This window comes from Quercus robur, chromosome 2, assembly GCF_932294415.1.
Source record: "Quercus robur chromosome 2, dhQueRobu3.1, whole genome shotgun sequence".
Classification (NCBI taxonomy): domain Eukaryota; kingdom Viridiplantae; phylum Streptophyta; class Magnoliopsida; order Fagales; family Fagaceae; genus Quercus; species Quercus robur.
Genome location: NC_065535.1, coordinates 75,633,337 through 75,694,530, shown reverse-complemented (window position 1 = coordinate 75,694,530; position 61,194 = coordinate 75,633,337). Strand labels below are relative to the sequence as shown.

The following is a 61,194-nucleotide window of genomic DNA, read 5'->3' as shown; positions in this document are numbered from 1 at the left end:
GGCTATTTCCTAAAAGTTCTCCCACATGGAGAGGGGATAAGACTTTGAAGATTATTGAGTGAGCTTCTTTGAAGAGTAGTTTGAGTGTGCATGTATTTATTTTTTGTGTGAGGGACTTATTAGGTCTACTGGAGTTTTGGAATTATGAGTCTACGTGCATGAGGCTTGTGAGTTGATTTGTATTAGTGAGTGGTTTTGTTGGTATTTGTAAGGTTTTTGAACATTGTTTGTGAGAGTTTGTGAGTTTGGTTTATGGGGTATGATTAAGTGTAGTTATAATTCATATCATCGACAATGATTTTTTCCAACATTGCCCATGGACGTAGATTTGAAGTTGGCTAAGCAACGCTAAATATTGTTGTTTTGTATGGAATTTTTAATTTCATGTTTGTGTTAATGTGCTTCCATAAACTCCAAATCACAACAACTGGTATCAAAACTCAAGATTGATATTGGTATGAACATAATATTTGTCACATGTACAAAAATGATTTAAGATTCATCTGCAAATTTGGCTTTCATCATGGAAACAACAATTGTCTTCTTCAAGGAAAGTTTGCTTGGTTTAAGGTGAAGTTATCATGATAGAGAAGGGAGATTGCTTAATGGAATTTGAGTTAATGTGAATATTTGTTAGAAATTGTCTCAGATTCATATTTAGATTTGTTTTCGTTTTTGGGTTTCCTTTGTGTGGAAGGAAATAAATTTTCCTTAGTATGAAAAAAATGACTTTTCCTTGCTATAGAAAATTTTTTCATGATTAAAGAGGTAATTGAGTATTCTTTGTCTATTAAGGAATAGAATTGTAGTCTTAGAAATAGCACTGTTGCAAGAAGGTTTAGTGAGTTTTGTTGAAGGATCTTCTCACAAGGAAGAGGATAACACTCTTAGAAGAAGATGGTAGGTTTCTTCAAAGAGTAGTTTGAGTATTTTTTTTGGCCAAACCATGTTAAATATTGTTGTTTTATGAGAATGTTTTATTTTTTGCTTACGTAAATGTGCTTTCGTTAGCTCGAATCATAACAAGCTTCCCAAGAATGACTATATACTTTTGAAAGAAATTATGCATCTATTGCTCTATTTATTTTGATGGAAAATCTTGTGTAAAAATAGTTTTCTGTATTTTCTAGTATTTAATAGCATAAAAAAAAAAGGGTAAATGGAAAACTATCTTTGGTCAACATAAAAAATGTGATTTATTTTTAGAGATTGTTTTCCACTATTTTTTTTTTTGAAAACTATTCTATCTCACAGCAAGCTAAATAAGGGAAGTTTGAAGATTGTTTTTCAACTCATTTAAGGTTATTACCAAACATAGGAAAATGATATAGAGCACGTATGGTACATTGTAATGATTATTACATGGGAATAGGAATAAGTATTACAAGGAATACATTAAGTTGGAATGTAATAAGTATTACTAGTTATTCGTTTGGTGACCATTTAGGAATAGAATTTTGAATATGCATCTACAATTTAGTAGAGTATAAAAAGAAGGTGTAATTAAATCATTTTAAAGTCAAATTTCCTAAAATACACTTATTTTAGGGTGTTCAAAATAGAGCTAATAATTAACAATAAGGAAAATTTATTTTCTTTCCTTTTGAAGATATGGCAACTAATGGCTTTTTAGGAAATTTTTTTAAAAAGTTATTACATAAGGTGAAGGAATAGATATTTAGTACTTTTGATAAGGAATAGTTATTCTTCATTTTGAAGAATAACTATTTATAAGGAATAACTATTTATTGTAATAAAAACATAACCAAACAACCAAATAGTTATGCTATAGGAATATCTATTACATTACAGTGTCTATTATAGTCTACCAAATGTGTCCATAGTTTTATAGAAAATACTTTTTGGAAAATGACTCATTTTCTAAAAAGCATTATCGTTGAAACAAACAGAGCGTATATCTCCATTGATATGATGAAAACTAGGGGAAAGGACCTATTTTAGTATTTATTTAGTAAAAGATATGGAATTATTAGTCATTTTTGTTTTGAAAAACCAAGCTTTTGTTTCAATCTAACATGTTTAGATTTATTAAAATACTTGTAGGTTTCAGTTAGCTTAATTAGTAAAGTCTCTGATAGTTAAATAAGAGATCTGAGGTTCAATCCTCGCCTACACTAAAAACTGATTGGTGTTTTGGTCTGATAATAAAGAGTGATGATTAGGAGTGGACGTCATAGGTTGAAACTCTCTAAAAAAAAAAGATTTATTAAAATACTTATATCTCCTCCCTACCAGTGGTTGATCTCTTTGTTCATATTACACTAGTCAATAAATTTTTGTTGGATTAATATTTTGAAAATTACACAATTAGATCATAAGTTCTTATTTTTCTAAAGTTTCATACTAATTGAATCTTATTTACTATTCAATCTATAAACTCATTTTTTATGTATAATTTTAAGATACAAAATAAAATAATCTTCAAATATTTTATATACGAGATAGCTATTGATCTCTTAACAAAATAAGTTTACTACCCATATGTGATTAAAAAACAGAATTATTGGATTTAATGAGTCAATCACACTAGTTGTAAAACAAACCACACGTATATAGTTCAATGTAAATTTTGTAAATATCAGTTAAATTTAAAGATAAATAATAAAGAAATAAAGAATATGAAATAAAGATTCGGTAACAAAGTAGAAAACAAAAGAAAATCAATATATATATATATATATATATATATATAAAAACAGAAACCTCATGTGAGAGTGTATAAGATCTTGCCACATAGCACTCTAATGTTGCATTTAGCATTTTTTACCTCTTTTCATTAAATTTTTTTTACTATTACCCAATAGATTGTAGTAACTTATTTTTACTATTACATAAATTTAGCATTTTTTACTTCTTTTTATTAAGTACTCCCTCCGTCTCACTTTTTTTATCCAGTTTGAAAAGTCAAACTTTTTAAGAGAACATTATTTATTGTTTTGTCTACTTTTTAAAAATGTATAAGTTTCCAAAACTACCCTTCAAAAAATTTATCAAAAAATTGAATTAGTAAATTAATAGGGGTATAATAAGAACATTAGTAAATTAATGACTTTTATTTTTAGAATCAGGACAATATTTTGAGATATCTCAAAATGGAATAGAGGACAAAAAAAGTGGGACGGATAGAATATTTTTTATTGTTACCCAATAGATCATAGTAACTTCTTTTTTACTATTATATCAAATATGAGTTGTTCTTCACAATTAGACTAATTAGACCAAAAGTTAGTCACTACAAAATGGACTACCTTTTAAAAGTAGACCAAACCTTATGAAAAACTCAAGCCCGATTATTACCTTGCATATTATGACCAAAGTTTGACCCTTCCCACGTGTAAATCAAAGCAAAAACTCTTACCCTCTTACAATCTCTCCTTCCTCCCCCACATATAGATGATACTTATAGAAAATCTCATTCTCATGAAATCATGTCTCCATTTTTCCCCAATTTCAATTCAATATGTTTTTGTCTATTAATAATGTTCTATGCAATTTATGCAGACAAATTCTTTGTCATCAACCAATGCAACAAAAATATATATAAATCTTGAGATCCTTGAGGTTGTTGAAATAATTGACAAGTCCATATTTCTAAAATTTATAATAACAAAAAGTCTAATAAATAACATATACTATCTCACAAAATGCTATTAACCTAATATTTTCTTAAAAAATTCAATAATAGGAATGGTAAAAAACATGATCCTATACAAAAAAATACCAAAAATACATGCAAAACAATTTTCATAGGAGGATTTATCTTTAAATAATATGAAGATAATAGTAAAGATAAAATGTATTGAATGAGATCCTATGAGACAGATTTGTTAATCATTTCAAATTATAATCATCATTTATGTAAAAAAATAATAATACATCGTATTATTTACATTAAAAAAATAATACATATTAATTTCAAAGTTCATTGCAAGATGTGAACTGCTAGGGTATTGCAACAATAAGTAACATTGATACAACAATGGGTTGGTATTACATTTTGTGCGTACTTTGTGAAAGGAATGTCAAACCACAAGCAGGATCATTTTGATGTGCAAAATGTGAAATAAAAACAAATCTTTCTATCCCAAAGTTAGAGGCACTCACATTAACTACATACTCTCCAAATATTTATAATATATTTATCTCACTATAACTACAATATATATATATATACACACACAATTGCAAACTACTTCAAATATTTATAATATATTAATTCTTTTTGCTGCACTATTCCAAAATTAACAAAAATAAAAAATAAAAACATTTACAAAAAGCTGTCACATCATTCAAATCAATATATATATATATATATATATAAGCAGAGACCTCATGCGAGAGTGCATGAAGTCTTGCCAAGTGGAGTTCTAATTTTTCATCTAGCTTTTTTTTTTTTTTTTTTTTTAAATTATTATTATTATTATTATTTACCTCTTACATTAAGTTTTTTTCACTGTTATCCAAAAGTCCACATCAACTTATTTTACTGTTATCTCATTAATGTCTCATTAATTGATTAAACTTTTTTTTGAGAATCAATTAATTGATTAAACTTACACCACACATTTTTCTATTCTTCATGTCTTTTAGCATACCCACTGTTTTAGTATTTAAAATAATAATAATAATAATTAAGGACAAATAGTAATAACTAACCAGATAAGGCCCTGAAAAGAGATAGAAAAACACAAAAATGTTATGGATTGTTAAATAAAACGCATTGTTTCACTATATATTACCAAAATAAAAGACCTGAGACTGACAAAATATTTGAAAGGGAGAGAAAGAGGAATCTAAAAGGTCACTACCTCTATTATACCGGCCGCCCACTACCATCAAGACGCTGAAACCCCTACGGTTATAATTTTTTTCTTTTTTCTTTTTAAAATTAGGGGCTTAAATATGATTTAGGTTTGGGTAATTTGGTTGGATGATTTTTACTTTGGGTATATAAGGAGAGAAAATATTTGGTGCGTAATGTAAAGTCATATTCAACCATAATTTAATTTTAAATCATCTATAAGATACATGCATATACACTTGCCCACATCATGTCTTAATGTTACTCTATCGAATATCGATGAGTAGAAGACAGAGACAGAGTTGGGCAAACTTTCATTTTATGGTATGAAATACGTGAACACAACACAAATCAATTGATTTTCATGGTCCTGTTACTTTTTTGCATTTGTCTTTGGTTTCATGATTAAAAAAAAAAATTAATCTTACCTTGAGAAGGCTACAAATATCCAGTGAAACTACTAAATTAATTTTTAATATCTCAAAATGTATATGTTTATTTACTTTAATTTAGTTTACTTTTTTTTTTTATAATATATGTACAACATTATCCAAAATCATCTTCCATAAAATATCTAAATGCATATATTAATTATCTATAGTTGTGTATTAATTATGTGCCAGTTTGGATAGAGATTATTGTGCGTCTACGTTTTCTATTTCACGTTTCCTTCCTTTTTTTTTTTTTTTTTTTTTTTTTTTTTTTTTTTTTTTTTTTTTTCAGCGCATAAACAATAATATCACATGGATTTACTGTGCATGAGACAATTATCACTGTTTACACACTGTAGCAGCACTGTTCATGCACTGTAGCAGCACTGTTCATGCATTAAAAAATATTAAAAATGGGTCCCAAGATACTATTTACACATTTAAAAATTATTTTATTACAGTGTTTTCAGTTTTTAGTTTTTAATTTTCAGTTTCAGCAAAAATGAATTTATATGATTATTTTTTATAAACTTTATAAAAATAGATAATTATTAATTGGAATAATAATAATAAATTTAGAATATGACATTCTTACTCATGTTTAGTTGCTAATCCTTTAAACTTCCTAACTCCTTTCATATATATATATATGTGTGTGTGTGTGTGTGTGTGTAATAGAATAAATATATTTATTTTGTTATAGCATAATGAAATTTTAATACTTCCTTCCTTCCAATTTGTTTGTCCTATTTGAAAAGTCAAATTTTTTAAGAGAATATCATTTATTGTTTTGTATTTCCAAAACTATCCTTAAATAAGTGTCCCAATTAGATTGGTTTTTTAAAATATTTGTTAGTTTTCTTTTCAAATAATATTGAAAATAAAGTAGGGGTATAATAGGAACTTTAGTACATTAATTACTTTTATTTTTAGAAACTGGACATATTTTGGGACATTCCAAAATAGAATAGAGGACAAACAAACTGGGATGAAGGAAGTATCATTTTTTCTTAGAATCATATAAGAAACAATTTTATTATTTATTATTTATTATTTATTATTTATTATTTTTTTATGTGAGAAACAATTGAAACATTGTATTATGCAACAATTGATGCAATGCCCAACAAAAAGGGGGAAAATGAGAAACACACAATCACGAATGTTACAAAAAAAAAGTATATATGCATTTTTTTTAGCAAGCATGAATCATGCTTATCTATATTGACCATTATATCATGTAATTTTCAATTAGTGAACACATATATATAGTGTGATCAAATCACTACACTACTCTTAGTGTCTTTCTATTTTGTCTATAAAATAACCAAAGATCATAATTTTAACAAGGAAATTTATTGAAATTTTTTTTACACATCAATAGTTGAGGGATTTGAATTATAAATGTCTCTATTGGAAATTGAGTGCCAACCAGTTAAGCTACAATATTCTTTATAAAAATTATTGAAATATTGGAGAAAACTAATAACAAGTTGTACCGCACACCGTGCGGGAATTCAGCTAGTCTCATTTAAATGATGAGTATCAATGTGTAAGTCCTCTTAACTTCTTTTAGAAATATGTTGTATTAGAAGCCATATCATATGTTAATTAATGTTGTAATATTTCATTTTAATTTCAATGACTTTTTGCATTTATGTTTTTTTTTTTTAATATACAAAATAGAAATTCTACTCTATTTTAAAACAAAATATTACAATTTTTTTTTGAGAACACTAAGTATTTTAACACACACACACACGGGAAGAGGGGAGAAGGTTTTTAAAAAAACTTATAGTGGTATATATCCAAAAGGGTTTTGATGTAACACCCCAAATAAAAAAAAAAAAAGGAAAAAAAAAAGGTTTTGGCAATAGAATTTTAGGTGATGGTAATTCTGTAAATCTGTTCCTAACAAGACCCCCACCACACGTTATCTCACCCTCCCCTTCTCAGCCCCTGTCTCTCTCTTTCTGCTGGTTCGCCAAACTACCTCCTTCTCTCTCATCTCTCATTACTCACAGATACCTGTTGCCCATTGCTCCCATTATGCTTTCATTTTTCATTTTGTGGTGGAAGCTTTTGGATTAAGGATTTTGGTAAGAAACTTATTCACAATTCTACTTATTACTCCTCCTAAGATTTAGTCTTCCATTGTACAAGTCTAAGTAAGAGGGCATTTAGTTCGTTTGTTTTTGGTTGTGCTAAGTTACATTGGTAATTCTTAATCTATCTATATGACAATCCTTTGAGTGGCATATAATCAAATTTGAACTTATAAGAACTTAGATTATGTGAATGTCTCATTAGATGTATTCAATACTCATTGTGCCTTGAGCTTGCATTGTGTTTGCATACCATGCGTTTGATAAAATGCGCCAATGAACATATTGTTGTTCTTTGAAAATTGGGGCATGAACCCTTCACTAAAATTGTCTCCTTTCATAAGGAAAGCTTTACTCCAAAATCTAGATCATTCTTAGTCATGTTAAGGTTTTAAGGTTTTAAATTCCATTTTGAATGTCTTGTCTTTGTATAGACACCTTTGTTATACAAGCTTGTTATGAACTAGTTTGCACATCTTTTGGAATTCTTGATAGTTGCTTTGTCTCGCTTGGGTTTTGTTGTTTAGTATCAAATGAAATACATATGCCTTGCTACCTCTATATTAAAGAGATGTGTTTTATGTTATGCTATAAATCTACATTGTTTACAGCTGGCAATTAAAATTGTTTTGAGGTTTTATTTTGGTCAAATGGATTTCTTGTGTGCTTGTTTGGTTCCTGTTAGGGAAGGGGTACTTGTCTTAGGATGGTAAAGTTAGGCTTTAGTACCCTTGGTTTGATTTTAGGGGATCCTTTTTGATCTTGGAGACAAGTGTGATGGTAAACTTTGTGATAGACCTTGTTATTGATAGGCTTGATCCTAATGTTTATAACTTCTAATATTCTTGGTGATGGGCCTAGTGATTGGGTTGCTTGATTTGGTGGAGCCTGGTTAAGGTAAAATTGGTTGGCCTTTCAAGGTAAGTGGCTTCTTTATGGGATTTTTGAAAAAGAATCATTATTGCACTCAATTATTTTATGGTTAAACCCATTTTGGAACATTATTCATGATTTTCCTAAAATGTACTATGTGTATTATTGTTAGCTATCATTTATGGAAAACACATGAAGAATTGAAAGTGCATCATATTTGTCAATGCATTTCTTAGCATGGAAAAGACAGGCATCTTTGATTTAATTCTTGGGAATGGATTATATGGATTTATTGCATTATTTGCAAATTCTAAAGATGTTTTATCTTGACTTGTGATATTTGAAAAATTGATAGAAAAATCTTATTGACAATGAATGATTTCAAAATTTACTATGAGTTAACTTATTCATGACGATTTTGTACAACAAAGATGTTTTTTTGTCATAGCGTTTATTTATCTTATTTAACTGACTTTCTTGAATATATGAACTTCTTATTGTAATTTTTTGAGAGAGTTATTGTATACTTATCATGTCTCTTTTTACTATTATGATTTCTTTTATTGAAATTAAAATGTTCTATTATTGATTTTGTATGTAAGTTTGAATATATATTTGAAATTTTTTACAGAAAACCTTGATCTTAGTGCATTTTTGATGGATCAGGGGATCGACGTTTATCATAAAGAAAAGTAAGTGGAAATTAATGAAATATTCTTTAGTAGAAAACATTTATTGTTGTGCTTACTAACTGAGAATTTTATTTAAAAATGTTAGTGAGAAATATGGAGAAGACGTCCTTAGCCGTTTGCACTTTATCCTAAAGTGTAGCAAGCTCAAAAATGGCGATTGGGATACAAAGTATTTTTGTGAGATTTGTCGATCGATTCTCTCCTTAATTGGTAAAATTCACCTCTTTATCATAGTGTGTAATTATCATAATTTCGTTTTTTTAAGTGAGAAATATGCTTAAGTAAATCATTACTAACTATTGTTTCATAAACATATTCTATCAAATGCTAAGGATTTACCTAAACATTGTTGAAAATTATGAATTATGATGGCTGTAATTCTTTTCAATTGCTAGTATAGATAGAAAACTGTTAAAAATACTAACCTTGTTTTTCCCAAATAGCCCCCTAGAATTGGGAAAAATGTAAAATTAGGATGAGCAAAGAAATATAAGGTTTTTAGAAAACAAATAAGACTAAACTTGTTATGATTTGTTTGAGTAATCTCCACCTTACTAGTTGTTTGAAATTATTTGATGGATAGTAGAAGAAAAAGTAGACTCTATTAATATCCATAATTTTTTTTTTCATATTAATTCTTTGGATACTGATTAAAAGATTTGCATGGTATATGATACTACAGATCTGTTCTTATATGATACTTGAAGCTTCTTAGAGTCAAGGCCTATCAAGCGTTCTAACCAATTTTAAAGAAAAAATTCAGGTTTGTTCATCCCATTTGACTACTAAAAGTCTAAAACTCAAATGTGGGTCTTGATTTGAGCCAAAATCAATAATATGATGTTTTACCATTTGAACTTAGTTGAGTGTTTCTCAAAAAATAAACTTAGTTGAGTGTTAATTTTCTTCTTCTCTATTGCAGGGCTTGGAATCACATTTTCTAAAAAATCAATTTAGATTTCGAAACTTGAGGTTGATGAGCCAAGATCCAGTGATGGTTAATAGCAAAACATTATTCTCTTTTTTCCAAAGATAACTATGATTGATTATGAACTTGTTGCTTATATACACTAATATATAATTAACAATATTTTGTAAATATTTTAGTTATATAGCATTCACAGGAGACTATATAGAGGAATATGCCTATAATCCTGAAGTTGATGTAAGAAAACTGGTTGGAGCAATCATTGATAAATTGGAAAATCCACAGGAATTTCGTGTATGCTTCCATCTATTTCAAGACTTTTTCTTTGTCGATGTAGATGTCTAGCATTTATCCTACTTATAATTTGTTGGCTTGGAAGTATCTACTTAAATATGTTCCTAGTAGCTACTAGCTAAAGGAACAGCTAGCAAATCCTAAAGATATCAAGTGTGGATCAAGTATAGCAGGTTTCTTATTTCAATTGGCAAGTTATTTAGGTCAATTAGCGGTAAGTTTGTTTTTATGGTTTAGAAACATTTTTTGTGTAGTGTCTTGTGCGTCCTAAATAGAGGCCAATTTATTCTTCTATTCATAAAATGAAAATTAGTTGGACGCTTTAACATTGTGTTGTAATGTTTTACTTTTGCTATAAATAAACTTGGGATAGAAAGTGAGAGACTCCTAAATCTAAGCCAAACAAACATATTATGGCATACTATACCAGCGCTTTTGAAAGCGCTAGCATAGGCAGTACCTATTCTAGCATTCTCGAAAGCGTTGGTAATAGGTCTTCAATGAATATAATTAAAAATGCCTATACCAGTGCTCTTGAAAGCGTTAGCATAAGCAGTACATATTCTAGTGTTCTTGAAAGCGCTGGTATAGGTCTTCAATTAATATAATTAAAAGGGCCTATACCAGCGCTTTTGAAAGCGCTGGCATAAGGCATATGCCCATACCCTATTCTAGCGGTTTTTAAAGCGCCGGAATAGGTCATTTTAAAAAAAATATTTTTAGCATCTGTAATGTATCTACAATACATATTTTCCAATACATATTTTATAGCAACTATGGAATAGGGTCAAAATTCCTATCCCGACGTTTTTTTTTCTTGGTGCTTCAAATTGCTGGGCAGTGACAGTCGGTATAGGGTCGCTGAAGCTGTACCAGCACTTTTCAAAAGCCCTGGGACCTATCCCAACGCTTTTCAAACCCTATTTCGACGTTTTTACTTGTGTCGAGACAGCCCTTACCAATAGTTTTGAAAACTTGTACCAGCGGATTTCAAGGCCTATATCGACGCTTTTTGTTTATTAAAAAGCGCTGGTATATGTCTATCTATACCAGCAGTTTTATAACTGCCCCTAAAGGGTATTCACGGAAATATGAATACAACCTATGCCAGCGCTTTTGAAAGCGCTAGCATAGGCAGTACCTATTCCAGCGTTCTTGAAAGCGTTGGTAATAGGTCTTCAATGAATATAATTAAAAATGCCTATACTAGTGTTTTTGAAAGCGTTAGCATAAGCAGTACATATTCTAGCGTTCTCGAAAGCGCTAGTATAGGTCTTCAATGAATATAATTAAAAGGGCCTATACCAGAGCTTTTGAAAGCGCTGGCATAGGGCATAAGCCCATACCCTATTCCAGCGGTTTTTAAAGTGTCGGAATAGGTCATTTAAAAAAAATATTTTTAGCACCTGTAATGTATCTACAATACATATTTTATAGCAACTATGGAATAGGGTCAAAATTTCTATCCAGATGTTTTTTTTCCTAGCGCTTCAAATTGCCGGGCAGTGACAGTTGGTATAGGGTCGCCGAAGCTGTACCAGCACTTTTCAAAAGCCCCGACACTTATCCCAACGCTTTTCTAACCCTGTTCTGACGTTTTTACTTGTGTCGAGACAGCCCTTACCAATAGCTTTGAAGACTTGTACCAGCGGATTTCAGGGCCTATATCGACACTTTTTGTTTATTAAAAAGCGCTGGTATAGGTCTATCTATACCAGCAGTTTTATAACTGCCCATATAGGGTATTCATGGAAATATGAATACAACCTATACTAGCGTTCTCGAAAGCGTTGGTAATAGGTCTTCAATGAATATAATTAAAAATGCCTATACCAGTGCTTTTGAAAGCGTTAGCATAGGCAATACATATTCTAGCGTTCTCGAAAGTGCTGGTATAGGTCTTCAATGAATATAATTAAAAGGGCCTATACCAACGCTATTGAAAGTGCTGGCATAGGGCATAAGCCCATACCCTATTCCAGCGGTTTTTAAAACGCTGGAATAGGTCATTTAAAAAAAAATATTTTTAGCATCTGTAATGTATCTACAATACATATTTTCCAATACATATTTTATAGCAACTGTAATGAACCACAATTCATATTTTCCAATAGCAAATACAATACCACATTAAACCAAGAAACTAAATATATTTAATTACACTATATTAATAATTACATCCCAAATGTCTAGAATGTTATACACAAAATAATACATCCCAAGTGTCTAGAATGTTATGAACAAAATAATACATTCTGCATAACTATGTAGAATGTCATGCACAAAAGAATACATTTTAACTATATAGAATGTCCTACACAAAAGAATACATTCCAATTGTCTAAAATGTTATAATAAAGCTTCCAACTATAATGTGTATATATATCAAAGTTTGAAACTTTATTATAAATATCAAAATGTCACAGTAACTACTCCAAAATAGGGTCCAAACTATCGCCTACTGCATATCATCAAATGATAAGTGTTAAGTACCGGGAGACTAGATATCCACTGCAAAATCACCATCACCATCCTACGAATTAAGAAACATACAATAGATTAGTGTACTAAACAACAACGTTAGTATCTGAATGACACAATATCACTAGTATTATTACTAAGTGCCACATCAGCGATTAAAACACACTCAAAATTTGAGATTTTAGTTAAGCATTCGAACATTCTGTTCCTTCAAAAACTCTCAAATTTATTTCCCTCCAAATGGTCCATAAAAGGCAAGCCAGAGTAGTTCCCCACAAAGTAAAACAAGTCTTTTTACCACACAGTCTAGACCAAATAATGAGTAGGTCTGGCACCAAAAACAGCCTTGAATTGCAGTAAGGTATTTAGACTAGTTTTCCTTAATGGAAAAAACCACCCCGGCATGCAAACAATCTCATAGAAAATTCATAAATAGTTACAATTAGTCAGAACACTCAAAATCTTTGTATCCTAACCATTCACATGACCTATGCAATGGCCCACTTCCCTTCCTATTGCAATAGTCTTAGAAACTCTTGAATCCTATAAACCAAAACTTACTCTCTCAACTATAAACCAAAACTTCTTGCCCTCCAAAAAAACCTCGTGAATATTTGTAACAATGAACCTCACTAAAATGACAGTGATTTCAAACTCTAAAACAATCTCTTGGGGATCAATTTATCACTGGGAAAATAAAAGTATTTTTCTATGAAGCACAAGACATTGGTTTTTGAAAATCTTCGTTAAATTAATGTATAACATGAGGATGCAAGGTCAAAAACAAAACCAAGAGGGGTTGTGAGAGACTTACTAAGTAAGACTTGCCTTGATATGTGTAATAATATCGTTCGTGTCTTGTACTCAACAAGTTGTGCTTTAAAAGATTTAAAAAAAAAAATGATAGTCTTGCTAAAAACTAAAAACACTGTAACAAAATAATTTTTAAATGTGTGAATAGTACCGTGAGACCCATTTTTAATGAAAATTTTATTGAAAAAAGAGGTTTGTGGGTCCCGTGAACAGTACATGGGACCCACTGACAGACACATTCCAATGAAAATTTTGCTAGTCCAAGAGGTAGTGGGTCCCGTGCATAGTGCACGGGACCAACTGACAGACAAAATTCCATGTGAAACGTGCCTCTCAATTAAAAAAAAAAAAAATGAAAACGCAAACGCACAAATGCAGCACCAAAAACGCAATCCAAACGGGTACTAAGCTTCGCTTAAGCAGCTTTTATAGTTTCACTTTTGGATTAATTTCACTCAAGCAAGCTTTCCCATATTGCACACTTTCAGCAGCTTCAGGCTTGACTCTTTCTTCACAAATGAGTGAAATGACCAAGGATGCAAACCTTTGTTTATATTATCATGTCAAAGGATGTTGTCAATCAAAATCCTCACGCTTTATTATCTTGGTATTTTGCAAGAATAGAAGGTATAAAAGAAAAATGTAATCCAACGGTGAATTTTTCAAAATGCATATTCAACTCATTAAAATATGAAAAAGGTAGGTTGGAAATTAATTTTAAGTTACGCATAATAGAAAAGAAAAGTGTTACGTCCACAATATTTTCATGATACTTTCATAATAAATCTTATGTGGTAAGCTATTATTGGTTTTAATTTGCATTCACCATTTAAATTACTTTTTTCCTCCGCTTGTAACAATCATTGACAACTTGTCACTTAGGATTTATTATGAAAATGTTATGGACATAACATTTCTCATGAAGATAATGTTATCCATGTGGTGTTGAATTTAAGTTTCCAGATCAACATCTTAAAACCATTTCCAATGAATTTGATTTAGACATGGGGATTACACTCACCCACATGATTAGATAGGAACTCTAAAAGCCTAATAGACACCCAAATTAAGAACTAGTGGACAGAGAATGGGATATGCTTCTTTAAGATTTTATAAACCCAGGCTTATGCGTAGCCAGACAAAAGGCATCGAGTTAGTACTTAGACACGCCATACCAAAGGAATAATTTTAGGAAAATCCAAACAGCTAATAGATTTAATATTTGATATCAAATTATTAACATGTCTTATTATATATACCATAATTTTAGGAAAAAAAAAAAATGAGAGCATTTTTATTACATTCTCTTGGTCTGTACAAACGAATTGAGGACACTCAAGTGGCAAAATTGGAGACCACAAAATCTAATTTGTTAAGGTGCCCACAAGGGAGGATGTATAAATAAATAGATATTGGGGTCGATAGTCTTCGTCGATTCTCCATTGTTTGGAAAACCTTACAGCATTCAAACACTTGTTGATCAAAAGCCCAGTTGTTTATATTTAGTGAAGTTAATTTCATTCAACCTTATGCAACATAACATATGCTCTGGCAAGTCTTCTGCCTTGTTCCCCTGTTTCAAATCAACAAAGAGGGGCAGCATAGGTTAGATATGAATTTTCACAAAAACTAAAGATTAGCTGTCTGAGAATCTCAACTAATATAGTTACCTGAATTGTCAGGCCGAAATCCAAAATACATGACTGCAGTCTATCATGGAATGCTTCAAAACCTTTTCTGGCAATGTAGCTGAATCTGTGCATATCTAAATCAATTTCAAAGTAGTTTTCCCCCTGTAACAATGTTCATATAAAAAAAAAAATTTGAGTAAGAAGAATTTCTTATGTAATTTCACTGATCTTTATACAGTCATGTCAAACTTAAATATGCAAATTCACTAAAACAATAGTTACTTTAGCTAAGGTCTTTTATGGGGATGAATAATTTTGGCTCATTCTAGTGGTGAATATAAACTTCTATTGCAGTTTTCCTGCTAGAACTTAGCTTTATGAATGAAAAATAAAATGAGAAAGAGAAGGATTCTTGCAATCACAGGACTACATGAGGCAAACAAGATCCACATAAACCAATACTGACTTTCTTATTCACTTTCAAATTTATCTTTGATCCCCCAAAGAGAAATACACAAGCAACCTTAATCCACCACATTGTGCACATTGTATCATAAATATCAGATAAGTGTAACATAAAATAACAGCTAGTGATTGCTCACCACGAAAATTTAAAAAAAAAAAAATTGAATGAGAAATAAAGTACATCACTCTAATGGAATATAATAATTTAACAAACTTACCAAATAAAACTCATGTTGAGGACGTGTGAGAACAGGTTTTTCATTGTAAGCATTCATAAGCTTCTTCTCAGCAGCGCTTAAATGAAGATCCTCTACATTTGCAACTCTGCCCAAGATTTTTAATCTCTCCCTAAAAGACGCAATTGTGTCTACAGGGAAACCTCTAACTCTCTCCACTTCATCATTGATCAACCTCTGTCAAGAAAAGAAACATAAAAATTCTAGTTAATAAAGTTAAGCATACTATATAAACACAAAAAACAGAGTCAGAGAGATACCATGGGATGCATATTCAAAGATAAAGAGCTTTAGGAACTACATCTAGAAGCATTTAGCAAAAGTTAAGGAGCAGAAAGATAGAGATGCATTCAACTTACAGTTAAATTTTCTCGGAAATGAGAGGGAAGCTCTTTTGAATAACTTTCAGATAGCTTAAAGTAAAGAACTAAACTCATTCCTTCTCCATCATTTTCACTTTGAAAGATGGTAGTTGGATATAATGGTATCTGCAGGTGAAAAAGAATGGTTTTTAAAATAAAATAAAATGGTTTCCCTTCCTAGTGTACAAAGAGTTACAAGCATATTTATACATTAAACATGCCCCTGTAGGATTTAACAAAATTATATCACCAAATGTCTGGCAAAGACAATATAGTTGGATATTAAGAACCACAATTCTTTGCAGCATCTTTCCACTAGAAATGAAGAAAGGGATGCAAGGTTCAAAATTCAGACAAAGAAAACGAAAGATATGGATACCTGAACATTCACAACAAGTATTGAAGGGAGTTCTCCAGCTGAAATTATATGAGGAAGTTCGAAAAAACGGGCAATATGATCAACTTTCCTCTGAGATAAGAAGAGGTCAGCTCCCAAAGGATAATACGCAGCACAGTTTGGAGCAAATTCTTTCTTTTTATCCCTGCCAAGTAAATTTCAATTAATTGAAACACGCAGAAGAAGATAACAAAAAACTCAAGTAGAAAGGCATCCACAGTTCACACCTTAATACTCGCTCACTTCCCATGACTACGAAGTAAATGTAACTCTACTAAAAGTATTACGTACTCACCTAAGATAATTCTTTCCCCTGACTTTGAAGGCACTTGGCTCAATCGGTGACCAACAATCAGGAATTCTCTTCTCTACTGGGCAGTAAGGAATTGAGGTACCCGCCATTGGTTTTTGCCGAAGCGCCTTGGGTGAAACTGAGACAAAACAAAAGATCACGTACTTGAGCTTCTGGTCTACCAATCAACTATCTTACCAAAGAAGTAGTTCACATTATACTAAAAATGAGAAGAATAAACTAAATTTCATCACAATTACGAATGCAAAACAAAGACAACTACTCACTGTTAGAGAAATCAGTCTAGATTCAAAGTACCTATACAACTTATACTAATTGCACATTATAGCTTGTACTATATCCTAGCATTATTATTTGGACACAGCATGGGTCACTAGATCCCTATTTCACATTATACTAAAAATGAGAAGAATACACCAAATTTCACCACGATCACAAATGCAAAACAAAGACAACTACTCACCATTAAAGATAGCAGTCTAGATTCAACTGTACGTACACAACTTATACTAATTGCACATTATAGCTTGTACTACATCCTAGGATTATTATTTGGACAAAGCTTGGGTCCAATGCTCCTATGCACTAAACCCAAGAGAATGCTTACATGTGTATCAACATTTGTGCACAAGAGTACTGGACCGAAGCCTTGCCCTTATTAAAAATATGGATAATTCTGGTGCCACAACTTGCCCATGTGGCGAGTTGTGGAGGGTGGAGGAGTGTCACCCCTCCCCCCCCAAACCAACCACAACTTGCCACATGGGCGAGTTGTGGCACCAGCATTGCTCTAAAAATATAGCCTCTCAAAGTCTTTCCGTAATAAATGTATGTGTCAGGTTAAACCACGTTAATTTTCACTTCCGTTGTGTATTTCTCTCTCCTATCAAATTAAACCAACATATATTAATAACTCACCCTTCTAACTGTATCATCATCAATCATGTTTAGCTACATTACATTACACCTATAACTATAAGCTCCAATATCACTAAAACATAACAAAATGACAAAAAGCAAAATTCAGAAACACACTCACCAACTGCTAAATCAGCTTGAGCTTCCCTCAATTTAAAGGAAAGCTTTGAAATCAATTTTCGCCGCGAACCCGCCGGGCCAGTGCCCGTAGACGCAGGACGAGGCAAGCAAGCATTCGCACCGCCACCACCACCACCACTACCCTCATTACTAGAACCATCCAAATTCAATTGAGGCCTCGCTTCCCTCGGCAGATTCAAATCCTTTCGCGACGACATGCTCACCGTCGATTCAGAACCATTCAGCGAAAACGCATCTACACGTAATCAAAATCCATTCTCCTCAATTCAAAACCAAAAATCCAAAAAATTAAAAAAAAAAAAAAAAAAAAACGAAAATATTAAATATTATACCATCGCGAACACTATAAAACTCGTCGTCACGTTCAGAATCGATGATTGAAGAGGAATCGAACCAAGCAACATCTAAGCTTCCTGATTTTCGTCACAATAAATATTGGTTAATTCAATAAATCAATATATATATATATTTTTAATGAATGAATGAGAATAACGACCTTGGATTTGGAAGGTAGGGTTGAAGTGAGATCGATCAATGTTGTTCTCAAACTGAAGATTGTCCTTGAACGAAACGTGGCGTTTTGAAACTCTTCTTCGTCTCCGGCAGTGCCTTCTCTTCTTCGGCAATTTGATTCGACCTTTAACGCAACCTTCTGGTTTCGAAGCACAAGCCCCCATTGCTCTCTATCGCTCACACAGCTTCAACTTCTTTTTTTGGTAAATTCGATTTCGATATTCGAAGAAGAAGAACAAAATAAAAAAAAATTCAGTGCTTTATTATTATTATTATTATTATTATAAAAGTCACAATAAAATTTTAGGTGAGGAAAGAGAGAGAGAAGTTTCAATGCAGTGGGGCTGGGATATTATAACAACAACAGAGAATAGTCAAATCAAAAAAAATTGGCTGAAATTTTTTTTTTTAACCTTATCTGCGGGGTCCACGGTGAGAGACGCGCTATTCTCAACGGGTTTTTTGATCTGGTGGTTGTAATTTGTGCCACGTAGGATTTCGGTTTAAAAATCCGTGGGCCCCAACCGTGTGGAACAACAACAGTGAGTTTACTTGTTGTTCAGTTGAGATTAGATTTTACGTGTTTTGGCTCCTTGTCCTTGCGCGTAGTTTAAGGAATTAGAATGATTTATCGCGTCATCTATATTTGTAGATTACTAGATTGTAGTTTCGAATTTCCCCACGTGTACTTTTTTGTTTTCTTTGAAATAAAGTTTTTTATTTTTTATTTTTTTTATTAGAATCCAGTAATGATGACTAATGATAGGTGTTTTTTTATTTTTTATTTTGAGCAAGTAGGTTTTTTTATTTATTTTTATTTTTTTTATAGATATTTACACCTTTTTTTTTTTTTGAATAGAACTTTTTTTTTTTAACTGAGATTCTTCTAACAAATTCCATTTTAAAAAATATATATAAAAAATAAATTTATTCAAAGTTCAAACAAATCCAAAACTAACCAATATGAATGAATGTGTTACAGATTTATTATCATTATTTGAAGTTGGTGGATAAACTATATATGTCCCTCTCCAAAAAAAAAAAAAAAAAGAGTTAGTGGATAAACATTGAAAACAGAAACTGGATCTAGACACTATCCAATTGGAAAACAGAAACTGGTTCTAATCATGAGTGACTAGACAGGAGCCAATTGGGCTTGAATTCTAGCAGGCTTATTTAGTTGGGGCAGTAAAATGGGCTGGACTAACCTGGGCTTGGATTTGATTGTAAATACAGATTTTAGATTTCTTCATTTTATTACCCCCAAAAAAAAAAAAAAAAAAAAATTCTTGAAAAAAGCAATATAAGATATTAGTGTTAGCTCCAGCTTGTAAGCTAATTTCACTAGCTTACTTTTTTTTTTGATAAGCAATTTCACTAGCTTACTTGAACTTGAACTTGTTGGGCTTTACAAAAAGGCATGATTTTGTTTGAGTTTGTCAAATGAGTCCTACATACAAAACAAAAATTAATAATAATTTTATAACATGTATAGTGATGTGGTGTATTCATTTAATTTTATGAAAAAAAAAATTGTTTTCTTACCTTCTTCTTTTTGCTTTTTTTTATTTTTTATAGTCATCTGGCACCCAAATTTTAAAGGTTTAGTTTTCAAAGATTTGATAAGTTTTTCCATTAACCAAGTAGCAGAGCCTAGATTTTAATTTAGGGATAACTTGAAAGGAAAAATCATAACTAAACATTTAGTTGCTAATAAGATGAAAAAATAAATTCATTATGACAATTCAATTTTATCTGCCAGGGTCTCCATGATTGCAATTAACTTAATTAAAATATTTCATAAGTTTAAACAAAATATATATGTAAGGACGCAATTTGAGTCCCTATCCCAAATGATAAATGAACTTAGCCCTAAAATGCCCAATACAATGAATTTGTAGAGAGTGGGTTGGAAAACTGGGATTTAATGAATCAAACAACAAGTTAAGTATATTCAGATGGCAAGAAAATGAAGATAGCCTGGTTTATTCTAAATAAAATCGTCCTTGGCACAGTCTGAGGAGATCAGTCCTTATATATGTCTCTCAAGTTTGATTACAAGTTCAATTCTTGATTGCTACAATGATTTTCTCTTAATTTTTTTCGATCCCCTTCTCTGAGGACCTTCCTCCTATTTTATACCACATCTCCCCTCTCATCTCTACCCTCTATGTGGACGTTAGATTGCTTATGTTGATACTTGTCCCATCAGCACCTTCCTGAAGTCTTTGGGGGTAGCTTTTAGGCTGAAAAACATTGTTCAGGTATCACTTCCTTATTAATGAGGTCAGAGATTTAGTTACAGAGTATTTAATACGGTAGTAGCAGTTTTCCCCTATATATTTCTCAGCTCCCATTTTGTCCTGTATGTTCACAGTGCATATCCTTATCAACAGAACTTCTTGGAACGTTACTTTGGATAATAGAACACACTTTCTGACCCCTTCTTCATTTAGTTGAGGAGATGCTCCTCCTCGGCCTACCTCTATAGTCATAGCTAACTTGTGAAGTTAAAAGTCTTACGTCTTCCTTACTATTGATCTATCCTCGGACCATTGAGTCTCCTCAGACAAGGCCAAGGCCCAACATATGTTTTTGGGTCCATTGTCCCTACAATATAAATGTTAATGATTTAATGACTAACTTGATATGTTTTATCACGACTAAACAATCCCAAAAAATTATTGTTAATTAACTCTTACATTGGATACCGAGTGAACTGTCTCTTGATATTTTGAACCTAACTCATGTATTGCTTTAGTAAGTATACAATCAAACCTTTGGAACATATTATTACCCTAAGTGAGAAGAAGAGCTAAATTTAAAGTGTCAAATCCTTCTAGGTAATGACTAACTTGATATGTTTTATCATGACTAAACAATCCAAAAAAAAAAAAAATTTGGAGAAATAAATACAAATAATAGAGAGAAAATGAAGTTTTAACACAAAAGCACACTGCGAACTTTACTCAAACTGTTATTAATTATTAAAAATTTAACAATTTAAAATTAGAACTATATATAAGATATTCAATAAATGTTAATACATTTCCTGGTCTTTTTGTCCTTTTGCCCTCTCCTTTTTCTCTCCAATGTCCTAAATTCTCTTGATCACTATCATTGTTTTATTTTTGGATAGCTCCCTCCCTTTATTCTTTTCAAACTTTTAACATATCTTACATCTTTGTAATGTTTTCTTTTCCCCCGCATAAGCATGGTATATACACCATCTCCATTGAGTCATTCTGTCATTTCTTCTTTCCAACTTTATTTTCCAAAATTTTTTTATACTTTTTCTCTTTTTAGTTCTTGTCTGCACGCCCATGCCGTGTACACTGTCTAGTATTTCAATGAAAAAAGTTAGGGGTCCCAACTCCCAAGTCCCAACCTATTCACCTATTTCAAAAAATTACTTGGCTACATTAGTAGTTAGGGTTATAATCGAGTCAATACAAGCCTAATATATAAAGTTTAGAATTATCTATTTAATTTTATTGCCCATACAAGTTGAGCTCAAGCTTGGTTAATTTTTTTTGTAAAGTAAACTCAAGCTTAGTCATGAGTTGCTTAATACCTTATTCTTTTTTCTATACATAGTAAACGCTATAATTAAAATATGTTATCCCTTCACAAATATATACTTCCCCCGACCCTTTCCTCAAAGTTAATTTCGATGGAGTTGTTTTTAAAGAATTTGGGGAGGCGGGCATTGGGATAGTTTTCTGAGATTGCAAAGGGCGGGTTTTAGCTTCAATGTCTAAAACAATTTCTCTGCCACCATCGACTTGGAGGCACTTGTAGTGTTTTGAGCTTTAAAATTTTCCCAAGACCTTGGTTTTCTTTCCATTATTTTAGAGGGGGACTCAGAAGTGGTAATCAAAGCTCTACTAAGCGACGAGGAGTCTTTTGCTTCTTTTGGCCACCTTATTGTGAATGTTAAATCAAAGGCCTTCAATGCTGTTATTTTTTTCCCATACTCGTATACAGGGTAACTCTGTAGTACATAACCTTACTTGTCATGCTGGATATGTTAGCAGTTTATCGGTGTGGATGGAGAATGTTCCTCCATACCTCTTTGTTGTAACTTTAACCGATTTGGCTAGGTTTTCTTAATAATATTTTTAGTATTTCTTCTCTCTATATATACACTAATAATTGTTCATAAAAAAAAATACACTTATAATTGATAACTAAATTATAGTTAAAATAATAATGAAAAAAAGTACACAAAACCCCTTGGGAATTTATCATAAAACAAGGAATCCTTGAAATTTTAAATGTAACACTAATGTGATATATATATATATATATATTTATGTTAAATAGTGATTTGCTTGTATGATAATACATGTCCATATTTAAAATTGCATTTTCATATAAAGCACTACCACTAAGAGATTTTGTGCTACACCCATAAACCTCAAGGGGGTAACGTGTTACACATTTAATGATTAACATATGAAAATATATCATGTGGAGGATAATTGTTACACTCAAAACTTTAAGGGAGTTCTATATTTTTAGGGAAAATCACTTAAAGGGGGTATATTCTTTCCAATAACAATAATTGAGTTAACTAGATGGATAATGTTCGTTTATGAACTTGTAAAATTAGATTTATTATTATTATTATAATAATGTTAAAAACTATATATAATTTTTCATACAAAATAAATTGTTTTTATTATCAATGAATTACGAATAATAATTTGTTATCTTATAAATAATTAAATACATTTATATACTTACACAATCCAATCTCAAGTTTATATCAATACACATATACATACAGATAGATAGATAAATATTATACACACTTCAAGCCTCACACTCATAAATTTTTTCATGAACACATTATTGTATTTCAACTCAGCTTATTTAATAGTTAAGCCAAAATTTAGGCTACGACTTGGCTCATTTACTAAATAAATAGCATAAACAAGCTTTTTTCTCAAGTCGAGTGCATACTGTTTATAAACAGCTAAGTTCATAACAACTCCATTAGCAATATCAACCAATTGCACCAGATGGTTACAATTTCATTTTCTTTTTTATATTTGACCAAGGATACCTGCCCATTCAGTTCAACTTCAATCCCCACAAATACGTAATAGAGGGTGTAATACCTTTGTGGTCTCTCAAATATGAGTTTTGTTCCATTTTGGTCTCTCAAAAATCTAAAATGTAACAGTATAGTAATTTCATTTATTTTCCGGTCATATATTGTTTACGCGACTAACAAAATGTTGAAGCACTCCACATTTGAGAAACCAAAAATGCAATTCAGTAATTTACAACAAGAATATTATTCATTCAATACAATCTTGAGAATTACAAGCAGGTTCAGGTGTTTATACAATGTTCATGGAAAAAACTGGTTAGTGACGTTAGTCCAATTGATTACATATAATGGGGGTGATACCAACAACAATGCTGTGACCGGATCTCTATCAATCGTTTTGGTCGATGAACCATGCGGCACAAAGGTCATCAGGGTCTATATATTATAATGACAAAACTAACAGTCTTTCAATCAAAAGAACTGCCCAAGATCGGAATCTGTCTCCCATGCAACAAAAAAGGAACTTAATTTTGAATCTAAGTTACTTTGGACCAAGTCTTTCCTTCTCGATCCAATCAAAATCAAACCCAAAAAGAAGCAAAGAAAAAGTAAAAGAAAAAGCAAATATCAGAAATTGCTTCTTCCTTTTTCACCTTGGAGGGAGATTCATTTAGTTTTGCTACTAACCACCACTAATTATAGTGGAAAAAAACGTATCATTAAAAAAATAACTGGGCCAAGGGATGAATTTCATCATTTTATGCTTTTTCTTACTTCTAAATGCATATCTAATAATATGGGGGTCTTCAAAAGCTAAAAAAAAATTCATGCCCGGTGACATGCAAAGTATGTTTTTGTTTTTTTTTTCTTTGAAATAACATACCAAGTACAATTACACGTGTTTGTGCATATCATCATATATTTTGTTCTTGTGCATATCATTATATATTTTGTTTCATGGTTAATCTCAAATCTGAAAAAGAAGTATGGAAAAAGAAAGAAGGTTGCTATAAGTTGAGCGTAGAATTTAATCACTTTATTATAAATATAATTCTTTTTTAGAAACATACAAAGTATGTTTTCCATTCAATCTCATTATATGTTATCTTTGTTTCTTTATTCATCCATTTTCACTTTGGAAGGATAAATATTCTATGAATTAATTGTCCCAATGTTTTCAATGGAATCCTCATCCGTTTCTTTTGAGGGGTGAAGGGAACTGGCAAGGACAATATATTGCCTAAGGACCGTCCCTTTTAAAGAGAAAAAAGAAAACAAAAATAAACAAAACAAAAGCAAGAAAAAGAATACAATTGATATGGGAATTGCTTTAGTTGGGAGCACAAATCAAACAAACCACTTCAAAGAAAAAGAAATGCCAAACCAAAGCAACAACAAGCAGGATTAATAAAATATGTTACAGGCTTCACTCATCGCGTATTGAGATAGAACCTTTTTAGGATAGTGTTCCTTTCTCTTATTGTATCTACTTTGCTTTTTTTCTTCTTTTTTTTCCTTGCAAAGTAAATTCCTTCCCATGAATCTCTTTCTAAAGTATTCAAGTAAGGACAAGCAAACACTTAGTTGGGGATACCTCCAAAAGCTCAATCTTTCTCAGGCTTCTCATGCATTTTTGTCTGGGAGAAACTGACCATGTTGGAGCTAGCTCTTAAGAGAATGTTTGGAACATTGGAGTGAACAAAAGAACTTAATTTACTAACCTCCTCCATATATATCTTTTCAAAAACTAATCACCACAAATCTAACTAAGGCTGGAACAAAATGATATTGTACCTGCATGAATTGCAGAGAATCTAACTACAAAATATCTAAGCACTCAGACCCCAGTTATAGCAGTACTTGGCAATAGTGTTCAGGGGGACACCATCGCATTTCAACTGGGATTTCTAATAATTGAAAGGATCGTAAATCTAGAAAATCTCTTGTACATTGCCCATCCACACAATTTCCAATGCTTTCACATTCCCTCTGATGCTTTAGGCTCGTCCAGGTGGCTGTCCTGTCTTCACTGCTCTCCTGGATAAACATTATAAAAGATGTTCATGTTAACATGAGAGAGAAAAATAGTTCTATATTACTATATTACTATTACAATATAATAGTAAAATACACAAAAATGAAATACTATCATGACTTCAAGAGCATTGTAGTTTGCGCATAGTCTTCTGTGAAGAGAATCAAGATTTAAATCTCTTTCCTCTACTTATAACAATTGAATTATCTTTAAATAAACAAATACGTGCAACACTATGATTATAATTTATTAATCGAGAACCTTCCAACTCAGAAGCTTTAACCTAAAATATTAGGGGAATTAATAGTATAATATGATAGTTGTCATTAAGAGCCTAATTATATGGGCAGCAAATCTCGTCGTATTGAACAGCAAACTTTTTACGTGAATGATGGTCTGGACCCTTTTAGTGGAGCGTTAAGAGTTATATTAACTTTCCATAAAGTGGTCCACGTCTTCTTCCCCCGATGTCTTTATTTGTTGTTTCATCAAAATAAGAGAAAGATTGGTTCAAAGAAGCTTTTGGTAAAAAAAAATAAAAAACAAAAAACAAAAAACAAAACTATCATCAACTTCGACGCATGTCATAGATGAGTGCATAATGGTTCTTTTAAAATTTTACCACCTTAGCTATAATTTAATTTACCAAAGGGCTAAAGAACTGGGTGAGGTTTGATTCTTGATGTTCTTGTGTGGTACCAAAACAGAAGAAGAAATGGTAAATGAAAGTAAAAGAAGGAAACATAGATTAAAATTTTCTCTATTTCTCTCATCAAAAGAAATGGTCATTCTCATCACATTTACAAGAAGAGTAATGAGTAGGGACACTTATTTTTGAAAGACACTGTCAAGCCTGAAAAGTGAAAACCACACTGAGATTTGGAGCTATTATGAAATAGAATGTAGTATGCAATTTCAGACATTAGGTTTTCTTCTTTGGGTCTTGTCTCACATTTATTACATGATATATGTCTGATCAACAAAAAACATGTACCTGTTATGAATGGGATCGGGACCATTAGGTACTCTTCTCTTGCTCACATAATTAAGATTGAAATCCCACTGAACAGCATGCTTCTCTCTTGCAATCAGCTTCCAGTACTTGAAGATTTGAGATGATTGAACTGTTATTGTTGATCTTTTACTTGCACGGTTTGCTAGGATTCCAACTGTTATAAACCAGATGACGCCAACAAATACAAGAGCTCCAAACGTTGCCCTGAAAACTCTACCATTAGACGCCATTTCTTTCCCCCTCTTTTTCTCCTATAACTTTCCACTCAAGAAAATTGGCAGGCTGTTCAAAGCAGGGAACGAAGAATAGCTCAGGACGACCATGTTGGTATTGAGCAGACAAAGATCAATATGGACATACCAGGCAAGCAGAACAAGAGAATAGAAGAGAGAGCACAATAGGACAATTAAGAGGATTTTAACTTGGCGGGTGGGTAAGTGGCTTGTGCTATTTAAAGGCAGAACACAAGAAGAAAGAGAGCACACGACCAATAAAACAAAAAAGTTTGTTATTCTGGTTGCTTTTATATATAGATAGGGTCCATGCAAGCTCTCTTTCTTTATTTTGCTTTGTGCATATTCATGCAGCTACCAAAGGGACCTCATTACCTCCTCCCTAATACTTGCATACCCTAAGTTTATAAAAGAAATAGAGCCTGGTGCCTACATGGAACCATGAGGATTGAGAAACCACCCATTAGTGGGAAGTTGGTTCCAACATAAAAGATTGTTTTACCCTCTTGATCAAATGCTAAATCTCTCTCTCTCTCTCCCCGACACGTGCACGCACACAAGATATTAACAAATAACAAAAGGGGAGGGGGGAGACAAGTGTGCACGTTAGTGCACACAAACATAAACAACTGCTTTCTTGAGTAACTGAAAGCACAAAATGAGAAGAGCAGTGAACAAGAAAAGATAAATAAAAAAAATTATAAATATAAAGATAAAGTCATATCAACAAATAAGATAACAGCTCTGCCTCTGCCCCCAATTTTGGTTTTCTTCCTTGATAAGTATTTTATCCTACTTTTTCATTCAACAAGAATTTAATGGAACCAGATTTGTAACCAACAGCTTAAAACTAAACTAGTTTGCATATCGTCTCAAGAGCAATTGTATAGTTAAAGCAAAAAAAAAATGGGTGTGTGGTAACGCTGAAGCAATTTCATGTGTGAAACTTGAACCCTTGTGCTCTGATAGTAACATAAATTGCTCAAGATATAGCATTTCCCTATCTGAAAGTTCCCACCAAAGAGACAGGTAAGGAAGATGACTGAAAACAAAAATGGAAGCAAAAGAAAAAAAGAAAGAAAGATACTTCAAGAGAAACCAGCAACTAATTCAAGCTCTTAACTTTTATGTTAGTGCAATCCTTTCAATTGGTTAGTTGCAAATGATGTTTTCCTGTCCCCTAGTCACTATTGGACACCATCACATGGAAAATACAATGGACCATTCATAAAAGCATTTTTTTAAAAAAGTAAAACAGATGATTAAAGAATCATTAAAGCATTTGTTCTCCATATTCTTACAGAAAAAGATGACCTCATCACTCTTTGTTTGGTTGAAGATATCATCATACTTCAGAAGAAGAAATCTCATAACACTTCAAGAAAGTTTCACCCTAACAAATAAATCCCAGAGAACTTGAAAGCTTATAGAGGAATAAGAGGAATAACAATGTAATCTCATCTAACATAAAACTACTGAAACACCGTAGAACAGAACAACAGCAATATGAACTTAGCACGGAACAAGCTGAACATGATAGGTACAATATCTGTATGATGTCTCAAAGTCTAACAAAAAGTTCTCTAAGATACACTCATATTTGTCATAACACAAGAAGAGTAACTAAAAAGAAATTAAGTAGTCAACTCTCATAATAACCGTAAAATCGATAATGACAGTTAATACACATGATAAAATTATAGAATGGGCCACTATCCAGTACAAGAATGTCAGCAAAGTACTAGCATAACAAGAATACACCTTGAAGTCATATAGGAGAGCTTATTTTTCATTGGCTTATTGGACTTAAATAATAAATTGAGGAAAAATATAGTTATACCTAGAAAAAGTAAAGCTTTAAAAATTTGTATATGAGCCAAATAAGCTCCCCCAAACGAGAGCGATGGTTAACAAGAAGAGGCAACCTGCAATCTCCTCGTGGTAGAGACTTACAACAGGATTCCCAAACTTTACACAGGCTGTAGAGAACTACCACAGTAATTAGACAATAACAGACCATAAAAAACCAAATTCAAGATAGCTCACATGCAATGATTAACATTATTGGGGTCCATCTGAAAATTATTGTTCTAAGAAATAATCAGCTGTAGTCATCTATCAAGACAAAAAATGCATAATAAATGTACATACTGAAGTAATCACTTTGGTGAACAAATATCCAAAATAAGGCAAATTTCCCACCCCCCAAAATAGTCATAAACAAACTAATGCATTAAAGACATAATAATATGATGTCTGTATCATCTTTGAGGCCTTAATTTTCACAAAGTTTCCATGTCACTGTATCCAACAGAAGCATTGAATTTCTTTTGTTTCCGAGGCTAAATAATTCAATGAACATATTCATTATTTTTAATGCACAATTTCCTCCTAAGATTATAGATGATTCCTGTAGGATTACAGTTCAATAATACTTGTGGGGCAACTCTTTCAATTATGGAGAAAATGTAAGGTCCACTAAGGCCACAACACTTTATCCAACAACTGGGACATGAAGAGAATAGAGACGACCATTTTCTTCTTGGGTCCCACCAAAGGATATTCTACATAGAAATTTACTGTGGTCCCTAACTCCAACCATACACATTTCAAAGAGGGGGAGGGAAGAAAATACAGAGTAAGCATTACCCACAAAAGTTCACAATAAAATGACTGCAGAAAGTAGAAAGAAGTCTCAGTACTTTGAAAATAGAGTGGGATGCCCACACATCCATAGGTTGCCCTTTTCCAGCGTAGGAGAAAATAAACAGTAATATCTGTATGAATTTGAAATGATTCTTCAAAACAATCCTAAAGTAGTTAGGATGGGTCTCAGATAACACAATTCTGAACAGAACTTGAGTTTAGATATAATCATATAATGGATTGGTGACAAAACTCAATCCACCCTGTTAAGTAGTATAGACTACAGAGTGATCAAAAATAGACAAATACATATGACTATATACAATCATATACTTGAATGCATATATATAATAAAAGATAAAGTAAATTTTATGAACAAATATAGTCAGCCAGTCCTTAACCCACCTTGAACCCAAGCCCATATCAGAGTCCTGTCAAAATGAGCACACTTCAAATAAGCTTCACGGAACTGTAATCTTGATCTAAAAAGGTATGGCTGATTCCTTGATTTTCTCATTCCACAAGTAACTTCCTCTTGTCTTGTAGAACAGAAAAGACGCACTTCCCCCTACAAAACTTGAAGTATCGACTAAGGGTAGCCCCACCTTTCCCTGTTCGAGCAAAATCTCCTTCTCTTTATACCATCCATATTGCAACTTTTTCACTGTCCCTTTAATACAACTCAGTTTCTACTAAGGCACAAACAAGACATTTTAGGAGACAAATTGTTTTTCTCAAGGCTCCATTATTGATTCTATACTATAGAACCCAAAAATTTTAGGTGCAAAAAACATGTGCTTCAACAAGTACCCCACCCCTCCCATCTAAGCATTATAAAGATCAACTCATGGAGTTAATCAGTTGAGATGCCTAGGGCTATATTTAATGCCTAGGGCTATATTTAGGGCCTAAGGTGATGCATTTTTTTAGTGAATTTTTTAATATTGAAATATTATTTATTCAACTTAAAAAAAAAAAAAAATGTTTTAAAAACCATTCTTGCTTTTTGAGATACAAAATTGCTAATATAGTTTTTGCATTTAGATTTTAATAATATAGCTTTTTACAAGTTGTTAGGAAAATTGATTTACAATGATTATTCGGGACATTCATAACAACTTTGTGTGAAACAATTTAGGGTTTCAATTGTGTTGGATTTCTATTGGCTCAATATTTTGGGCCTTCTTGAAGATGAGGAAAAAAAAATGCAAAACCCACATATCTTTTCTTTTAAAAATATTAGTTATCATTCTACAATTTTGAGAAATTTTTGTTTACAATTTTAAGGCCTTAAAACCTTTGAAAATATTTGGGACAAGTTGTGGGGGGGGGGGGGGGGGGAGGGGGGTGGGGGGGGCGCTAAGGTCTAGGCCTTGAGCCGGCACTAGAGACTCCTGGAACCTAGTTTTATGACATCAAATGGACCCATCACAAATGTCATAAAAACCACATTATGATATTTGACAAAATTCAGCAATAAAATAAACTTCAAATGTTCATATAGTGATTGAAAAAGGTAACAAAAAATGTTAACATTGTGCCAATGATGGCCTGTCTAGGCTACAAAAAATCACATACAGACTTGCCTCTGATACTTCAAGTGCTAAAATAAATACAGCACACAATAGATAGGCAAATGGTTAACAAAGTTCAGAACCTTGTACATTGAAGGAAGATAAATAAATGTACACCCACTTGTCATGTACTTAAATCTAGATTTGGTTTATAGATTCCTTACATATTTCACAAATCAACCTGAACCAGTATGGTTTGAATCAATCTTCTAATAGTTGATAAGCAGCCAGGGAATGCTGAATTACCAATTTAAGACTTTGACCTGCAATAAATAAATCTGGTTAAAAGACGCAACAACTACATATAACCAAAAAGAAAATAACTGAAACCGTGGGAAAATTTGGAACCATTAAGATCCATCAAAGCTCATGTGGCATTACCACAAACTGACAATAGTAAATGGTACACTACCTAATCATAGCATTTGAAGGTGCACAATCACATTCATTGCAAAATCTTTGCAGTTCCAGGATACAGTTTTCACCTCCGCTTGCAGACTTGAGTTAAACTTCTACTGATACTTTCCTTAGTGACTTTACTTCCTATTCTTCTGGGCCCATGTAGGTCCATATATTACTAAGTGTGTCCGTCCAAACCGTCGCTCAGTTATCTGCACTCCCATTTTATGAGTAAAAATCCCATAAAAACACAAAAGCAAGCATACATAACCAAATTAGTTGACATACTAAAAAATCACATTGCTAGTTATTTGAACTATAGCACTGCAGTTTCAATCCATCAGGAGATAAATGAAGTAGAAGTCGTTTTTGGTGCTAGATGAAGCATAAATGAAGAGGGTAATCATGCATAGATATGGAGACACTTTGATATAGGGAATTTACTACAAATCTTCATTGTACTGCCACCCGGTTTAAAATGATCAAATTTAACATCCATCCAACAATTGCAGTTGTGAGCTCATTATGATAATGCATTATATATTGTTGCCTGATTTTTTCAATGAATTATATGTATTAGAATTACCTTCACCAGGCATCCACATGAATCAAGCATGTTGGTTCTTGATGGATACTCAACCACCTAGATATTGAATGTTTGTAAGAATAGGACAAACTCAACCTCCCCCCCCCCCCCCCCCCCCCCCACACACACACACAAAATAAAACACATGCATAACCAAGTAAAGCAGAAAACATGAGATCCAAACTTACAACAAAGGTGTCTTCTCCAATTAATGGTGACTTCGAAATTTGGCCCATGAGCATGCCATAGTCAACTTCAGTATATGGAGGGGTAACACTAATGTAATCAAATGATCCACCTTTACCTACAACAAACCAAATCTAAAATTGTAATGGATAGAATACAAAGTCAATTGTAATTACAAACTTATACTATTCAGAATCTGACTCATTCAATGAAATTGACCTCTCCGTAAGTTTAATCATTATTTCCCATGGCTTATATCCATTGTATTCTATATTCCTTAACAATTGTCACGGCAACAGGACATGCACCCAGACCACTCCATATATACAAATCTGGCCCCACCCAACCCTTTTATTTGCTCAAAAGATGTTGAGGCAAGTTAGTATGCATATAAAGGGGAAGCCCAATTATAAGTAACAATTCCTTAATTGTCTTTCTCTATCCATTAATTACCAGTAATAAATATTATAGTCAACAGTGCTAGGATCAATATATTTTGGCTAGACTATTGTGGCATAAATGTCATGGCTGTCAGAATGCACCCACTAGTGTGCACTCTCAGTGATCCAATTCATTGTCAGTAGCAAATTATCAGCATCTCCTGGTGACTATTGAGGACATATATTTGTGGCTTTCAGCATGCCCTAACTAGAGTCTTGATTTTGGGAAGTTTACATAAGGCACGATACGTAACCATGTCAAAGTTTAATGCTTCCCAATGTTTTTTTAGGCTAGAGGTAGTAATTCGGATGGATAGGTGATGGAGGAAGCACGAGGGAAAAAAAAAATTATTTTAATTTAGTTCTATTAAATTTTTGGAGTCAATTATATTTTTATTAGTAATTTTGGATTCTATTTTAGGTATTAGTAGTTTATTAGATTGATTAGTATTTTATTTAATTTCCTAGAGTAAAGGGTATTTTTGCAATCCAATAATTTTTGATAGAGCAATTCAATAATTAGGATTTCCCAAGTCAATTAGAATTAGGATATCATGGCTTTTGAGTGGAGTTGTGGTGTGCTTTTGTGTTAGACTCCTTTCCCTCTCCCTTGTGTGTGTGTTTGTTTCTCAAAAAAAAGAAAAGAAAAAAGAATTAGGATTTTCTAAGCCAATTAGCATTAGGTTAAAGTCATAGTCCATATAACAATATTCTTGTACACTTGTGGAGGCAGTTTACAGTTTGATTGATTAATAGAAGTTCTCTTGGAAACTTTCCAATGGTTTGGTACTAACTCCAGCCACTCCTGGGTTTGCTCCCTCTCGTTTGGTGTTGACTCTAAGCAAGTGATGCAGGATACACAAAGAGAATTTTATTATAATTTAGTTTTATTTGTTTTTGGACATCATTATACTTTTATTTTAGGCCCTAGTATTTAATTAGGTTAATTAGTATTTTATTTAAAGCCTAGGGTATTTCTGTCATTCAATAAGTAGGGTTTCCTGCGCATTAGGGTTTAGTTTTGCCTATATAGTCAAACTATTGTACTCCTTTTGGAGATTGATTTTGATGAATGAAAAAAAAGAAAAAAAAAAAAAGAAGACCTTTTGGTCTCTTTGGTCTGGTGTTGACTCCAACCAACCCTAAGTGCTGACTCCTAGTATTTTTCCTTACTTGGTGTTGACTCCTAGGTTCCTATCCCTTTATTTTCCAGTTGTTTAATTTTGCGTTGAATTGTTCTAGTTGTCCTGCGTCAGCAAGAATATGTGCTGACTTCAAGCTCTCTTACTGGGTACTAAGTCCAAGCTAAGTTATTAATATTTTTATTTTTTTGTTCTTTAATTATGTCATTGCATCGTTTTGGTTTTGTCTTGCATCAACAAGTCAATGCCACTATCATTTTGATTTTTCTCATTGTTCAAGGAGATCACTTAGGTACACTTTTTTCACAATTACTCATAAGTTGTAAACAAATTTACAGCAATGTTTCACTAATTAAATGGAAAGCAAGACAAACCAATGTAATAATGCAGAAGAAAGTGTTTTATTGTTTGCAAGGTGCTCAGTATATTGAGCGCCACATCCTTTTCTTCTTCTGGTTTTCTATTTTTATTTTATTTTATTTATTTATTTTTAATTTTTAAGTTACATAGTGGGAGAAGAGGAAAGGGAGGTGGGGTTCAAACCATAGACATGGAGTATTGCAAAGGATTGGGCTATCACTTAAACCCCATATTGAGTTCCAATTTCTAAAACAAGCTAAACTTCAACGTTAGCATCAAATGCCCTAGGGCAGCAGTGAGATGTACAACATTATTCTTATCTGGAAAGAAAATATTGAATTAAATTAATAAATTTCTAATTCTGGAATATTGATATTATTATTATTATAAATCTAAGAGCCGAGTGAGTTCCATTTATCCAGGCAGATTATGTTCCTCTTAGCATGCAAGACTGATACTCATTGTTCAATATCCTGGACCGGACACAACCAAATAAATATTATGGATAGTTCTGCGCTTATGTTGCTAAATGAATAGAGAGAGAGTTTTTTTTTTAGAAAAGAAAATCACATACCTACAAATTGCTCTGCACGTTCCAAGAAATTTTCAACACGGATAGTATGTATGACAGATACATCAAGAAACCCAGTACATTCCAAATTTGGACGTAAAACATCTGATACAACCCAAGGATCCATCTCAACAAAATGCACCTGAAAATTTTCAATTCCATGGGGTATGAATTCAGGAAGATTACAATATGCAATGAAATTTTTTAACCATGCAATATTAAACTTATTTAAATATTGTCACAAATTTCGGGACTCAAATCCAAACTCTAATTTCACCTCAAATCAGAAAGCTACTTCAACTTTTTATCTGTTCAACAATATTTATGGGCTGGGGCTCCTGACCTTCGCAAAACATCATAATTTGTACCATCAAGTGATATTAACTGAGTTATTAATTGTACCTCAGAACAGCCTCGGCTAATCGCTTCAATACCAACAGATCCAGTACCACTGTACAAGTCTAACCAGCGGCCAGGCCTTAAAGATGCAGGACAGCCACAGGCTGCCTAAAAAATGTAGAAAAAGTTATTCTGACAAGCACAAAAGTGTTGACAAGTATTTTTTTCATCTAGTTGATGACTAGTGTTGGACATCAAAAAACTTAATACGATCAGAAATCTTAAATTTTCTTTAAAAATAAAATAAAATAAAACAGCATTTAAAGCTAAGATTAAACTATACCTGCAATATATCAAAGGCTGCACCTTTCACAACTACCATCATTGGGCGTACATCCATACCCTTTGGTGACAGCAACTTCTTTCTTCGAGCCTTTCCTCCAAGAACCTATGATGGTCAATACATTTAAGATTGCTTAAACAGAGGAAACCTCAGACTGCCGAGAATAAGACACAAAGCATGTTAGTGTCCAATAGAAAGTGTATTGCCCCATATAAGTTTTCAATCTACAATTAATGGGCCACTGGAAGTGGCAGCAAGCATCTCATCAAGCCATATGATGCAGACAGTAAAGAGGAATTCAACGAAAAACGAAATTAAATATTTAGCACCTTTCATAGGTAACTTTAGTTATTATTGAGTCTTAGTATTAAGTTTTTTAGGTTAGAAAGTTGCTGGTTTAGTTTTAATTTAAGTTTTACTAGAATAAGGGCAATTTGGTAATTCTTATATTCTGGAATGGGCTGGCCTTGACTGTAGCAAAGGCCCATTAGCAGTGAGGATCTTGAAACTTCACAAACTATGTGAAGGAAAATGAAGCCATACCAAATCTATTTGCATCCTAACATCATGTTAATTACATGGATTAAATTTTAAAAAGGTTGCACAAATTCCACCTTTGTGGGATCTTGATTATGTTGGCTAGCCTTATGCGAATATTGGCTTGATTTGTGATTCATCTTCAATTACCTTTCCTTGTGTGGCAACAAAAATGTGCCAAAACCCTTTTGCACCATTAAGCTGAAATTACTCAATAGGCACCTCCTGATATTTCCAATGAAAAGACTTAGGGTTCAAATCTCCCCGTTTACCAAAAAAAGAAAATCCCCCCTCCCATTGTAACTATTGAATATCAAATATATAGTTAATTTTTTTTTTCTCCAGTGAGTGCTGAAACTTTCTCCTTGTCACTGTCCATGGATGTAGGCAATTTGCCAAATTCCATAAATTCTTGTGTTATTTGTGTGTGCAGATTTGTGCACATGCTTGTCAATTTATTTATATAACTATTTTCTAAGTTAAAATGCGTGAGTGTTATTGCACAACACATTTTGAAAAGACTTTCTCCTACTTAAGCAATGTTTTGGAGAGGAAAAAGTCTGGCTAAACAAGTAAACTGATTCAAAAATTCAAGTTATTTGAGGATGAAACACTGGCAGTTCTGAAGGTTTTTTTTTTTTCCTACTGATCGTACATTAGCAAAACTTTTAAGTCTAAAGACACATAAAATTCTGAATCCTACAAACCGAACATTGTTTTAGTAGCCACTTTTAAAACATCAGTACATCCAACATTGAATAAGCAAAGAATGCAAACTAATTCTTTCTAGATTCACATACATATAAAATGAAGAACTTTCTAAAATGACATAACTGGTGGGCACATTAATAACAGACTTCCCAGCAATCCCTTTCTTTTCAGACAAGCAATTCTTCATGACATTGCTTGCACTAGACATTCCAACCCAACATTACTTAACAGGTACTAATTTGGACCAGGCCTCTGTATTTAACCACCCTAAACTACAAATTTTTGCAATCAATACTCTAATTCAAGATTAATTTGCAATGTCCACCCCACCATCCAAAATCTGTATTAAAATTAACAAATTAATGAGCCAATACATTCCAGCCACCTAAAATTAACCATAGAGTTTAGTTCTATCTCAAATGGAACCTCCTATAATTGTAAGAGCAAAGTGGAGGGTGAGGTCGTGGGTTTAAGAACCACCACCAACAACAACTAAACAATAAAAAAAATATTGACACATTAGCGCATCCCATCACCGAACCAGGCCACTAAATTTAGATGGTGAGACAAACACTACAAATTAATCACAAACTACGGTGTCGATTGCAAAAATTTATAGTTTAAGCCGTACATTGCAAATGACCCTATAGTTTAAATTTAGGTAGACAGCTAAAATTAACCCTCATAAGAACGAAATTGGAAAAAAGGAATACCTGAAGCAATTTATGGGTAGTCCTTGGCGGCTTAGGCTCCTCTGGTGGTTGAACTTCCTTTCCTCTTCCTCTCTTTTGCACCTCCTTTGTTCTCTTACTCTAAAAAATCAAATTCCATACCAGAATTTAAAAACCAAAAAAAAAAAAAAAAAAAATTGAAACCAGTCAAAGTTTTAAAACTATGAAGTATTTTTGTTTTCCCAATTAATCATTGAACAAAAAGAAAATCCAGCCAACTAAAAGCTTAGCTACAGGCAAGTCTCTCATTTTCACAAAAAAACCAAAAGAACATAAAAATGCACAAACATTTATATCTTCAATTCTCATCCTTTTTCTCAGTTTTCTCAGCTACCAAACAGAATTTGAACCAAAAAAATAAAAATTAAGTTCAACCAACTACAATTAGTACAATCACTTGGCTTAGCTTTAATGGCAAGTCTCTTATTTTCACAATAAACCAAAACAGCATAAAATGCACAACAATTTATATCTTCATATTCTCAAATTTCTCAGCAACCAAACAGAATCCGAAAAGAGAGAGAGAGAGAACCTTAGGAGGAGGAGGAGGTTCAAATAAGAGGTCGTGAGGATCGAGACCATAACGCTCGAGCAAAATCTTCTTGTCCTCGCTACTCAAATCACTCCTCGATTCTGAAAACAATATAGCATTAAGCACAAAATCCAAAAAAAAAAAAAAAAAAACTAAAACGCATAAATTTGAGTCGATGGTGAAGATTACTGTAGGAGAAGACGATAGAAGGTGGACGTGGCCGATTGGTCGCTGCGAAGAGAGGAAGATTCGAATGAGATGAAGATGATGACGAGGCAGCAGGGTTTGTGAAGAGTAGTGGTGAGAGAATTGGAGACGATGATGAGAGTGAAACCACCGCCATTGCTATTTGCTACAGCTCAATTCAATTCTAGCCCACTTAGCTCTATGACTATGGTTATTGTCTTTTTGGAGGGTTTTTTACGAGCCTGGAGCTAAAAATTTTAGTATTTAAAACATCAAAGCAATTTTATTTATTTTAATATATAATTTCACAACACAACTTACATAAATGATCTTATTTTTGCCGTTAACCAAAATACCACCAGAAGAAGGCAAAATTTTTTGCCTTTGTTCCATTAATGTTAGGCACTAAATTGGAGTTTAAGGTGGAAAATAGTTAAAAAGCTATTTTATTACCACCTATAGCAGTAAAAAAACTAGATAACATTTTTTCCTATTTTACTGTTTATTTTTCAAAATATCTTCATTTAAATTATTTATTTTACACTATATCTTATTAAAATATTAATTTTTTAAAATTGTTTATCTTTACGGGCAATGACTACCATTTACCTTTTTTTTTTTTTAATATATAAAAGAAAAAAAAAACTAAATAATAGTGTCAATATACACAATTTCTAGTACAAGCCGATATGAATGCTCTTGTTAGGATAGTTTATTTTACATTGCCAGAGGTCGAGCCCAGTTAGCTCAAAGTGGTGCTTTTTATTGGTATCAAGTTCGTAAGGCCCAAGCGTGACTGTCAGAGAGCAGGCCAGAGAGAAAACCACTAACATAGCAAAAAGTTGTGGGAAACCTTGGCTAACAATCTTTTCTGTGTTTTGGGCCGCTTTTTTTCTTTTGACTAAGTAATTCAGGAGCCCGATGGGGTTTTTTTTGAAGAGTAAATAGAATTCAGAAGCCCGAATTGACTGCAGTCAAGTCTATGCAAAAGGATCCATGCAATAAAAATCCAGTCAGATTGATAGGGAAATAATGACACACAAAAAAAAAAAAAACAAAAAAAAACAAGAAACTAGAAAGCAAACACAAATGCGCAATTAAAATGGGAAATTTTATTGACATGACTAATTGTGAGTATTGAAGAAAAATAGTAAATTTATGTGAAATTAGTAAATAATCACTCACAATTAGTCACCTATGAATTGTGATAAAATTTTTGATTAGAAAATTGTGATTTTAAAACTTTTATTTGAAAGTTGTACGATCTTGACTTGACGTTTATAAGAGCTCACCCACCGTTGGGGTAAGGCGTGTTTGGTATACAATGCACTTGCATTTCATGGCTGGCTCCCCTTCCTTGACAAGTCTCCACTAATAAATTGTCTTCACCAAAAAATAATCTTAGGGCCTTGACTTTTAAATTCTATCAAGTGGCAGCTGGAGATTTGCAATACGAGAGCACCAATTAATCTTATCGGTCACTTTTAGAATTTTAATTTTCAACTAACCCCTAACATGACAAGCCTAGCAATTCTACGGGCTGCGGTTGCTGAACTACTATTATCTAGTTGTTAATGCTTGGATGCATGGAAAATTTTTTAGTAACACTATAATTTTATATTAAATGCTTTTATGTCAATTCAGTTAGAAAATGAATGTTATTGTTAACAACACTTTCATAAGAATTTTTGAAGTTAAAAGCAATAATTTAATCAGTGTCCAAAGAGTCTATGTATCTGTGTAATTCATTATATCTTATAATTGAAAGACAGAAAGGATACTCATGCTTAAAATTTTTTGTAACATATTGTTTGAATCTCTTTTTGTTAAAAAATAAAATGAGATATAAGAAAATACTTAGAACTTTGGTTTTTCAATCATATCTTATATCTGGGGAAAGTTAATACCATAGTGTTTAGACGGTGCTTGAATACCATAGTAAGGGACTCTCTACCTTCAAAACAAAATCTAGCTCGACGGAAAATCGCTTTAGACGAAACGTGTTCACTGTGCGAGGGGCAGCAAGAATCGGTCATGCACGTGTTATGGCTGTGCGACCAAGCCAAGGCTGTACGGATGTTCGTCCCTAGCTTCTCTCGATTGTACCAGACTGGGTATCGGTCCTTTTTTGATCTACTTGAGGCGGTGCTTGTTTACGAATCAGCTTTCACAGTTGCTCTGTTTTCAACCATAGCCTGGAGTTTATGGCAGCGGCGGAATAAGATTCGGGTGCAACAACAATCATGGCCTCTACATGAAATCAGCAGAAAAGCGAAGGAATTAGTGGTAGAGTTCTTTGACATACACAAACAACCCCCTAGGCCAGCAGTGCAACGTCCCCAGGTGCGATGGATAAAGCCTCCACAGGATGTTTACAAAGCCAATTTCGATGCAGCTCTCTTTGATAGCAGTAACAAGGCAGGTATTGGAGTAGTGATTAGAGACTATAATGGAAGCGTTATTGGTGCTCTGAGTCAGAAAATAGCTTTGCCTCAATCAATAGAACATGCAGAGGCACTTGCGGCATCTCGGGCTGTGGCTTTTGCGAAGGAATTATGTTTATTCGAAGTAATATTTGAAGGTGATTGTTTACGGATAATAAAAGCTATTAACACAAAGGAGCCTTGTCATACTCTGTTTGGTCATATCATTGAGGAAATATGGAGTTTGAGTTCCTCTTTAAGGATGTGTAGCTTCCAACATGTAAGAAGAGAGGGCAACAATTTGGCACACGCCTTAGCTAGATGAGCAGTTGTATCTGCAGATACTGATGTATGGGTGGAAGAACTACCCTTGGATTTGGATGATGTATTCAATCTTGATTTAGTTTAATAAAATTCACTTACTGGTTTCTCCAAAAAAAAAAAAAAAAAAATACCATAGTGTTCAGTTAACGCAACAACTTGGTACACAGTACACACACATAGAGCTGTATATTATTGGGTCAGTGAACCGCCAACAATAAAACCCATCAATGGTAACATACAGAGGATAATGGATTAAGAGTTGTCGGAACATGAGATATACCACTTCGTCTCAAAACCAAATGGTAATAAGGATACGCACTCAAGTTTTTTATGGTATTCATCTATTCAACATTGTATGCATACAAGCCTGTTTTTAGGACAGTTGTAAGAAGCTTAAATTGTGATCCCCCAACAATCCCCCCCTTATCGTAGAATAGTGAGATGTGCCACTTCACCTCCATTTTTCTTTTTTAAATAATTTTTTTTGGATTAAAGTTTTTGTTTTGCTTTTTTTTTTTAATGGATCGATCAAGTATTGGCAGGGATGAAGCCACTGTTGGACTTGCCCCCCCTAATTTTTATTTTTTTTTTAAAGTTTTATTATATATGTGTACTAATTTTAGCAATTTTGTTTTATAAAATTATATTTTGCTCCCCTCAAACAATATCATTGATATTTTTAAGAGTAATGCTATACTCACAAACCTCTTTTTACAAATTGTTTTGATAGCAAATTCTTATTGGTTCGCATATGAGCCCACCACTTACATCAATTTTTTTCTTACTAATAACCACTCATTACATTAGCAATTTATTAAAAAAAAAAAATTGTAATTCTAGCATTTTCCTCATTTTAGTGACCATAAAAAAATTTATAGATCTAAAATCTAAAACAAAATATACAAACCCAAAAAAAAATATTAAGTCAACAACAAAAATTACCAATAGTAAAACTAAAAAAAATTAAGCTGAATCAACTAATTTTATCCAAAATAAACAACCCTACCCTTTAAAAAATTCTAAACAAAAATAATTTTGTTCTTGCCAACAAAAAAAAAAAAAAAAAAACCCTTAGCAGTAAAGTAATAGTAGAGTCAAAAGTTGAAACCGTTACACACAGCCAACAGTAAAGCTCCTTCCCCCCCCCCCCCCCCCCCAAACTCAAAGTTCTAGCTCCGTCTTGAGTATTATGAGATGCAACATTACAAGGACCAGGTATCCTAGGGGTGGCTAGGTTCTAATTGGGCAACTATGTACATTTGGGACAAGGATTGACTAAGGGTCACCCCCGAGCTAAGACGCTATACTTCTAAACTTGTAATGTAAGGAACGCCGTGTTATTCCAAACGGTAAAAGGAACGCCGTGTTATTCCAAACTATAAAGTTTGTTCATTAACATACTAATTGATATTGGGTTATGAGGTGGTAGGTTTGCCTGAAGGACAAGACTTTAAGGAAGATCGTGATCCTAAATCTTTTATTTATTTATTTATTTATTTTTAATACAAGAGAGAAATTCTACTCTAACTTAATCTAAGTATCTATGTGTGTGAAGCTTTCTCCAGGAGACTTGAATCCCAACCCTTGCTCCCCATACCCCATAAGCATTTTTACTTGTGGATTGACCACCGTACTAAGGGTGCACGATGGTGCGATCCCAAACTAATACTATCAAGGTTTACATGCTGTCGCACATTTAGCAATAAACAAAGCTGGCACATTTAGCAATAAATAAAACAAGTTAATAAGATGTTAATTTTATAGAATTCTTGTTCCATGAAAATTCTGTGTTTTGAGGCCTTTTTTTTTTTGACTAAGTAATTTAGAAGCACAATGGTTTTTGTTTTTGTTTTGTTTTTTTTCGAAAGGGAGATAGAATTCAGAAGCTCGAATTGACTGGAGTCAGTCTATGCAAAACGATCCATGCAATAAAGATCTAGACTCATTGTAGACATCGCATTTTGTACCCCTTATGACTTGGGCCCCCGTTTCCCAATGATGCCAAAATTCTAAGACCTAAAGTTAGTTTAGGCCCAATCAGATTACAAATTGACTTGAGACATATTAAAATGGAAAATATAACTTCTTAATGAGCAAAAAATATATTTTGGAAAATAAAGGCCAAGGAAAACTCTCGACTTGCATACGCAGGCATGAACTTCGTACGTAGCCTTAAAGCTAGTGTACGTAGGCATAAGCCTGTGCACGCAAGTAGGGTTTCAGAAACCTATGAAAGACAAGTTTTCTAAATTAAAGACTAAGATTTGGAATGAATCCCACATCGTTTGGGAGCCATTCCAAACCCTCATTTTCACAATATAAATACCCATACAAGTACATTTTCAAAACACACAGAAGTCTCAAGGGAAAACACTAAGATTCACTAGATATAATGAATTAAAGAGAGAGTTTTTCACAAAGCATTCTCAAGTCAATTTTATTTGGTTAGGGTCTTTTCTGGCCTTGATCTTTGAATTTTAAGATTATTAATTGCATTTTTATTGATTTATGAATAGATTTGACTGAGAGGAATGGTTAAAAATCAAGCTGGAAGGGCTTTTTTTTTAGGTACTCTTTCTTTTCTTGTCTTTTTATTTTTTTGACTTAATCTTTCTGTTGCATTAAATATTTGCTTTTATGTGTTTTAATATGTTTGTTTAGTCAAGTCTATGTAGTTTTTACGTTTTATAGCATGTTAGATTGTTAGATTTTTTGTTTTGAAGTTCTACTCTGTTTTCTGTGTTACTGTGTTCTTGGCTAAGGTTTCTAGGCTGAACCCGCGTATGCATAATTTAGCATGCGCATGTAGGCCAAATTATGTGTACGTAGGCTTATTCATGTGTACGCATGAACCTGTCCAAAAACCCTAAATCAAGTTTCTATTTTGTTTTCTCTGTTTGTCTCACATGTTAAGCTTCTGTTTTGTTCATCTTTTATATGTATATAAGTTTGAATCTCTGTTTCACATGTTTGCTTGTTTATTTGCCTTTCACATGTTTAAAATAGGGTTTGTTTTCATTTCTTTGTTAAATGCTATGAACACTCATTCACATGTTCATACATTGATGCCATAGGTGTTGTGATGCAGCGAGGTAAGTGAGGTAAGTTATGCATCCACATGAACATGCATATGATTTTGCTTTGATGATTGGTATGAACATGCTTGGTTGGATAATATGTTCTTGATGCCTTCAATATGATTCTTTGATGTCGCCATGTTTATGTTTCTGCCTTAACATGTTACATGTATGCTTGCTGCCTTGGATGGATATGATGCTAGATGAATGTTAGGATTTATGAGTTGACATGTTTTGCCATGCTAGCTAGGGTTCATGCTTTGATATGAGATGTTATGCTAGATGAATGTTTGGTGGATGATATGCATGATTAGATGAATGTTAGGTTTTGATAGATGTATGGTTAGGGATGATTGATTCCATGTTGTGTGTTTAGATGTATGCTAGTGTGTGCGTGAGTCTAGAATAACAATATTGAGTGTGCCTTCAATAGGGTTAAGATATAAGACACAATGAAGGGAAGCCAACCTTAGGGTTGGGCGGTTTTAGGTGCCTAACACCTTCCTAAAACCATGCCTTAACTTCGAACCCATATCTCTAGTAGTAAGATCAAAAGATCCTTCCTTGAGTGGATGCTATATATATGGTTCATAGACCATTACAAAAACTAGGTGGCGACTCCCATCTATTGTGTCCACACTCATTGGTAGGGATATATTGACAAAAAAAGAAAAGAAAAGAAAGAGAAACCAGAAAGCAAACACAAACGCACAGTTAAAATGGGAAAATTTTTTGATATAATTTTGATGTGACTAATTGTGAGTATCGAATAAAAATGGTGAATCTATGTAAAAGTGGTAAACAATCACTCACAATTAACTAGATATGAATTGTGACAAAATATATGACTAGAAAATTGTGATTCTAAAACTCTTATTTGAAAGTTGTATGATGTTGACTTGAAGTTTATAACAACTCACCCACTTTTGGGGTAAGGCATGTTTGGTATTCAATGCACTTGCATTTCATGGCTGGCTCCCCTTCCTTGACAATTCTCCACTAATAAATTGTCTTCACCAAAAAATAATCAAAGGGCCTTGACTTCTAAGTTCTATCAAGTAGCAATATGAGAGCACCAATTAATCTCATTGGTCACTATTAGAATTTTAATTTTCAATTAACACCTAACTTGACAAGCCTAGCAATTATTATATGGGCTGCGGTTGCTGAACTATTATTATCTTTTTTTTAAACAGAAAATGAACTATTATTATCTAGTTGTTAATGCTTGGATGCATGGAAAAATTTTTAGTAACACTATAATTTTATATTAAATGCTTTTATGTCAGTTTAGTTAGAAAATGAATCTTTCTAAAAAAAAAAAAGGTTAGAAAATGAATGTCACTGTTAAACAACACTTTCATAAGAATTTTTGAAGTTAAATGCAATAATTTAGTCCATGTATCTGTAATTCATTATATCTTATAATTGGAATACAGAAAGGATACTCATGCACAAAAGTTTTGGTATATTGTTTGAATCTCTTTTTGTTAAAAAATAAAATGAAATATAAGAAAATACTTAGAACCACGTTTCTCAATCATATCTTATATCGGGGAAAGTTAATATATGGTTCAGTAACTTCAGTTATAGCTATATATTATTCCTTTTCAAAAAAAAAAAAAAAAGCTATATATTATTGGTTCAGTGAATTGAACCGCCAACAATAAAACCCATCGATTGTAATATACAGAGGATAATGGATTAAGAAATGTAACATAAGATATACCATTTCATCTCAAAACAAAATGGTAAGAGCATCCATAGTCACAATAAAATAATACATTCCACTACAAAAAAAAAAAAAAAAAAAAAAAAAAAAAAAAAAAAAAACACCACAAACCGATTAATGGCACAATCATTGCCAAAAATCCAAATTTCAATAATATGAAGAAAGAATGTAACAATCATATCTACATGAACTTTCTATTGGGTTTTGTGGAGTCTAGTTTTGTTTAATTCAGTTTGATGACTCGACTTGATTTGAATAATATTGCGTGGTTTTTAATGGGAGATTTACTGGGCCTAAGTTGGAGCGCTCATGGACAAGCTTCTTGGGGGTATATAGAAACCATTTTGTATATAGAAACCGACTTTGGTGATTAGGGTTTTATTGTGGGTGTTGTTGTTGTGTTTTGTGAGAGAGAAAAATTGTAGCTGCACTTTGTACTTTTCCCTGATAATAGTGAAATCCCTGCAACGCCATAGACGTAGGGAAATTGCCGAACCATATAAATATTGTCTTGTACATGTGATTGCTTTCTTTGGCGTGTGTTTTTCTCTATTTTTTTTGTTTTTCACAGGTTGGGATTTTTGATGAAATTCCCTACACTTCCCTGCTCACTTGATCAAAACCAATAGAAAGGGTTGGATTACAAGGATCCACAGTCCATCAATTAAAAATTAAAGAAAACCACAAAGCCTCCAAATGAAAATCAATGGATCCAAGCCTCCAAATGTCTATGAAGCACCCTAACCCATTAGTTTGAAGAAACAAATAACACCGACAAAAAAAAAAAAAAAAAAAAAAAAAACCTCCTAGTTGCAAAACTCAATCTTTTTTGTTTTTGTTTTTGTTTTTGTTTTTGATAATATACAAAACCCAATCTTAAAAAAAGTAATGTTGTGGTGGAAGAACTGCTCTTGCTTCCATAGTCGATTCTTTGTGATTGTCTTTGGAATTATTTTCCAGGTTTTGCTTTCAGACCTCGTAAACCACTCTCTTTCTCTCTCTCTCTCTCTCTCTTTATGTGTGTGTGGTTTGCTTTCTCAAGAGATGGGTCGGCGGCCATAAATATGTGTGTGGGGGGTTTAATAAAATATTATTATTATTTTTAGCTTGTGCACAACCATTTAGTTATAGCACCATTGTTGTAGTATGCATTTTAAAGATTAGTGGTGCTAAAAATAGTTATATAGTTATTTAGACCACTATTACTAGTGCTCTAATAAGAGATAAACACTCAAGTTTTTTTTAGGCATTTGACATTGTGCCATGCAAGCATGTTTTTAGGGCAGTCGTAATTAATGAGCACCCAACAATCCCGCTTACGAGCCCGCAATTTGACCACCGTAGAATAGTGAGTTGTGCTGCTTCATCTCATGAATAGCTAGGTTGCACAGACACACCATTTTTGGTGTCGTGTTCGCGTTCGACACGTGTCGGACACCGGAACGGGGACGACGCGCCAGATTCTAGTGTCCGATGGTGTCCCTTTTTTTTTTTTTTTTTTTTTTCGCTTCTCCAACACGGCTCCGACATGGCGCCGATGCGGTTCCGACACATCCGACATGCTAGTAGTGAAAAAAAAAATCACAGATTTTGACCGGTAAACTTACCAATACCATTGATTTTGTGATAACCCTAAAATAATAAAGCAAGTTTAGAGTCTCATAGACTGAAAGTTGAAACCACATCTCAGGTTCTTCTCAACCCACCCTCCCTCTGTCGCTGCCGTTGCCCTTTGTCCCTCGCCGGAGTTAGATCGGCCGATCAGCGAGCTCTGACGTCGACTCCGTGCCCTCTGTCCTCTGTCCCTTCCGATCTCTCTCTCTCTCGGCGTGGACCGATCTCTTGATTCTCTTCTCTATTCTCTCTCTATTTTTTTTTCTTCTTTCTTTCTTTTTGATATTAATTTGAATGTACTGTTACTCACTTATTTATAACGAGTTTTTTTTTTTTTTTTTTAAATGTTGCTATGGCCTATGTGCCCTCTGTCCCTTTTTTTTTTTTTTTTTTTTTTTTTTAATTTTATTAGTTATAACTTATAAATTTGTTTTTGTGTGTCCTACTATAGTTTTATTTATTTATTAAAGTTAAATATTGTAGTTGATTTTACTAAAATGAATACTGAAAGTGCTTGAAGATTTTGTGTATTATTGTACTACTTTGGGCGTTAGTTTACTTATTTGTAGTTCTTATATAATTTAAATTCTAAACATAAACGTATTTTGTCTAAAAATATTAAAAAATATGCCTAAATATAAAATTTAATTAATCATTTAAACGCCGTGTCTCTACCGTGTCGTGTCTTTATTTTTCAAAAATTTCCGTATCCCCGTGTCCGTGTCCATGTCATGTCCATGTTCGTGTCCGTGTCCGTGCAACATAGATGAATACTGATCGGTTTTTGAATTAAAATTTTTGTTTTGCTTTTTTTTTTTTTTTTTTTTTTTTTTTTTTCAAGTGTTGGGCTTTCATTTATCCGTTGGAAGCAAGTTCCAAACAAAAGAAACAAGTACAACCAAAATGAAACAAAAGCAACTATGAGACGCAACATTACAAGGACCGGGTATCTTAGGGGTGGCTGCTAGGTTCTAATCGGGCCACTACATTCGGGACAAGGATTGACTGAGGGTCACCCACGAGCTAAGATGCTATACCTCTCAACTTGTGATGTAAGGACAGTTATGTTATTCCAAACGGTAAAGTTTGTTCGTTAACATACCAATTGATAATTTGATACTGTGGGAGGTTTGCCTGAGGGACAAGACTTTAAGGAAGATTGCAATCCCAACTACTACTATCGGGGTTTACATGCTGTGGCACATTTAATAATAAATAAAGCAACCATATGATGCATGTTCACGCAAATATGACCAATTACTAGTGAAAGACATCGCCATCAATAACATTAGGACAGCTCATTGAACTTGACTAGCTGTAGAGCGATGAAAGTGGGGATAGGGTGATTATTACAAATGCTGATAGGTTGGGTTGTGTATGAGAGCTATGTGTGATGGCATTATGTGTGGCAAAGATAGAACGGAGTTGGGTCTCTTGGTCTTCGTCAAGCTGTGGAATTTGCGAGCGAGCTTGGAATAATTAATGCAGGATGTGGGAAATGATAACTGTGTCTTTATCAATATAGCGAAAGAACTGGAGTACTTGCTTAGGGAACGTCTATGATACTCTTTGACCATTATTACAGACGCTGATAGGTTGGGTTGTGTATGAGAGCTATGTGTGATGGCATTATGTGTGGCAAAGATAGAACGGAGTTGGGTCTCTTGGTCTTCGTCAAGCTGTGGAATTTGCGAGCGAGCTTGGAATAATTAATGCAGGATGTGGGAAATGATAACTGTGTCTTTATCAATATAGCGAAAGAACTACTTGCTCAGGGAACGTCTATGATACTTTTTGACCATTTACTGCATGGTGTTTAGAGCGTTATTGAATGGATAAATTCTCTTTCGATGTAGCAAAATAACTACTTGCAGAGGAAACAGATATCATACGGTTTTTTTTTTTTTTTTTTTTTTTTTAATTCTATATATATTTTTTGAAATTAAATTAATTTTTAGTTTTTTGTCATACACTTCACATTAAATTTACCTAAAATTATATCTTTTAATAAACACTTTAGTTGTCAAAAACCACATAGAATCCAAACGAACTTTGAATGGATTTTATAGTGCAAGTCTGAAAGAAAATGAAGTGATGGACAAAAGGAACTCCACCTTGTATTTCCTAGTGACAAGAAATGTAAACCAATTTTTAAGTTTAAACAAAATTATTACTGTTGCTTTCATATAAAAAATTAGAACAAAAAATGAAAAATATACGGATAGAAATGTAGTGATCAATCAAGTCTATGTTACTATTAATAACTGATCTGGGATACTACTTCATGTATATTTTGTTTATCAACTTGGTTAGATATATTTTGTTTATAATTGAGTTGGAATACTAATTCATGTATATTTTGTTTATTAACTCAGATGACAAGTTGGATATTTTTTTTTGCTCAATTTAATAATAATAGTTATAAAAAAAAAAAAATTGTCAAATCCATGGGTTCAACCCGACCCAACCCGATCCATTAAGTTGAGTTGGGTTGAACCCTTGTGATAAGTTGGGTTGGGTTGGGTTGGATTGGATTTTTTTTAACCCACCATAATGGGTTGGGTCGAAAAATCTTCTCAACCTGATTTATACACACCCCTACCTTTGCTAGAATCATGTTTAGGTATTTATAGGGTACAATGGGGATTTTATCCTTCATATGATTTCGGAGATTAGGTTAAACATCCCCATGCCTCGTTAGGGAGTTCGAGGAGTGGTGGTTGAAAAATGAAACATTTCCACCATTTTTGGGTCACATAGTTACATCTATCACACAATATTTAATATGATTGATAGTTTTGGTTGAAATACATGTAGAGATGATAAGAGGGAATGAGTGTTTGTACTTTGTACAAAATCTTACATTATCTCATTATCTTATCAGGGATAAGCCCTGAGCTAGGTACTTCTAGTGGATACCTTCTCGATTGGCTAACTTACGTGAACTGGTAAGGTTGTAAATGAGTAGAGTATTAAAAGTTTAAGCTTGTTCATTTAATTTTTTTTTTCGAAGATGAGCTAGCTCAAGCTCATCACCAAACAAGATTATATGTTCAAGTTTGGTTCATTTTCTTTTTAAGCAAGGTCAAGCTTGTTCATGTCATGAGCTACTTGATTAACTTATTATTTTTCCTATATATATAGTAAAATCATGACTAAAATGTTTTACCTAGGGCGGATTCTCCTAGGGCACTATCTCGAGCTCTCGGCCCGTAAATGTTAGGTTCTAAATATTTAGTATTAAATATTTAGGTTCTAAATATGTTGTATGTTGGCAAATCAAGGAAAAAAAAAGTCTACTATAAGATCTTAGAGTCTTTGAAGTGTTTTAGACATTGCTCAAGTTGATACAAGTCAAGATTCAAGAATGTACAAGTTGCAGAAAAGAGAATTCGAAAACTGTCAAGCTCTATTGATCGAGAGAGACCTTTAATTGATTGAGCTGTGAATTTGCAAAATTTTAAATAAGGCCCAACAGCCCATGAAATGTTTAGGGTTTGAGTCCAACATTGCTAGGTATAATAGGTATAAAAGCAAAATCCTAATACACATTTTTTAAGTCTTGAGAGTTAATCTTGTAAGATCTGTGAGGTTCTGTAACCTTCTAACTTTACAAGCACCTACCAGAGATCAAATCCATATTGCTAGTACCGGTGGAGTAAAGTTGTCACCAAGCCTTCAACTATCAAGCGTACTAAAAATCAAAGTATGAGCAGGTGGTTCATGTGAGAACAAGATCAAAATCAAGGAAGTTTGAGGGGTTTAGAGCCCAGTTTGGTAACTATGTTAGATTTACTATGAATTGATATTCTTGATTGTAAATATCAACTTGATATAGTGGATTGTTCTCTTGGGATAGTTCCCCCTAAGTTTTTAACCTTGAAACAAGTTGTTTCATTGGTTTTCCTAGGTTATCACATCTTGTATTATTTACTTTTCTGTTGTGTGTTATTTCATGCGATGATTGTTTAACCTAAATCTAAATAATTAACTTAAGTAACAACTTGACTAATAAATTAGGTTAAGCAAACTGTTTTTTCTAGGGGTCTAAACTTTAACAATATGAATTCTGGTAGGAATCTCATTGAGATAAGGTTTTTTACTCGAGACGTTTCCTTATACTCTCAATTGACACGAGCCTGCTTTAGGCTAGCGTTGTCCTGATAAGGGGCCCCCATTTGTTCAGGAAATGGGCTTGCCCCTCTCGGCCATCCAAGGAATGGGCTCATCCCTCTCAACCCACCCACAAATACAAAAGTATAATATTATCCATAATTAAATAGAACCCTCATATTTACAAGCCTGTTCATGAACACAATATTATAAATGAATATAAACAAGTTTTTCCCAAGTTGAACTTGAGCTTAGTCATTTACAACTCTAGTGACTAGGGGGAAAAAGTCGTTAAGTCCTGTCATCTTCTCTCCTAAGGAGATGTTGGTCGGCTCAAGTTGTCATTTCTTATTGAGGTGTGGGGTCTAAGCAAAATGTCACAGGCTTAGTTTCCTTTCAATCAAGCCACATTTTGGAGTTGTCTTGGTCCTCTACTCTTCATATGGGGTCCTAAAAGTATCTTTCCTCCTCATCAACCTAGGAATTGGGTTTAGTGCATAAGAGTACTAGACCCAAGCTAGTTCCATATGATAAATGGACTAACACAAATCCAATTAATTCCAAACATGTTTTTTACGGTAGTACTAGAAACAACTGGATTTAAAACGTGTAAACTAAAACCACAGCAAAAGTTCCAGCTTTAGATAGAGGTAGAATGTAAATCATGGATGTGAATAATATATATGCATACGATAGGTAGTCTAGTGGCAAGGCCTTCGGCCTATAATATATACTTAGGTCTTGGGTTTGAGTCTCCTTAATCTCCACTAGTGACTGTATTAGTGCTCATCTCCATATATGTTGTCCTGAGCGCATGGGGGTTGTCATCCTCCCCTTTTACGCTTTTTCCTTTTTTATTTACCCAAAAAAGTAAAATTTTATGGGAAACCTTGGTTAACATATATTTTTTTTAAATTAATATTTCAGAAGCCCGAATTCACTGGAGTTAGTCTATGCAAAGGTATCCATGCAATAGAAAAGTAGTCTGTTTGCCCCTTTGGTTGGGAATTGATGGGACTGATAAATCAAGAAATATTCCAGAGAGCAAATACAGACACGCAATAATTATTTGACAGTTTCAGGATCTTGACTTGAAGTTTATTAGAGCTAACCCATGCTTGGGGCTAGGCGTGTTTTGCTTGTGAGGTTACCCTTCCTTGACAAGTCGCCACTCGCCAGCAATAAGATTGTCTCTAATGAAAAATCAATGGACCTTTATTTTTGCTTGAATAAAATTAAAGGACCTTGACTTCTAGGAGCAACGACCTTGACTTCTAGTAGCAACTGATGATTTTTCCATACGAGACCACCAATTAATATATTCGATCACTATCACTATTTTAATTCTCAATAAAACTCTAAAGCCTAACGTGACAAGCCTAGTTGTTTTAATTTTCAATAACCCTACAAGGTGACAAGCGGGCCTAGCGGGTTATACGGGCTATGATTATTGAATAATTATTAACTTGTTGCTACCGTGATGCACGGAAAGATTTTTAGTAATGCTACAATTTAGTAAATCAAATTCTTTTATGTCAATTTAGTGAGAAATGAACATCACTGTTCACTACAAACAGCGCTCATAACGTTCTAATCAGTTATAAAAAAAAAAAAAAAAAACAGCACTCATAACGGAGTCTAAATCTTTTGTCCCGTTCTTCCTATTTCATTATATACTTCATAAATAAAAATATGTTATATATCCATATATTTTATTAAATGATATATTTATGCCTTCTATTATTTCAATTTCCTAAAATAAATAAACATGTTATATATCCATATATTTTATTAAATGCTATATTTATTCATTTTATTATTTCAATTTCCTAAAATAAATAAATAAATAACTCATCATATTTAGGTAATTGAAATAATATAAGGCATAAATTTAGCACTTAATAAAATAGATGGACATATAGCATGTTTTTATTTGTGGAGTATGAAGAATGAGATAGAAAATTTGGACTCCTCATAACGTGAATTCCTCCAGCTCCCCCATGGTACAAGCTTAATGTCGATGGTGCTACGTTCTCCACAACCCATTGCTCTGGAGTTGGAATAGTTAACAGGGATAGTGCAAGGAGGGTCATGACAGCCATGAGCATGAAGATACCTTGCCCACTGGGTTTGTTGGAAAGCGAAGCAAAGGAAATGGAGGAGTGGGTGATTTTTGCATGGGACGTGGGAGTTCGTGAGGTAATGTTTGAGTGTGACTCCTTGATTGTAGCTGAAGCCTTGAACAGGACTAGTGAAGCTCTAGCAACTATAAGCAACATCATTGATGGCATTCAACTTCAGATGAACGATTTCAGAGACACAAAGGTAATACATGTTAAAAGACAAGGGAATCGTCTAGCACATCTCTTAGCACAATATGCTAAGAACATTGATGGTTATGTTACATGGATAGAGGAAAATCCTACTATCATTGAATCAACTTTATTTCAAGATGTATTAGCTTTATCTTCTTCATAATGAATTTCTAAGTTTCTTATTAAAAAAAAAAAAAATAGCGCTCTCTACTGATAATTTATATATAATTTACTATAGTTTAGCAAAAAAAAAGTGTATATATATAATTTACTATATACTCTAAATTAAAAAATTTTATTCTATATTTTATAATTGATAGTTACAATAATGTTTTATTTTGTGTCTTGTTTTATTTTTCCTAAGAATTACATAAATTATAATATCTCTCTCTTGACTTAAAACATGCTTGATATTGTGGAGAAACTTGGAGAGTATGTGTTGCATAACTGAGTGCATAAGCAATTTCTAATTTTGTGTAAGTATGTACTAGATTGTACATGTACTCATGGGTTAATTAAAAATTGATATTTTTTGTTTATGTACCCTCTATAGCTTAGTTGAGCATCGTCATGCATTGTTGTTGCATTTTATTCATTTAGCATAATGTGTGCTTTTTTATTTTTGATCATAATTTAAAAACATAAAAAGATTTTTTTTTTTTTTTTGGGTATTGCACACCGTTTAGTGTGTAATTAAGGTTGGCCAATGAAATTTGCATTCATGATTGTGTACCTTATTTAGCTTTGATAAGCTTTGATTTTGCACCCTACTAGTATGTGCTACTATATGCTTCATTGTGTGATTTGTTTATAGTGTTTAAACAAACGATCTTGATTTTGATGTCATATATTTTGATCGTAAGGTCTAGAAAATCCTAGGAGAAATGCATAAATAACTATCTTACCACTGTTATTCGTCAATCATAAACACATGTATACAAATTATAAAAGCCATGCTCGGCAAAGTGTAGCATTTGCACAGTAAGATAAACTGAAGTGTTTTAAAAAAAGAATAAAAAAAAAATGTAACAAGGGTATTTTCTTTTCTATCTCCTATATGCCCATGCATGATATCTTTGATTGTGCTCAAATTGAAAAATTAACCCAAAAAAAAAAAAAAACAAAAAACAAAAAGAAAAAGCAAAAAGCAAAAAGAATCAAAATGCTTTTACATGATTGTAAGCGTATTTTTTAGAAGATGTGGGAGTAATATGATATAACTCTTTAGGTGATAATCACTTTCAAACCAATGTGATTGATAATGTAGAAAATTTGCTTGAATATTATCTACATATAAGCTATTTTATGTTTTGTACACTTACTAGTTGCACACACTACACGCAAATTGTTGCTAAATCATGTACATGAAAATGTGTGTGTTGTCTAAATCAGCCATCTTTAATTGCATATGATATAATGTGTACATGCAAATTTTTGTTTTGGTTGGGAGTTTAAAAAAAAATATGTTAGAAGTTTTAATTATGTGATTTTAACTTCTTGATTAGTTTTGATATTTGCATTTAAGAGGTAAATTTTTTTAAAAACTTTTCTAGATCACGTGCATCTGCATTGAGTATTAAAAACTACTTTTTAAGTTGTTTTTCTGTATAAAATTTCAAGATTTTTAAGTTTTAAAATTTTTCACTGCTTCGATCGATTGAAGATCTCCCCTTCAATCGAAACTACTAGCTTTTGTGTTCGAAACTCTCTGCCTGACTCGATCGATGCTTGGTTGATGTTCAATTGATCGAAACTGGAAAATTTTTAATTTTAAAATTCTTGACCGATTAGTTTTTTCATGCATCATTTGCGATAGGATGCACATGCATTGCACATATAGATTAGGATATGCATTGCATTGTTTTCTTTATCTATCTTGCATTTTTGTAGTCATATCTCTTATAGTTTGTTTTCACACACAACACGTATACACTTTGTTAAATTGGGTACTCAACTTGATTTAAAAATTAATTGATTAATTTTTGAATTCTATACATTTTAGTATATGTTATTTTTCTTGATGTGTGAATTGCTAAAAATTGAGAATATTTTCTTAAGAGATATGGTGGATAATAAATGTGCAAATATTTTCTCTACTCATGTGGTTGATTTGAGTTTTCAACACACCTTGACACATGAAAACATAGTGCATGCTGGTGTTTATATCATTGAGATTTATATTGTATAGTCTAAATTGATTATGCTTGGAAGTGTTTTGCATGCATCTATTTATGGGTCACATAGCGTCAAGTTTGCATGTATTGAAAGAGAGAATATTTGTATTCATGTGTACTCTCAACTTATTTTTTAGGTTTGGTTTGTGTTGCTTTATTTTTCCCCATCTCCTAAATTTTCCCCAAAACTACTTTTTCCAAAACTTGTTTTGTTTTTCCTATATTTTTATAGGTGGAAGAATTAAAGTTATTTTTACAACATGTGCTGTTCATAGGAGGAATTGTTGCTCTTCATAGGGTGAGTTGCCTAATTTTTTTTATAAAAAATAATTCTTTTGTGTTCCCTTGATTCTCTATTTTCTCTTACCCTCTGTTGTGTAAGTTTACTGTCTAGCTTCTGATTGGGTTGTCTTAGTCAATACATGACAAAAAGGGGGAAAAATAGATGAAATTTGAGAATCATGTTGAAAATGTTTTTAATTGTTTTTATTTAGGGGGAGATGAAATTGATTTTGAAAGAGGGAGAAAATAAAAGTTTTTTTTTCCTTTTAATGTACCTAACTCAGTTGGAGAGTTAGTTTGCATGCTTTTTATTTAATGTTATTGCATATTTGTTATTTATTATTTATCTGTATTTATTTCCACACATGCGTTGATATGCTCTTTTAAGTGTTTCAAGAAAGACAGGTACATTTCAATCAAGACCTTTTGCATTTTCTTGCAACTTCTAGGTTAGGAGTCTTAGATTGGGATTTGTGATGTATTTGGACATTTTATTGTAATTGGATTGTTCTTGTATTTGAGCATTTCATTTTGTATGTAAGTTTTGTCATGGATTGCCAAAAGGGGGAGATTGTTAGGTTTTAAAAGTTTAGAACAATTGGCAAACCGTGAACACAAACTTGTTTAGATATAGATTCCTAAGTCTATGGATATGATTAGACAATACTCAAGATACTGCAAGTCAGAATACAAGAATAAGGAAGTTGCTTCGGGAAATTTGAAACATGCTAGGTTCGACCGATCGAGAAGAAGATTCAACTGATCGAGTTATGGCTCCTACAAAATTTGAGTAAAACCCATCAGTTCATTAAGCCCATTAAGTGATTAGGGTTTCAAATCTAATTCTTCTAATATTTTAAGGAAACCTTAAGGCACGTTTTGAAGAGACTCTGGTGATGCTCTTTTGAGATCTAAAAGGTGTTGTGCCTTCTCCATTAAATGTCACTATCGGAAATCATTTTCATACCATTAGAACTAGTAGATCTAAAGTTGCTACTACAAGATCAATTATTGTTAATGATCTAAAGTTTTGAGTGTGATCTCAAAGTCATAAACGTGGGTGTTTGTGTTCAACAAATTCAGATAAAAGAGTTCATGGATTGTTGCCTTGAGGATTGTTTGAGTTAAACCATTCTTGGATTTTTTTACCTGGAAACTGGACTATTTCATTGGTTTTATTGGGTCATCATTTCGTTTGTCTTCTTTACTTTTTCGCACTTAGTGATATGATTGCTTTTGTTTAACCTAGATCTGAATAATAAATCTAAGTAACAACTTGATTAATTAATTAGGTTAAAAAATTTGAGTATATAGAGGTCTAAATAATTCAACTTGCAAAACAATCTGCTAAGGACCAGGTCTGGACTTCAATTATTCCTGGTTGGATTGAAGACATGGCTAGAGCCATGTCTTATTTTAGTACCTTTTTAAGAGGTATGTCTTAGTTTTTTTTTTTTTTTTTAATAGAATCTTTTTAGTAGATTTAATTTTTCAATTTGATAGTTTGTAATAATATATAATTATAATTTTTTTGGTTAAATTTTTATAAGCCCATTGGCGACCTGTTAAAAATGCCCATGGGTAGCCCATTAAACCCACCTCACTAGCCAAACCCGCTAAAGCCCAAATGGGCATTGCCCATGGGTAGGGCCATGGGCTAGGGTTTTTCCAATCCAGCCTGACCCGACCCGACCCAGCCCATTGACTAGTCAACAACCCGTTAAGCCTAGTCCATTAGACCCATGGGCCGAGTAAAAACGGGCCAGCCTGGCCCATTGACGAGGCCTATAAATAAACTAACAACGTATAAAAACTCTAAACCAAATAAACGGGCCATACAGATAGGGTCGGCTGAACAATAAATACAATTGATGAAATTGCCTAAGACCCCCAAATAAAAGAAGGTCCCCACTTGAAAAAAAATATATATATAAATATATATATATGTGTGTGTGTGTGTGTGTGTAAAATATTTATCTATATATTTTAATTATAAAAAAATATTTTAGTCCTTTAATTGGTCAGTAAAATGCATTAAAAAAATTCTCATTGTATCGTAAAATGCAGAAGATTAAATAGGGAAAAAACAAAAATAGCCAAACTTCAGTTAACAAAATTAAATTTTAAGAGACAAATTCATTAACTCATTCTTAAAATATGCTAAAATCAAAATTAATACTAGACAAATTTATTAATAATACAACATAATTATCTTGAAATATACTAAAATAGAGCTTATAAATTTATAAATCAAAAGAAAAAATCCCTCAGAGTATCTCCAATGGTCTATGTAAATCCAAAATTCCCTTTATAATAGAGAGTGAAACCTAAAAAAAGCTCTCCAATGGACTCTCTATTCCTAGATTTTTTTTGGCTCATGAATAGTAGCTCATCAAGTTTGACGAGCTACTGTTCACTCTTCAAATGCACTTTTCCTATTATAATAATTAGGTGTTGAATAAAAAAATATTGGAAGATGTGTAGTTGTTAAAAAAAGAATAAATAATGAATGAAGAAATAATATTTAAATGAGATAGAAAATGGGATAGAGAATCCATTGAAAGTGTATTTGAAAAAGTGAATAGCTAAGAGTCCGTTTGGTCCTAGTTTTCAAAAATTGTTGTTTAAAAAGATGTGAAAATTGTGGTTTAAAAAGTGTTGTTGAAATACGTGTTTTTAGTGTTTATAAAACAAAAAAATGTGTTTAGTATCATGGTTTAAATAATGTGTTTTCAGTGTTCAAAAAACATAAAAAAATGTGTTTGGAATGTGTGTTTAATTTTGTAAAAAAAGCTGAGCATTGTACGAAATAACCATTTTTAAATCATGAGAGAGAATACTCCATTCATTGCTGTCTCTTTCCACTATCCCTTCTATTCCCTCAGCAGAAAACAAACCCCTACACTCCTCATCTCCATCTACGCCTCAGAACATCCACAGCTGGGCTTCACGGTCGTCGTATCTCATCTCCACCGTCAACATTCCAAGATCCAGCCCGAGATCCAGCTTTTGTCGCTGCCTACCCATCACTCCAAGATCCAGGTTCGAATCTCACTTTCACCTTGCTTGTCAATGGGTTTTTGTCTAAAGAGTGAACATTTCCTTCTTCACTCAGATGTCTCACTTTTTTTTGTTTTTTGTATTTTTTTTCTTGTTTTTCCTCACCAATCAAGAAAACCCATTTTTCCTCAGCAATCGGGAAAACCCATTTTTCCAGTTCTTTGTTTACTATTGAGACAATATTTGATTTACAATCCAAATATACACGCCATACATTCTCGAAATGTAGAAGGGTTTTCTCAAAATCTTTTGCTGTTGAAACAATTTTTGATTTACAACCCAGTCGATTTTTCATTTTTCTTAACACTCTGTTTGGTTGCCGAGAAAGCGTCGGAAGATTAAACAAAAAAAAAAAAAATTCTAACAAATCTGAGAACTCTATATATTAATAATTTGTTGTGGTTTTTCCTAGGGCTTCACAGCAACCAAACTCCAATATTACTTACTTGCTGTTTGAAATTTGAGGGTCTTTTAAGTGTGATTTTTAAGCTAATATGAAATTCTCCGTAGCTGATTATTAGTTTCATTTGTGAATTTGTACTGTTAGTTTTAGTTAATTGGGTGTAGTTTAATTACTCATGAATTTGTGACAGGTTTGATTGAATTTTGTTGAATTCAATTTGGATATGATGGATATAATGTGTTCCTCAATTATAGTGAGCAAAACAAAGGTTTTGTGAGGTTTGAGTACTGTCGGTTTTCTCTATTTGGGTTCTGTGAACAGTGGTTTTCTAAGAAAAATTTTGAAATTTTGTAGCCATAATAGCTTCTGTTTGCCAAAGTATTAGAGCAATAGTTTTTTAGGAGATTTCTTATGCATACCTTGTTTATCGATTGCCTCCTTTTAAGAACATATCAAGAGGTTATCGATGGAGAGCTATTTCAAACAAATTGTGATGTCATGGTAAATGGCAAGTAAAGGCTTCTAACTATCGAAGCATAATTTATGGAGTGTGGCTAGGTCATTGCTGATTGGATTATTGCAAGTTCAGCAATGTAATTATATCCATCTTAATTCTTAGTTGCCCCCACATTCCCGAGTCAGGTGTGTATAATAAGGGAATCTCTTTGAATAACCTTCCTGTGAGCTGATGCTAAGTCCTGTTTTGATCCCCTAACCACACAGGCAATGCAGCCTGATTGGTCCATTGCTACTACTATTAGTAATATACTTGATCTGCGTAAACTCTTTTTGAATTGTAAGTTTAGTTGGGTTAGGAGATGTTGCAATACTGCTGCCCATGTGGCTGCAAAGTATGCATTTAGATGTTGTGGAGCATGTTGTTTCAATATGTATTGTATCCTAGCAGTGATTGCTGATACTTGTAAGGCTGACAGCCTTTGTTTTGCTTGTTGAATGATAATGTTGTTGATTAGCAAAAAAAAAAAAAAAAAAAAAAACCTTCTTGTGAGCTATATCTATATATATATATATATATATATAAAAGGTGCTAAAATGTAGAATGGGTTCAATTAGGTCTTAGCTACAATGTTTATTAAGAAACAAAAAAAATCGGGCTAATCAGTAGTAACGACATGGATTCCTCAATTGGGCTGCTTGGATATGTTACTATAGTTTTTGTTGCACGAATCAATAGCATGTTCAAATGGTTGTTTAATAGTGTTGATTACGTTTTGTAATGTGTAAGTGAGTAGGTTTGTGGATTCTTCTTGCAGATGTCAGACACAATGCATGACGATATTGATGATGGCCTTCGATTCCGAAATTGCAACTGTTTTTGTGGCTTGAAAGCAAGTGTGAAGATTTCGGATAAGCGAAATGAGAACCGCTACAGGCTTTTCCAATGTTGCCCAAAGGACGCATGTCGGTTTTTTCAATGGTGTATTCCCTTGAAGATGCCATTGTCATATGTGGAGGATTTCCAGCAACTACAAGAGAGCTATGTGTATTGCGAGAGGAATTGAGGGTCATACATGACAAGGTCCACCCCTTAGATCAGCCAAAGAAAATGGTGAAGATTAGGTTCATTGCTTGGTGTTTGTTTTGCACCGCGCTTGCACTACTGCTAACTATGA

The 61,194-nt window shown here is 32.8% G+C and overlaps 3 protein-coding genes across 4 annotated transcripts; all 3 read right to left on the bottom strand.

Moving 5' to 3' along the window:
- Positions 1-14,704: 14,704 nt before the first annotated feature.
- LOC126715047 (uncharacterized) lies at positions 14,705-18,726 on the bottom strand. The gene is made up of 9 exons (XM_050415479.1): positions 18,399-18,726; positions 18,235-18,315; positions 17,883-18,137; positions 16,826-16,961; positions 16,513-16,675; positions 16,131-16,259; positions 15,754-15,948; positions 15,110-15,232; positions 14,705-15,012 (listed from the first exon to the last, which is right to left on the bottom strand). The coding sequence occupies exons 1-9, from the start codon at positions 18,577-18,579 to the stop codon at positions 14,920-14,922; spliced, it is 1,356 nt and encodes a 451-aa protein (XP_050271436.1). The 5' UTR covers positions 18,580-18,726; the 3' UTR covers positions 14,705-14,919.
- Positions 18,727-24,771: 6,045 nt separating this feature from the next.
- On the bottom strand, positions 24,772-26,809 carry LOC126715046 (CLAVATA3/ESR (CLE)-related protein 25). Its single transcript, XM_050415478.1, has 2 exons — positions 26,507-26,809; positions 24,772-25,514 (listed from the first exon to the last, which is right to left on the bottom strand). Exons 1-2 carry the CDS (start codon positions 26,755-26,757, stop codon positions 25,475-25,477), a joined length of 291 nt encoding a protein of 96 aa, XP_050271435.1. The 5' UTR covers positions 26,758-26,809; the 3' UTR covers positions 24,772-25,474.
- A 4,074-nt stretch (positions 26,810-30,883) lies between these two features.
- Positions 30,884-38,292, bottom strand: LOC126715045 (uncharacterized). Of its 2 annotated transcripts, XM_050415475.1 has the most exons (10): positions 38,047-38,289; positions 37,858-37,958; positions 37,308-37,406; positions 35,347-35,451; positions 35,067-35,171; positions 34,668-34,806; positions 32,154-32,269; positions 31,966-32,022; positions 31,393-31,591; positions 30,884-31,243 (listed from the first exon to the last, which is right to left on the bottom strand). In XM_050415475.1, the coding sequence occupies exons 1-9, from the start codon at positions 38,198-38,200 to the stop codon at positions 31,517-31,519; spliced, it is 951 nt and encodes a 316-aa protein (XP_050271432.1). In that variant the 5' UTR covers positions 38,201-38,289; the 3' UTR covers positions 30,884-31,243; positions 31,393-31,516. The 2 variants fall into 2 exon arrangements, with proteins under 2 accessions (XP_050271432.1, XP_050271434.1); XM_050415477.1 differs by lacking the exon at positions 31,966-32,022 and having other exon boundaries at positions 38,047-38,292.
- Positions 38,293-61,194: the final 22,902 nt, after the last annotated feature.

Bases quoted from the DNA above. Each gene is read 5' to 3' on its own strand.
- LOC126715047 (XM_050415479.1), bottom strand. From the start codon at position 18,579: ATGGGGGCTTGTGCTTCGAAACCAGAAGGTTGCGTTAAAGGTCGAATC. The intron at 18,138-18,234 runs GTATAATATTTA...GATTACGTGTAG, and splicing joins GTTTTATAGTGTTCGCGATG to ATGCGTTTTCGCTGAATGGT. The intron at 15,949-16,130 runs GTAAGTTGAATG...TTTTCTTGACAG, and splicing joins ATTTCCGAGAAAATTTAACT to AGGTTGATCAATGATGAAGT.
- LOC126715046 (XM_050415478.1), bottom strand. From the start codon at position 26,757: ATGGCGTCTAATGGTAGAGTTTTCAGGGCAACGTTTGGAGCTCTTGTA. The intron at 25,515-26,506 runs GTACATGTTTTT...ATGTTTATCCAG, and splicing joins CCCGATCCCATTCATAACAG to GAGAGCAGTGAAGACAGGAC.
- LOC126715045 (XM_050415475.1), bottom strand. From the start codon at position 38,200: ATGGCGGTGGTTTCACTCTCATCATCGTCTCCAATTCTCTCACCACTA. The intron at 34,807-35,066 runs GTACAATTAATA...GAAAATTTTCAG, and splicing joins TTAGCCGAGGCTGTTCTGAG to GTGCATTTTGTTGAGATGGA. The intron at 32,270-34,667 runs GTATGTGATTTT...GGTTTGTTGTAG, and splicing joins ACGTGCAGAGCAATTTGTAG to GTAAAGGTGGATCATTTGAT.